Consider the following 72,089-nt stretch of genomic DNA (forward strand, 5'->3'; position numbering starts at 1 on the left):
CATGGCTTTAATACCATGTCAAAGAGCTGCTAGGGGTCTAAAATCATTTCTAAATTGCAAATCTAAGTAACTAATAGTAGTCCGACAGAAAGATATCTTTAATCAAAGGGAGTGATGTAACCTTCCCCATATCCTCCATATGCTTTTCTCAATCCACTGCCATCACTTTAAGTCTTGTTGGAGTTGAGCCACAGTAAGTTTGTTCTCATCTATCCTTCAGTTTCAGTAGACACTGGCTGAGGTGCTGAACTTCAGAGTCAGATGAGATAGAGGCTTACAGTTGGGAGTCATTAGCATACTGAAAACACTCCACCCCAGTCTCTTTACTGCCCCCCTACTAGCCCCATATACATGCTGAACAATAGGGGTGATAGCTTGGCTCCCTAAAGGACCCCACACTTGAGAGTACCGGGAAGAGGAAAACATTTCCACAACTACCTGTTGATATCTCCAAGAAAAAAGAAAGAAGCCACCCCAGGGTCTGAAGGCAAGTCAACAGTACCTCATTATCACAGACAGTTGATATATCTATTAATAGTAAGATAGACAACTTATCTTCATCCATCAGAGGGAGATCATTGGCCAATGTGACCAACAATCTCTGTGCCAAAACAAGTCTATGCCCAGACTAACAACAGTTAACAAAATCAAAGACATCTAGATATTTTGAGAGTTGTCTTGCCACAAACCTTCTTTACAATCTTACCCAAGAAGGGAAGATGTGAGACTGGTCAATAAATTAACTATATAACTTCTTCAGCAATGGCTGCACTAATTTCTTACTTCAAAGCAATTGGCAGCCCACCTCTTTGAAAGACATTCTCCATGAGCAATGGACACAGTATGTCCCTGCTGGTCTTCACCAGACAGGAAAAATGTGGATCCAAAGCATAGGTTATTGGACAAATTTCTCTCAACATCTCCAGTACTTCTGTGAGCATCACTATCTGATATTCTATCCCAGAAGGGGCCTCTGTTCCCTCAAAACATTGCTCTGTCACCACAGAAGCAAGATACGTAATCTCAATGATGTCCTCAAAATAACAAGGAATTTCCTCAAATGGGAGTGACTCAGACGATCTACTGTGTTTAGACATACCCAAGACATATCCGCTGTTCATGATTTTGCCATGGGAAATGTTTACTATGTACAAACTCCCAGTGTACATTCTTTGCTTTCTCACTAAATTACAATTTATTGTAAGTGTCATGCCACTTTGTACCATTAATTTACCTCTGACCATTTCATACTGATGTGTATCACCAATAAAATGTATAACATTACATGTAAAATGTAAGTAGATGCATCCTAAATTGGTTTTTTGATCAGTTATGTCTCCAATTCACTAAAACATGAAGTCCCAGATGAGCCCAGTTCAGATTTTTCTTATTTCAGATGATTTAAGTTTTAAATGAAACTCTTTCAAATGAATTCCTGTAAAAAAAAATTGAATGATTAGCTAGCTTGCTCAGAGACCAACATGAGAGCTGATATATAGGTTCTCTTCCTTGATATGAACATTATTCAATTCAAATCTAAAGAATTGAACCCCTAAATCAAAATAACCAGAATTTTGTCAAAGGATCAGGATTTTGTTACAAATGTCATTGTTTCTTACACAATTCCATTCTGATACATTATTTTGAAATCAGTTGGCTCTTTGCATTCTGTTCCTCTCTGATCAGAGCAGTGCCTTTGGATTTTTTTCTACTCAATTCACTTTTCTCTTTTCCTTCCTTCCCTATGCTGTATTGCGCTGTATGGGATACCCCAATGCTGTCCCATTATTTTTTATAAATTCTGCACAAATTGATACAACTGCAAGCCATTACAGTTATAGCTCCTTAATTGACAACCATATAGAGATCAAGGGAACCAAATAACATTCAGGGTTTTTTAGGGCTTTGACTCTGAACTTAAAAAGCAGTTCCACTAGGCAGCTAAGGTCAGCAAAGAGAGCGACTCAGACATAATTATCTCAGTGCTTCAAACATCAAGTACTATATGGAAGTGTATACGTAATTGCAAATGAACAGACATATCATAATGGGGTTTTATGCAGTATATAATTAAAAAGCAGACATTTATTTAGGGCAAGGGCCAGTTTCAACACAATATGTCCAGTGCTTTCTTACATAGGCTTCCATGCTGTGGAACTCAAACATCTATCAATAACTATTTTAGGTTGCACAGGTAGAAATGCTTATAGTTAGGGCTGCCTAACAGATTCTGTTATCAGACCCTTTTCTCAGTTTTCTCTAATTTTGCCAAACTCTTCAGGCTAAAGTTTTCCATGTGAGATGTCTGCCTAAAAGCTGATTTTTTTTTTTTAAGTTTTCAGCCAGAAAAGTTCAGTCATTTCAGAATGGTTCAGAACAGTTCAAAATGAGAATGAGATTATAGAATATAAATTGTTCCATCCATGTTCAAACAATTCTTCCACTGAAAAACTCAAGTATTTCCATGCTTTGGAGCAAGGGTTTGAAATTTGGCAGAGGTTATGCTTTTTGCTGTTTCAGACCTAACCTATTAATAAGCCTTTGGGGAAAAAAAAAACTAAGTTTGCATATGATAAGTAGAGACTTTGGTAACTAAATTCTTTGAAGAGTCTATCTGCACTCAGCATACTCCATTCCCTCACAAATAATTGTATTTTCAGTTTGGTGGCTAAACTCAGAAATAAAACAAAACCAAAACAGTTTTTTGTTTCAAACCAAAATTGTGGGTTTTTTTGTTTTGTTTTCCCCCCTCACTGAAAAGAAAAAAAAGAAAGTGTTGCGGTTCAGTGATGAGACAGAACACAGCTTTATGCAAGCAAACAGGCTGGTCAGCGGAGATGGGCTGTTTTGCCCCCCCCTGCCTTTCACCTTTTCCTTTTATTATATTTCTCCCCCTAAGCATTACACACTGCTACACAAAGGAATGTATGACGTTGATTCATATGCTTAGTTACCATCCTCTATCTACTACAATCCTGGTTCTCAGGCCTTGAGCCCAGGCTAAAGAAACCTTCCACAGTTGCTGTCCAAACAATCAAGTTCTCATGGTTCATATCTAGCCCTTGTCCTTGGATAGAGCAATGTGTGCATTGCTCCTAGGAAACAGTCAGGGTGTGCCCCGCCTGCTTCCAGGTGGAATAGCTAGACATTAACCCTTCAAGAAAGAAAGCTTTTGTTCAGGTTGAATCAAAAACAAATGCTGAATTGTAACTTTTTTTTTCAAAATGTCATTTTGATTCAATATTTCCTTTTGAAGTGTGAATTCAAACTGACATTTTTAAATGGTTTTTCAAAATGGAACTGGCGTTGACATTTCCAAAAAAAAATTGTTTGGGGTTTTTTTTGGTTGAAACTATTTGCCAGTTTTGGCCCAAATTCATGAATAGTTTTGGCATTCTAAAAAGGTACATTTTGGGGTAAAATTACTATTCACTAAAACAAAAAGTTAGGGAGCAGAGCTGTGTCAACCTGACTATGCATATACCAACTCCACCTGACTGACGGACTGCCCAGCGACAGTGGGGCTGAGCAGGACTTTTTTCTGAATTTTTTCTCAAGGAAGATGCCAGGAGACACTGTGGTGCTGAGCACTGGAGCTGAGAGAAGAAAAACTGTCTCTCTTGTACTCCTCCTGCTAGTGCTCTGGTTGCAGAAATGATTGGGTGAGGTTTTTTAGCCTGGGTTATGCAAGAGGCCAGACTAGTTGATTATAATGGTGCCTTCTGGCCTTAAAATATATATTAATTATATTATCTGGATTTTATTCTTTGTTACCCTGCATCATGTGTAATCAATTACAATAGTGAAAAGCGGTATAAATGACTACACAAGGTATAGGATGATGGAGAATAAGGCCATTGTAGTTGTAAAACTAATTTCTATCGGTGCCTGTTTCACTGCTGTTGATTACTGGAGCCTAAGTTGGTTCATCCTATTCAATTCTCCCCTTCCCCCGTTTTAAAAAGTAAATTTAATTTTATGTACATGAGAATATAATAAAACACTAGTTTGTGTTAGTAACTCTTCTCCCTGAAGTCAATGGAACTATGCTGATTTACACCAAATGAAGATCTGGTCCATGGTTTCTATTTGGTTTTACTAGTATTTTATTTATACATGGTAAAAATTGTCTGAATGCAGACAGCTAATACAAGCCCTTTGTGTTGAAACGTAGCCATGTCCTCTTTTCTGGTGGGACACCACTCTGTTGCACACAGACCCAAATCCTCTCTCTGTAGGATTCTAAATGCTTGGGTTTGGGTAGCGACTGGTCACTGTTCTTAGCTCTAGGTCTCTCAGGCGACCTTCGGACCCAAGAAGAGGGACCCATCTGGCAACCTTAGACCCTGGAACTTGTGCCCCAGCCCTGCTGAGTTCCTATTTGGTAATACATCCCTCAGAGTTCAGCCTCACTGTGGGTGTTCTGAGCTTCTAAATTAACCCCTTCAGGGACAAAGTGGCAAGAAAGAAAGAAACACAGGCTTAGCAAAGTTCTTATTCACAGACAGTAACTCTCTGGTGTGCTTTAAGAGTAGAGATCTTTAAAAACAAAATTCTGAATGTAGCCCAAGTCTGATTTCATCTCACCACTGAGCTCTGGGTTTGGTCAGTATCCTTAGGAAGTAAGCAACCCTTCCTACCTTCCTTAGCCTGGTTTTCTTTCATATGCCTGAGGACTGGTCCCTTTCAAAGAAAAGTATCCCTCTTTTAAGACACTCTGTCCTCCTTTCGGGCATGTGCTCTAACTGGGAGAGTTTTGGTCTACAGTCTTCCCATGACTTCTTAATAGAGTTAATAGCCCTAGCAGTAAAAAACCCATTGTTCCAATAGGGGAGAGTCATCCAACATTAACTGATTGTGATAGCTATATCGTAGCTTGTCAGACACTTTTTCCACTACGTAACCAGCCCCTGCAACAAAATGGGAGCAAAGAAATACAATATGAAGTCGCACACCAAAATGAAGGTTACAGTAAAAAGTAGAGACCCTGAAAAGAAACAAGGTTCACTAAACATGGAGTTAACAATTTACAGACATATCCCTAATCTGTGACAATATGTATTGTTTAATTCTACCTGTGCCTTCTTATGAGTACTGAAGTGAGAGTCAATAGGTGCATATGTCTTGTTAACCTTCTGCACAAGGGTAAATTCAACCCACAATGCTGTACATTTTCCTATGTATTCACAGAAAAGTAGAACACATTCTTACATGAGTTTTTCAGATTCATAGCTTAATACAAATCTCAAAATAATAAAAAAAGAAGATAGTCCCCTAATTGGGAACATGAGAAACTATTCAAAAATACACACATTATATCTACTGGAAGTTGGCAAGTACTTGTCACAATCTAGTTTGATTCTGCAAAGTATGGCATGTCCTTTAATGATCATTTCCTTTACTATGGCTTGGACAACATCAGCTATCACAGTTTTGAGTACATTTCATTTGTTCAGCTGCATAAAGTAAACATACATCAAATATATTTAAAAATCAATAAGATTATACTACAATAAAAAGAATCTTTGTTGCTTCAACTGTACATGACACAAGTTCTAAAACAATGTATGAGAATAAAAAACCCTAATACTTGCAGTGTGCTACTTATCATACACTCTGACAGTGATAAATTCCCTCTGAGATTTTCAGGTGTCCTATTGTTATCTTCAGCTGTCTTCTAGCTTGTCAATCTTCTGCTTCCAGGTGGTATCAGTCATTCACACAGGCAAAAACCTTGCTTAGAGGGACTTATACTTTGTGCTAGTAGTAGGTGTTTTTTATCTTCTAGTGGATTATTTGACCACTGTTCTTGTGGATTTTTACAAAAGCAGCATCTCTGATTATCTCACAATTTATCTTTTGTAAGAATCTTGTTTGAGACTGAGTTAATAGAAGGGGGTCGCTATTTCAGAGCTGTCTCTCCCCCTCTAGCTTTTAGTAGAGGATAAGATTTTGAATAATAAAAGATGTAGACACAGGAAACATTCACAACACAGAAATGTTTGATGATGAATACTAATAATACATGAATTACAGTCTTTGTAGGCATATTTGGCAGTGGACCCATACAAAAAACAAAACAATACCTGTATCCAATCTCTGATAGTATATTATTGTCTATTACTCAGTAGTTATATGTGGGAGTTGGGGCAGGATTTTTGTGCAGAAAATTAGGCGGTGACAGTCTAATTTATGGTCTACTAGCTATGTTAGTGTTGCTGGATAAGTGTGTAGTTGACTGATAAGCACGCTGCAGGTACACAGGTACACATATCTAGAGCTTGGCAAAAATTTATTTGAACATGCACAAAATGAAAATATGACTGAATTTGGTAAAAATAAAACATTCTATCAATATACCTTTCTTTTATGAATTTTGCAAAATACACTGAAATTGTTTGGAAAAATTCTGATAGAAAATGTTTTTTTTTTTTAAATCTAGAATAGAAGAGGAAGCATATATTCTTTACAAATAATGTATTGCAGCATAATGCAAAGTCTGTTTTGTAAGCTAGCCTCTGGGGTGAGTATGGCAAGGTTGCAGTCTTTAGTCCCTAGGGGACTTCAACGCTGACTCACTGAAGGTAAAGTACAAGTGTCTCGCAGATGTCTGTATGCAACCTAGAGAGAGAAGTGCTCGTTATAGTCATTCTATTGACAAAGAGTTTTTTATTTTTAGTTATAGCAGAATAATATGTTTTCCATCATTACCAGAGGGTGTGCTACACAACTGCAGCAGAAAAGGAGTATGATCTATAGTTCCTAAAATGAAAAAGGAGATGGATTTAAGGAGGAAGAGAAAAAGTGACCATTGTGAGTCAGAGTACTGATGTTGCTCCTACCATGATGCTGAAGGACTTTGAAACCTAGCTACATTTAAATGCTGAACTCTACAAATGTTTTACTCAGGTGAAGGTCCTAATGTCAGTAAAATGTTTGCCTATACCTATGTAAGGGATGATGGATAAGACTGTAACTTATTATGGCAATATTATAAATACATCAAAACAAAACATGAATTTCCAATTTGCCCCTGGCTAGAGACAGTGATCTGATGTGGCATATCATTTCTTGTCCTTTAGCTACAAAAGCCTACTTATTTATTTATCTGTACACCAAGGTGTGTTTATGGTTCTTGTCTCTGTTATATATCAGTACCCATGTTTTCACTTTCTAGCAAACAAAGAAAGAAAAAACTTCATATACTATGTCAGAACAGAAAGGATGTAAACTATTTCAGAACTACAAATTCAATATTAAGATATCAAGAGAAAATAATCAACAGTGGACAGTAGTATTAGTGGTAAACAAGCAACAGTGGGGCACTTCCACTTCCCACCTTCTCTTAAACTGTACTTAAACTTTTTTTCTTTTTTTTTAAATAATGGGATTAAGGAAGGAAGTTGGGGACAATAACATTGTCAGATACTGTGGGCTATATTAACAACCCAAAAGAGCTCTTCTTGTGGTCATTTAGCCGCTATTCAAAAAGTGTCTGAACATTTTAAAATATTAGTTTATTAATGAAGATTCAAGGGCCCTATGTGATAAGAATAAGTGTATTTTTCTACAATGAAAACCCGAGACAAAGAGGTTGAAGTTGAGAATTTCAAAGCTGTGCAATGGAGCACTGGCCTCTAGGTTCTCCTGCAATACAAAACAGCAACCTAGGACATTTGGATGCTCAATTTCTCTTAATTTAAGTGGGAATTGGGATCTAAATCCCTTAGCCAGTTATAAAAATCTCAGTCTAAATGTCTTGATCAAGTAACATATTAATCAATGGCAAGGTGAGAATTGAATGGTGGCTTTCTGACTCCATCCCTCTCAATCACCAAATGTTGACTATGGAAGTTGCCACTAAAAATAAAGAATCAATCATCTTATTGATGTCCTTTAGTATTATTCTCCCATCCATTTTTACTCACACAACAAAACTGAAACACATTTTTGGGGGAGATTATTCATTGAAAATAAAGATTTTTTAAAAAAAAATTCTCCTCAAATATAGCAAACATGTAGGAAACAAAAATCTAATCAAAATGTACACCAAAATCTGAAAATATTACTTTGATGGAATTCTCAAAAATCTCCCAAAACATGGATATTATGAAAAGCAAAGACTGAAAGCCAGATCCAGTTTTCCTTTACACTCAGTGTAAGCATAATTTGGAATATGCAGAGAATGAAAGATTGGGTTCAAAGGCATGATTGAACTTCATGCAATTTTTGGTTTTATAAACATTTTTGATGTAAAGCAGAAACAGCTTTTTTTACCTTCCCCAGTACACTCTGCTGACAAAGAGAAAGGCATATTTTAAACTCAGGTCTTTAAACTGCTCCCATTAGCAAAATTCCCAGTAATGGCAATAAGGGACAAATCAGGTCATGAACATTTGTTATTTTCATCTTAACCATGATAGTACCCTCTGTAACCACTGACAGTCACTCCTTTTTTCAGAAGTACTTGAATTTTTAGACGTGCCAAGTTGTTCAGCTCTGTTTAAAGTTCTGTCACCTATTTTTCTCAGCAACAACAAAAAACAAGCTACAGTAACTGACTGAAGTATAATTAGGAGGCCAAAAAAAGAATTTAAAGAGTAGCTAGCAAAAACCCCACAACTAACAGAAAAAAAAAGCACAATAGAAGCAGGAAGCCTGATAACCATTGGTGGGGCTAGTGGACAATCAAGGTGCTAAAAGAGCACTCAAGGAAGACAGTGCCCTTGCAGAGAAGCTAACTGAGTTCTTTGCATTGGTCTTCACTGCAGAGAATGTGAGAGATTCCTACATCTGAGCTATTCTTTCTAGGTTACAAATCTGAGGAACTGTTCCAGATAGAGCTGTCAATAGAGGAGATTTTGCAACAAATTGATAAATTAAACAGTAATAAATCACCAGGACCCCAGATAGTATTCACTCAAGAGTTCTGAAGGAACTCAAATATGAAATTGCAGAACTGACAAAAAATACAGAGAAGGGCAACAAACATGATTAGAGGTATGGAATAACTTCCATATGAGAAAAGATTAAACAGAGTGGTACTGTTCTTCTTGGAAAAAAAATGATTAAGAGGTGATATGATCAAGTTCTATAAAATCATGAATGGTCTGGATGGAGAAAGCAAATAAGGAATTATTTATCCCTTCATAACACAAGAACTGGGGTCATCAAATTATTATTATTATTTTATTATTATTAAAGGAATTACTACTTCAGACAATGCACAGTCAACTTGTGGATCTCATTGCCAGGGGATGTAGTGAAGGCCAAAACTATAACTGGGTTAAAAAAAGAATTAGATGAATTCATGGGGGATAGATCCATCAATGGCTATTAGCCAAAATGGTCAGGGATGCAACCCCATGTTCTGGGTATTCCCAGGACTCTGCCAGATGCTAGGACTGAATGCCGGGATGGATCACTCAATTTCCCTATTCTGTTCATTCATTTGAAGCATCTGGAATTGACCACTGTCGGAAGACAGGATATTGGACTAGATGGACATTTAGTTTGACCCAGTATGGCCATTCTTATGTACTTTCTCAAACCCTGAATTTCAATTAAATAGGAAAAGTAGTACACAGAAATGACAGTGCTAAGTTTTGCATGCTAGCTGATATCCTGTGTGTCTTGCTTTCTTCTGTGCAATGGAGAAAGTGAAAAAAGTAGGACTTGAGCAACAAAATAAATTCTGTATCATACCTCCAAAAATGGTTGAGAAAATTAGTAGTGTGTTACACTGGTGAATTCCAGGATTTTTTTCCCAAGAATCCCATGATTATATATTTGTCACAATACATTTTAGAAGCATAGAACCAAATAAACCACAAATGGGCTTAATATTACAGTAATTTATCCACACATTTGCACTATTACGTTTTAAGGAACTCTTCACACAAGTATTCATATTTTAAAACCTCCTGACAATATTTAAAATACTGAACTTTATTGTAATTGTCATCATCCTTAGATGTTTATGTTGTTGGTGTGGTTGTTCTTTAGCAATCTATTTATTTCACTAACTCTTAGGAATAGAGGCCAAATTAATTTGCAGCTACCCAACAGCTGTTTGAGATTTTGTCAGTCTTACTGATATATTTTAGTGTGCTTTTGGATTATGTTGTTGTGTGCTTAATGCATGTAATCCATGTCTGTATTAAAAGGATACTTGACCGCATTTGGTGTAAATAGCAGTGCCATCTAGTTGCATGAAGACAACCGGTAAATCAGCTTACAATTAGTGTGCTTCATTTTATCTGAGAGACTAGTACTAATCCATGGTACTAAGGGTCAGGATAGCAATGCCTTTAATTAAATGTAGCATCGCAGTAATATCAAATTTATTCCCTGAATTCTGGCAGTCAATTAAATGGAAATATGCATAATCCCAGTAGTGTTTGAATTAGTATATTTGTAACATATAAAAGAGTGGGAAAAATAAATAAATAAATAATTCTATTCTAAATAAAAATAATCGGCATGAGTAGATTTTAATTTTTGGTACCTATTGAGCAACTTCCTTAATCTCTTCCAGATGGGTACAAATACATTAACAGCTATTACAGGAAAAAAATTAAAAATAGAAATCTCTCTTCGGATTTTTATCACTAGGGTCATTTTAGTCAGGAGTTAAGTTCACTGCAGCAATTTATGGTACATGTAGAAGTCGGTATACTCTACAGCCACAATTCTGAGAACCTCCCACCCTATACTTAACACAAGAATGGGGTGGAAAAAAGTGGCTTTAAAACAATGTTGTGCCTCAGATGTTCTCCAGATATTCAGCATTCACAGACCTGGCCTGCCTCCATTGCAAGCCCAGAAGCTGCTCTAACTTATTTTCTGGTACCTATGGCCCCATTTGGAACACAGTTTGCATAGATTAGCAAGAGTGCACTGCATTCCAGCCACAGCTTCTTCCTCCTTAGCCCACTTCCATCACACACTCTTCCCTCAACCCCAACATAACCCTAGGCTGGTGGGTGTGATGGGGTTAAGTAAAGTATAGCACTACCCTGCAGTTCTACGTGAGTTGGAGAGACCACATCTGAAAAAAAAAAGGTTTTTTTTTCCAGAGACTGAAAAAAGTCACTCACAAATTATTAGAATTAGAAATGCTATAAGGACTAATTGCATTTACACTTATATAAGATGATATTTTGCATACTGTCTATAGATATTAAGGAATATGTGGCTGTATACACACCGCCACAAACATATGTCCATTACGCTACATTAGGCCTTGTCTTACAGAATAAGATGATGTGACGTAATGTTACTATAAATGGAATTATACAAATGCTATAACTTACATTTAATGAGAAAACACTAATTTACAAAATTTGTGTAAGTAGCAGAAACTGCTATTAATTTATAATGTGTGTTTCTTTCCACAAAAAAGATTAATGATCCACTTCCTTTGCTCATTAACAATTGTCAACAGATAGAATGGTTCCTAAAAACCTTCAGCATATTTCCACTTTTTATCATTAGGTCAAATGTACACAGAAAATGTAATCCATTACCTATGAACACAAGAACTGCTATACAAGCCACAGGAATAGCCACTCCAGTATTCTTCCTCTTGCAGTGGCCAGTACCAGAGGCTTCAAAGGAAGGTGCAGAAAGCCTTGCGGTAGGCAGTTATGGAATAATCTGCCCATAGGGAATGTTTTTTTAGAAAGTCTCATCAGTTAGAGGTTTGGTTATGCCATGAAGCATAAACAAACTTTTGAACTTGAGCGTGGCCACAAGGTAATGTAAAACCAACATCCTGGGTGTGTCATCCAAAGCAAGGATCCAACCTGGGACCTCTTGATGTTAATTAATGAGCCTTTACTGCCTGAGTGCCTGAACTAAGAGATGTATCTGACAACCAGTTCTGCAGCAGGCTCATCTATCTATACCTGGCCTAGTCACCACTAGAGGAGGACAGAGTGCCACACTGAGCCAGCATGGCTTACAGTAAGAACCAAAATTCAAGCTGAAAAACTAATAAAGAAATGGATGTTTGCTTGAAATAATTCACAAATACATAATACAACACTGTAAACCCCCATATAACCACACTATGGATTAACGAAAAAGTGCAATTTTGCCCCCAGGTTTATGCTGTCTGCACCTATACTTCCTATATCTTCACTACAACATCGTCAAGACCCCAAAAGTATCCCTTTTAAAAAGCTGCCAGTCTTGATGCTGAATGTAATTCTCCTCTTCACTGCTTTCCTGGATGTTGAACCAGAACACACCCTTGGTAAAGCCAGCCAGCCTGGAACTAGTCAAAATGAGGAGTTTGAGCACATTAATGTAATGTTTTCCGAGCTGGTAAACCAGCTCCCTTCATCGCCTGAAGCCTACTTATCAGAAGGTTTCAGTTGTTTTTCAAAACTGTACTGCAATGCTTGTAGAAATTGTGGTCAATCTATTGGTGAAAACATGGAGCTAGAAATGATACTAGATTATTTACGTACCACAAATAAAGTTATGATGGAAGAAAATTAAGTATTTTATTGTTTGTGTTTTATTTCAGGTTGATATGTTTGTAAATATTTTAGTCTGCTAGATGTTGAGGTTTTATGTTATCTTGATTAGCACTAGTAGGAGAAACTCTTATAAAACCATATTCTATCAGAATAGATGATTCTGTCAAAACTGAAACATCACAAAAAGCACCTCTATTTCGACAACAATAGTTTTAAAAAAAAAGTTTGGCAATGTCAAAATGACCCATTTTGACATTTTCTTTTAAAAAATGTTTTCATTTGGAAATTATTTTGTTTTCCTTTTTGATTTTGTATTATATAAACATCAGAACATTTTGAAATAAAACATATTTTTTTTAAATTCCTTCACAGAAATTGTTTCATTCCATTTTTTTAACAAAGCCAAATTTCTAAATCTCAAGATCCTTCGCAAAATGGAACTTCAGTCCTCCACACAACTGTAGTCTTCTTATTAGGTTGACTTTACAATTAGCCACCATAACATTCAGACTACTTGGGAAAAGGCAGGTGATCTGAATGTGACAAACAGCAGAATAATCTTTAACACATGGTAGGTTCTTATGTTGGCATTGTGCTTAATACTCTTGAATATCTTACATCTAAAATGTACAGTCTTTGTTTATGTTAGGCCTTAATACTTTTAAAGAGACATTGAGTAGTTAATGGGGTCCTCTGGATTTAAAGATTTGTTGTTTATTATACCCAGATTGTTTGGGTTTGTCTTAATGACATTCTCTAGCAAATCACCTAATTCCTGACCTGCTGTTAAACACATGAAACCCTTGTCTAGAAAACACCAATTGCATCTGAGTGAGACACAGTTTTGGCTCAACTCCTCCCATTCTGCTCAGAAAGAAAATGAAAAAAAAATTTCCCCTTGGAACCAGGGAGCATGTAGATGTACTTCTTTGCCCCTTACTTTTTAACCAAATGGATGCTCCTGTCTAGTTGAATGATTGAACTGGAATAGGAAAGGGAAAAGATGGGGAACCGGGAAACCGACAGTGCATTGTCCTTTCCACTAACCTTCCAGGTGGTTAAAAGCTCCACTTGAAAGTTAATCCTGACAGAGGTGGTGCTATGCTCTGAACCCTGGGACTCCTGTTTTTCTATATTTAACATCTTGGCAATTTTTCCCTGATACCACTTATCACATCTTTGTCACTAGCAAAGCCCAAATGAGAGTGTTTTGTTTGTTCTCAGAACTTGCTTCACTTCCTGCAAGAAGGAAACGAAGAATGCAGCTCTGCTGATGTGTGGGGAACAAAACATTTTGTGGGGAACAAAACATCACAGCACCACCAGGGATATGGACAGTCAGAATATCAGCTTCTAAGCAAGCCTCTGTTTTTGGAAAGCAAACCCCCTCTTCCCTCCCCCTCCTTTCCCTTCTCAGTTAAGAAGTCAGATTTAGTATTTTAGAGAAGCAGGGAGTCCAACTTCTTTTAGCCATAAACCTTGCAGGAATGGGGTTAGTGAAGGATGGGCTGAGGAGATTCCAAGAGTGTATAAGTTGTGCTCTGTGCATTGTTTCAGAACAGCCACACGAAAGCTTTGTCTACATTACAAAGTTTTGTCGGCAAACGTTATACTACTTTAATTAAAACCACTGTTGCATGTCCACACTAGCTCCTTGTGTCGACAGAATGCATCCAACTAAGAGCCTTTCCATTGACACAGAGAGGAGTCCACTGTGCAACTGGCTGTGGAGTGCTTTGGGAAGGGTTTGCAATGCCTCATGGGGCAGGTTCAGCATCACATGATGCAGGTTTTTCTGTCCCTTTGTTCCATGGGCATCCTAGTAGATTGTCAGCCACTTTTTCAACTAAAGTGTTGTGGGGGAGGGAGAGGAGAGTTGTATATCTGAGGTGGGGGAGACAGCAGGCTGACCTGCCTATCCTAAGGCAGTGGGAGGGGGACATCCCCCTAACATCAGCCCCCCGGCTCTGCTCAGCACAGCAGTCTCTCCCGAAGCAGCCCGCTCTGCCTTCATGCTTATGGTTCTGTGATTCCCTCCAAGTTCTCCAACAGCCTCCTTAGCTGCCTGAAGCACCATCCTGAGCAGCTCTGTGAGCTCTCTGTTCTGAGGAATGTCCAAGTAGCATAGTCCCCCCGCCCCGCCTGTAGCCAGGGCTGGCGTTACCAGGAGGCGAACTTGAGGCAGCCGCCTCAGGTGCCAGACTGGGGGGGAGGAGCGGGAGGGGGGGAAATGCCACTAGGACCCAAAGTGTAGAAAATTGTGTCTGCTGCTGGTGCATATGTATTCTCTCTGCTCTAGGTGCACAGAGATGGTGGAGTGCTGTGCTAAAGGAAGGAGGGCACAAGAGACATAACAGGCAGGCAGGAGAAAAGGTGAGAGGGAATAACAGAAAGCAGCAGGAACTGCAGGGAGAGAGAGGAGCCTCTTATGTACCTCTCTAGTACCCCCAGGAGCCTGGACTGATTAAAACCAGCTTCTCAAGGAGCTTCCTGTTTCCTGCTGCTTCCCTGAACCCACTTGAGGAGAACAGGCAGTCAACGGAAGTAGTAGGAGCCAGTTAGGCCCTTAAGATGCTGATATCTTCCCTCACTCAGGCCCTGCTACCAGACTGCTTATTTGTCCCCTTCAATTGTGTGTTGAGAGCCATTATAGCTGGCACAGAACAGGAGTCATGAGTGAAAGAAGAAAACGCCCCTCTAGGGCATCATTCAGAAAAAAGAAAGCAAACAAAGGAAGCTTTTCTATCTTAGCAGGAAGGAGCTCTCCTGAGATACATAGACACAAATGTTCATGGTGAGCTTTTCCGCTCCAGTGAGGATGTGAGTGGTGAGGAGATGCCTGATCTTCCAGTTAGTCAGAGTGCAGGTGAGCTGGCAGCTACTGCAGCATCCATATCTCCATCTCAACTGGCTATAACCATGCACTTTCCTGAAGAAAAGTGTAGAACAGAGAAGAGTGTGATGGAGGTGCAAGAAACAGCTGCTGCGGAGGTCAGTTCCTTAAATCTAGATGATCCAGGACTGTGGACCCACTTGAGCAGTAGCCTGCGGAACTTCCTTTGTACTGCATGGGCCACAGAAAGTGAAAAACTTCATGTTCCACAAAGACAATGAAAATAGAAGTTTCCATCCAACACATTACTGGTGTGAAATCCTCAATGGTGACAAAGTGGAGGGGCCAGGGCTTATGTACTCAAAAACCCAGAATGCTGCATACTGTTTTTGTTGCAAACTCTTCCAGTCTAATGTCCCAGCCATATTGGGTTCTACAGGAACAAAGGACTGGAAAAATCTGGCTAGAAATCTGGCATGCCATGAGAAGGCAGCAGATCACCAGAGAGCATTCCACAGGTGGAAAGAGCTTGAGATGAAACTAAGGTTAAATGCCATCATAGATGGTCAGCATCAAGAGAAGATTGCATCAGAGTCCCTTTACTGGCAACATGGTCTGAAAAGGCTCATTGCCATTGTGAGAATGCTTGCTACCCAAAACCTAGCACTGCGTGGCACTTCAGATCAGCTGTGTGCGCCAAACAATGGAAACTTCCTTAAAATCGTGGTGCTGATGGCTGAGTTTGATGCTCCAGGAGCATCTAAGAAGAGTCACCACACAAGAAATGTACACACACCACTACCTTGGAAAAACAATTCAAAATTAGATCATACAATTACTGGCAACAAAAGTCAAACAGAAGATTGTGGCAGATCTGAAGTCAGCAAGATATTACTCTGTTATTCTGGACTGCACACCTGACATCAGCCATACAGAACAAATGACTTTAATGGTGCATTTTGTAACAACAACACAACCTAGTGAAAATGTCCCTGCAATGGTGACTGTCAGAGAGCATTTTCTAGAATTTATTCACATTGATGATACCAAAGAAGCTGGTATGACAAATGTGCTTCTTAAAAAGCTGGAAGATACGGGAATTGCAAGAGCTGACATGAGAGGTTAGGGCTACGATAATGGTGCCAACATGAGAGGAAAGAACAGAGGAGTGCAGACACGGATCCAAGAGTTAAACCCTCGAGCATTTTTTGTCCCATGCAGTTCTCATTCATTGAACTTGGTGGTCAGGGATGCAGCATCAGCTTCTAGGACGCTGCTGAATTTTTTAATATAATTCAAAGCATCTATGTATTTTTCTCTGCATCAACTCATCGATGGCAAATTTTGAAGCAACATCTGGGAACATCCTCTCTGACACTGAAACCACTGAGTGCCATATGATGGGAAAGTCGAGCAGAGGTGATAAAGCCTATCAAACACCAAATTGGGAAGATAGATGATGTCATAGTTGCCATTGTGGAGGATAATGCTATGACAGGAACTGTTTGTGGGAGAACAGTGGCAGAGGGGAATGGAATCACCAGAAACATACATAACTTTCAAATTTCTGTGTGGCTAGTGTTGTGGCATGACATACTGTTTGAAATAAATGGTGTAAGCAAGAGACTTCAAGGTGTTGACCTTGATATATCTAGAGCAATGGAGCAACTGGACAAAGCAAAGTCATACGTACAGTCTTACTGGTCAGGTGAGGGATTTCAAAACATTCTGAATAGTGCACAGAAGTTGGCAGAGGAACTTCACACCAAAGCTATTTTCCCAGCCATTCAAGAATGCAAGAGTCACCGAAGAACACCACATTTTGATTACAAGGCATGGGATAACCCCATAAGAGACCTCAAACAACAATTCAAAGTTGAATTCTTTAACCAGGTGCTAGATTGTGCAATACAGTCAGTTGAAGAACGTTTCATGCAGCTCAAGGAACACAGCTGTATATTTGGGATGTTGTATGATATTCCAAAACTCCTCACTATACCTGAAGAAGACCTACACCAGCAACGCAGGGCACTAGAGGCAGTGTTGACACATGATGACATGCGCGATATTGATGCGAGTGATTTAGGTGATGACCTGAAAGCCCTTTCAAGATACATTTCAGCAGGATCAACTCCAAAGGCTGTTCTGGAATATATGTGCACAAATAAGATGACCACCCTCTTTCCAAATGCTTTTGTTGCTCTGAGCATACTTCTAACACTTCCCTGTAACAGTTGCCAGTGGAGAACGCAGCTTCTCCAAGCTGAAGTTAATAAAAACACATCTACGCTCCACAATGACAGAGGAGAGGCTGGTCAGCCTTGCAACCATCTCAAAAGAGCACGAGCTGGCCCAGACTGTGGACCTTCAGCAGGAAGCAGTTCAAATCTTTGCAACCAAGAAAGCACGGAAAGCACCACTTTGATTATTCAAACAGATAAAAGTGCCAGTGTTTATTATGCAGACAAGAAAAGGTACATTTGCTGTTCAGGCATTTGAAAGTTAAGTGTTACTTAAAATTTTTAAACAAGGCATTTTAAGTTGTTTAATTTTCCTTTATTGGGGTAGGTAGCAGAGCAGTACCATGAGAGGAGTAGAATAGGAAGAAGGCAGAATTGAGACCTTTCAAAGCTTTGGCCCAAGCGAGTGGGCATGGGGGCATCATTTGAGCTCCCCACCTCAGATGCCAAAATATTGTGGGCTGGCCCTGCCTGTAGCAGCTGTCTGCCTGCCACTGTGTTTCCAGTGGCAGGACAGGAGCATTCCATGCTAATGGTTTGCTCTTTGTTCCCCAAATGGAGCAGTATGCTCAGCTGTCAGATACATCCTAGAGCTTTGAAAGGGGAGGGGCACATGCCTACATAGCAGCAGAGCTCAAAACAGTTAGTAGATTGGTGATGGGAGGCATTGTGGGATATTGGTGGAAGCCAATTATGTAGACAAAACAAACAGCAGTATCTACACTAATGCTTTGTCGCTTTAACTTTGCCGCAAAAAGCTTTATGCCTCTCGTTGCGGTGTTTTTGTTTTGTTGGCAAAAGAGCAGAATTTTACCACCAAAAGTAGCTGTGTAGTGTGTACACCTCCCCTGTTTTTCAGCAAAAAACAGCTTTTGATGACAAAAAGTTGTAGTGTAGACAAGGCCTAAAAACCACTGCTGGAACTTGACTTCTTAAGATCCTGGTTGGCTGCAAAGAACTGCCTTCTTTCTTAGCTAGAGTGGCTCTCAGCAAGCACACCTGCTGCCTTCATATTACAGATTATAATTTAGTTATATTATTTTCAGGAAAATGACTAATAATTAATTACAAAGTGCCAACATATAATACTGAAAAGAAGTGAAAATTCAGTGCAGATGTAATTTCCACTGATTGTTTGTACTCAGATCAAATTTACTTCTGAAGGCTCTGTACTGGGGAAACAGAGTTCAGGGTCTAGAATGAAGTCCTGAAGTTGCTAAGCTAACTTTATAAAGGTTCCAAGGAGCAATTCAATTGCTTAGTCATATATGAGAGGGCAGAAAGAGGTCACCTTGCATGTGCCATGACCCTGAAAGTCTCAAACTTGGGTCTGCTGGGTTTCTAGCAGACTATCACCTCCCTGCTTTCACCTGCCAGCTTCTACTAGCTGAGCAGGAGAGACCATGAAACCTGAAGTTATATCAGGAAGCCTTTCCTGGACCGGATTGGAGGAACACATTGAAGTCTGATTGGTCAGGGCCTCCAATTTAAACGCAAAGGGAAGCACGGGAAGTTGTCTGTACAACTGGGCTCTATGTTGGACCCTGCCTTATCGCCTGATTCCTGAACCCTAGTTCCTACTTTCATGGTCTGTTCCTCAGCCTTTTCCCGGTCTCTAAATCGGGCTCTGACCCTTGGCTCCTGATTCTGACTCCTGCTCCAACCGTGAGACCTGGCTGCCTATGCCTCAGCTCCGACAGAGAGAGAACCACATTTCTCCTTAAAGAATGAACACATCTTTACTATACAGTATTATGGTATTATTAGTACAGCTCGCATTCTGTGTACCTTCTGTGAGATGCTGTTTTCCTTCGGGCATGTTAAAACTGAAGTCAAGGAGAATGTTTGTTGCCCCTACTGTGGCACCCCATTAATGATTTAATCTGTTTTCCCTCTCATACAGGTTTTGTACTGCTCCTTAATGGAGTTACAGCAGAGTCTGGACCCACATGAGTAACTGAAATCAATAGCAAAACTCCCATTGCCTTCAAAGGTATAGGACTGGACCATCATATCAGTGCAAATGAGAAGATGATTCACACCCTAGACACTTAAATGTGCCTAAACACTGAAATCAAATCCATAAATGTGAATTTCTAGCCATGTATAGGTTTGTCTCACAACTAGTCTACACAAAATGTGTTCACTTTATTCTTACACAGTCCTCCCTGCAGACCCCTATCAGATTGTTGACCTAGCTGATTTTAGGAAGGGATTTTCAAAGAATCCTAAGGGAGCTAAGTCAAATATCATTGACATTCAGTCAGATAGGAGTGCTTAATAACTCTTTTAGACTACTTTGAAAAAAATCTCAGCCTTAAGCTCTTTCAGGTACATAACTAGCTTTTACTCTAAAAGCGGCAGAGAGTCCTGTGGCACCTTATAGACTTTGGAGCATAAGCTTTCGTGGGTGAATACCTACTTTGTCGGATGCATGTAGTGGAAGTTTCCAGAGGCAGGTATAAATATGCAAGCAAGAATCAGGCTAGGGATAACGAGGTTAGTTCAATCAGGGAAGATGAGGCCCTCTTCTAGCAGTTGAGGTGTGAACACCAAGGGAGGAGAAACTGCTTTTGTAGTTGGCTAGCCATTCACAGTTGGCTAGCTTTTACTCTGTGTTTGTTTAGTTCCAATAAAATTGTCAAGGTTCTAGGGTGCCAGTGGAATACAAACAATAAAAAATGTGTTTTAGTGTGAGATATGGAATTAATTTATTTTAATTTTCTAACTCATTTAGAACTAACCCTACAGGCCCCCTACAGAGCACTCCACAGATCTGGGGTTCTGGGTATAAGGAAAGGGAAATTGGTTAAAGGATTAACCTCAGGAGAGTCAGATTCAATTTGGTGCTTCACCGCAGACTTCCTGTGTGACCTTGGACAAATTGTTTAGTCTCTTTGTGTCTTGGTCCCTCCTCCCCCCCCCCCATCTATAAAATGGGGATACTAACACTTGCCTGTCTCACAGAGCGTTGTGAGAAGAAATACATTTAAAAGATTGAGGCACTCAGCTATTATGGTGATGGGGCGCTCCACTCACCTCTAGGATGGCACCTTCTCCTAGTCACTCTGGGGCATAGCTCAAAAGGTTGACACATGATTGCATGCCATCTCTCTACCTCTCCCTCCAGGACTGCAGCCCCTCTCTCACTCTACAAGCTGCTTGCAGTCTCTTCATAGCTCAGCCCTCTGACAAGGTTACTATCTGCATTTTCCCTTTCTGGGGTAGTCCTTTAAGGTTTTTTCCCCAGAAATCTTAGGCAGTCTCTCCATTCACTGCCCCATGGTGCAACTCCCTCAATGGCTGACAAGGGAACCCCGGGTCCATCTGCTATTCCAGGTTCCAGCTCAGGGACCCTGTAGTCAGCAGCTAAGATCTGTTCCCTTCCAGACCTTACTGCCTTTCCCCAAACCTTTTCCTTACCCTCTGGCATGCAAGAACTTTCTGGGTTTGCCAGCCTCCTAACTCTCTCCTCTCACGGAGTACCTGTTAGCTACCTGTCTCTGAATCTGCTGAACCCTCCTCCTAAGAAAAGAATACAGACTTTCCCAGCAGCAGTACTGTGTGCACTTTCCTGTCTTTATAAATCCAGCCAAGTTGGTTCCTCCTCAGCTGTGCTCCCTCACTCATTCAGGGGATCATTTTGCTACATGATTCCCCTCAGCTGTGGCTTGTTGGGTTAATAAGCCCCATTATCAATCTGCATTAACCCTTTCAGGGCAAGTGTGGGGTGAACCTAGATAAGGTGGAAAGAAGGTAGGGTATGGGGAGGAATGTGCAACTCAGATGTGATGCCAAAGGGATACATATCCTTCCACTGGCCTGCATAGATCTGGCAAAAATATAATACAGTCCCACACTGCCTCATTTTTTTTATAAGGTCGCCCCTTCCTAGGAATACTAGAGGCAGTTGCATCCAGGGAGGACCCTGTTAGCTAAATGGAGCCCTAGTGTCAGGGACATGTGGATAGCCCAAGCCTGGGGTATCCCTGGGGATCTTTCAAGTTTGCAGACTGGCCCGGTGGCCTTTTTTGTGGGAGCAAAAACTCCCAACACGTCCCTCTGAAAAAAATAGGGAAATAACTCTGCAAAGGGATGGACCTGTGGTCTTTCTGTAGGAAGTACAGGATGGTGTATACCATGTTTTCCAGCAAACCAGAGATATTAATCCATAAGATTCATATACTTCTAAAAAATGAGTCATTCTTTTCTACAAAGCATTATTCCTTTAAGTATTCTCTCTGGAAGCAAGCACTTCATATAGTAAGATATAACATATATCCATGTTAAAATTATGATTCAGCATAGCAGTAATGTGTTTATACTAGGTCTCTCAATGATGGAGGCTTTCATAACCTATGAAGGCGTAAAGTTCTGCAGTGTAGTTTACACAAGGCCATCTAAACTCCAGTATTTTTTGTTCAATTTAAAATGTTTATTTCTTCCTGTACCAAACACCTGCTATACCAAAAGACGTTTTCAAATGAAACAGTTGTCAGGTGAAGAGTGGGGTGGATAGGGACACAACTGCATATCTGTTTGTAGAGGGCCTCTGGGTTTAAATAGTCCACTGATATAACAATTCAATTCAACTATAACTAGTGCGGAAAAAAATCCTGTTCTTATTTAGATCATTTTAAGCATTAATGGAACAATAATTTCCTGCATTCCAAATAGGCAGCACCTTTTCAACATTTTTTTTGAGTATTTCTCTCACTTTTAAATACAGAAACTTCCCATTTCGAGAGATTGAACCACCCTGTTTTATAAGCTTTGATAAATGAGAACATTAGAGACACCCAACAGCCTAATGAAAGTCCACACCTTGGTTTGGATGCCATCAAATATGCTACGGATTGTTTATTTCCCAGAGTGTGATAACTTGGAGAAAAATCTCATCTTTGATAATGGTGCTAAACAAGCGTAACTTCATTGATATTTAATAGATAACATACTTAAAACAACCCTTTTGGAGTATTATTTTTTTTACCCAACAGCTGTTCAGATTAAAAAGACAGAAGTACAAAACTGTATTGTAGACCTGAATTACACATCTAGTTTAAAGGATAAGAATCCCAGTAGCAGATGGTATTCCAGGCTGTCTAACATAGCAAAAAAAAAAAAAAGAAAAGAAAAAGGCAAGCCAATTATCTGCCTTGATACTATAAATCAACAGATTGGTTACTGCTGAACACAAGGATTAATACATTAAAATCTGTGGGTTATTTTTGATAAATGAAAGAAGACAAATTCCCATTGTCTACCAGGTATCATGATATAACTAGGATCTGTTCTCTTTAAAAAGAGTAAAGAGAGACATATTTATTTATTTTTGATTGTAAAGGCTATTCATGAAGTGTGTTTAGTGACATGAAACTGATTTTTTGGGGAAATGATAGTCTGTGGGCTTAGCTTCTCCACTCTGTTGTGTCAGAGGTCAGATAGGGTAGAATGGTAGGAGTAGAAGTAGCCTGATTCATAGCAACATGGTCCTGTAGCAAGTTAGAGCTGCACAGGAGTGACCTAAACTTATGTCACAGGCATAGGGTGTCTCAGAGATCTGAGACAACTGGAGAATCTGGCCTTGTTGTGTTTCACTCCACTAGGTCTCCTCCCACACCTGTTTGACCCAAGACTGTGCCTCAGAATGCCGGAAAAACTGAATTCTCTAATGGCTAAGTAAAAAACGTTATTCAGGGAATAACAACATGAGTTGACACAGACAAAATCCTGTCATGCAACCTGAAGCCAGAGTAGTACTAGAACCCAGGGTATACTCTGTACTCTCTATACATGCTGGTGTGGAGAAACTCAATGGAACAGGACTTAGCACAAACACAGAACAGAGCCGAGCAAGGGAGGAGCTCCCACTTCTCTTCTAGGCTTGAGTAAGCAGTGTCCCCACACAGTCTCTTGGCTGGTGCAGGGAGATCCCTCTCTGCTGTTTCATCTCTTTTTAACTACCGGTATCGGTTCTGTAAATGACTCTCTTACCGCCTCTCCCCTTTTCATTACAGCAGTGGTGGTGGAGAGGCAGGATTTCAGTTTAAGGAAGTGTACTTTCGAATACTGAAGGGTATTTTTTTTTAAGTATAATGCAGTAGATCATGAGAAAGGCTACCATTTCTATTAATGGAAGGCAATGTAAATCAGTGTACTCAGACACTACAGAGATATAAGTGCCTAAAGAGATATGGCCAGGACTTCTTCTACATGTCAACAATTTCTATCTTTGCTGTTAGAGATGAGTTGAGGTTGATTATTTGTTACTAGTTGAGTAGAATCACAATATGTTGTTGTGTTTTTAATGAGTGCAGGGAAGAACAGGTAAACAAAGGCTGTGTTTGAATTAACTAAGGGATTGGAGTTTTTCCTTGGAAACAAAAAATCAAAAAATAAAAGGAGTTAGGGAGCAGAAGGCAGAGTACACTATAACACACCTTTACGTCATGTGCTTCTCTCTGGAAAACAGCTGCTTTGAATTAATTCATCAAGGGGATAATGATCCAACACATTATTTGCCCCTTCTGAACTGGAAAGTGTATTTAAAAAAGAAAGAGGTGTCTAGACAACTAATTAGGATAAGTGCCCCAAAAGAGCCCTAAACTTAGCTTCAGAGAACAAATATCTGGTTTACATAAAGGACACTGTTAATCTTTAAACAATATTTTAAAATAAAATGATTTCACTGTCTTACTTAGGTCAAGGTTGTCACGCTCATTCTTGGTTGCATTTTTTGTGTAATCTGGAGCCTGAGACTAGAAAAATCAGGGACACACACAATCCTGGATCCATACTGGATGGATCACGTAGTGATGAGAATGAAATGGTTCCACAAAGATTGAAGATAGCAATGTGTGTGGCTCCAACACAATAAATAAGGTCCTGATCCAGTAAGCGGATGCTTACTTAAGCGGATGCTTGATCCCAGACTGTCTCTACTCCACAGCTGATGGTTTTTTGTTTTTTTGTTTTCCACAACCTACATTTTTGGCCCAAACCACAGTATTTGACAGTAACCATTTAACGATTGGCCAGATATTACTCTCACAGTTAAGAAGGGTCTATAATATGAGCTAGAGAATATATGCTGATATATAGCTATATTTGAGCAGAAAGGTTTGGAAAATTAAATACATAGACAGAAGGCCTGATGGATGAGACATGGGGTTCCTTTGGGAAAATAAGACTATGATAGTTTATGAGCTTGTTCAATTTCAGACTGTTCAGTTTGTCTTTATAATTTTATTTACAGTGATGTAATGTGAATATTTTCAAAGAAAAGTGGTTTGCACCTAGACTATATTTCCTCAAAAGGCAATACATATGGATGTGAATATAAGAACAGCTATGTTATTATATGTTGCTTAATTTATTATGTTCTTTGTTCTTGGGAGGAAAGAGGTCTGCTTGAGCAGAGGGTAGAATTTGATCCCATTGTCTGTAGAAGATTTTATTTTTTATTTCCATGACATCATGTACAATTCTTCATCAGTTCTGACCCTTTCTAAGCAGTTCTCAAAATTATTTTAATCCATTTTCTCTTAAATCGTGCAAGGATCTCTTACAAAATTACTCATATGGTGGATTATGACACTGGATGCATCTGTAATAATTCAGTGACATGTAAAAAGGGTATTTCCCAGTAGTGACTTAGCTACATATGTTTACTCTTATTACTATTATGATTATGTATTATTTGTACTACTACTAAAGATTCAGTAGGTGTCTATTAGCTATCTATTGATCTATGTGTATCTTAGCATTCTCAGTTTTCAATCTTCTGTACAGTATGTATGTCAAGATAGTTGTTTACAGTGTTTTTCAAAATGGGTTTTTCTTCAGGAATATGGACTTAATCCGTTTAGGTTGTCTTCCTTTATGTAACTGAGAACTGTAGAAGACCCAGGGTCAGTATAATGGACAAACATAGGGCTTTTGATATCATAAAGCAAAAGATATGTGCTCTCTTCCATGGTAATAGATTTTCAAAGGGTCATTGCTGATCTCCTGAAGCTTTGGGGCTCTGCAGAATCTGATGTTTGGGTAACTTACCAAATGCGTAAGATCAGTAGAAGATCCAAAAATATACATCTGTTTATCTCCACTAATGTACAGAATGTAGCATATGTGCAGCACTTATCACATGTTCTTGATAAGTTCAACCTATGGATCTGTCCATTTATTTTCATAAGCTTCTTCTAAGCATACAGCATTATGTAACAGTGTATAGATTTAGCCAGCAGCACATTATATCTGCTCCCAATGACCTGCACTGATTGTTGTATTCTCTAAGAGCAGGCTGGCTTATAAAACCCAGAATGTCCTAGGACTAGTCTATTCCAGAGATCACATTTCTCCCTGCTGTGGTAGGGATAGAGATACAATTTGTGGAAATGTTAGAATTAAAACTCCCTGCTTTATCAGACAAAAAGCTGCTGAAAAGGCATACCCCAATTCTTTGTGAAGGGTTCTCAACTCAATAATAATCCCCATCCTCTAGCCCTCCCCTGAAGTAGCCCAGTTCTGTTGAACTTTATGGCATGCTGCATTTTATGGCATGCTTTATTGCATGCTCTTTATGGCATGCTGCATCTATTTTGTCAACTGTAGATCAAATGCAATCAATATTAAAATAATTTAATTGGCCATATTTTAAAGGTATGTAGATACCTTGCTTTTATTGATTCCAATGGGAGTTAAGTACCTAAATACCTTTAGAAATCTAGCTCTTAATCCTGTTTAGCAAAGATTGTAATTTAAAAACCTTCACAACTCATAATTTAGGTCCTGATCCTGCAAATCCTTACTCACATGTTTAATTTTATACATGTGTGTAATCCTACCAGATCATAAAGCTTAGCAGGTGCTTAAATGTTCACAGAATGAACATTCCCCTTTCTCCTTCTCCTGACCAATACATTTTCCAAAATTATCTTTGAAATCTAAACCCACAATACTGTCCCTATGTTGCAATACTAAGGTTCCAATCCTGTGAAGGATTAAAACACTTGCTTATATTTAAGATAAATGGCACTATTCACAAGCTTAAAATTAAGCACATGCATACATTTTTTTCAGAATGAGGATTTTATATTAGTCTCAGACACTGGGACTTGTGCTCCTAAATCCCTTAGGTGGTTTTGAAAATCTCCTGCATAGCTACAGTGACATTGCTCAATATTTCAAACCCCCAAAAGTTATTTTAAAAAAAAACAAAATATGAGTCATTCCCCAAAATCATGAGATGCACCCAAGCATGATGAGATTTAAAAAAAGGTTAAATCATATTTTATTTGATCTTGATTTTTCAATTCCTTCCAGTGTGTGATCTAGCTCTTTGTCACGCACACCAATCCCAACTTATATTGCTTCTCAAAAATCCATACCTGCCCCCATCTTGTGACCAAAATAAAAAAAAATTTTTAATGTTCATATAGTTATACACATTCATATGAAGCATTACCTGGTGGTGCCAAAGGCTTCCAGCTTCTCCCCCACCCCCCCCAAAAAATTAGTTAATTCTGTGCACCCTCCAACCCCACATCAATTATGCCCTCCCCACCCCAAATCATCATATGAACTCTGGTTGCCCAGCTCCCAATCAGTCAGTTTTGTGCTTTCCAGGCCTTAAATCTACCTCAGTCCCCAGATCTTCACTAACTTTCCCCACCCAGCTATGCACAGTTCTGCTGCATGCCTTCCTGAGCACAACATCAGCCCCTTGCCCCCCATAATACACCTCTGCTCTACCTACTGCTATTCTTCACCACCCCACCTCCTGTCTTGGGGAGTGTGGGTGGCTGGCTCTAGCATGGTCCTCTCCTTCCTGCTCACAGGCCTGGTGTTGCACTGATGGACAGGAAATGAGAGGAAGGAGAAGGGAGGAGTAGATAGAAGCCAAGCCACTTTTCACAGTTGAAGGTAATAAGATGCTGTTCTGATCTGCTGGGCTAAGAACAGAAGAACAGCCTTACTGGGTCAGGCTAATGGTCCTTCTAGCCCAATAAGCTGTCTTCTGGCAGTGGCCCATGTCAGGTACTTCAGAGGGAAATTAATAGAACAGGCAGTCATCAAGTGATCCATCTCCTGTCGTCCACTCCCACCTTCTGGCAAACAGAGGTTAGGGACACTCAGAGCATGGTATTGCATCCATGTCCATACTGGCTAATAGCCATTGATAGATCTATTCTCTATGAACTTATCTAGTTGTTTATTGGACCTGTTTTAGTTCACAACATCCCTTGGCAAATTGTTCCACAGGTTGACTATGCGTTGTGTGACGAAGTATTTATTTCTGTTTGTTTTAAACCTGGTGCCTATTAATTTCATCGGATGACCCCTACTTCTTGTGTTATGTGAAGAAGTAAATAGCATTTCCTTATTCATTTTCCCCATACCAATCAAGATTGTATAGACCTCTATCATATCCCCTTTTAGTTGTCTCTTTTCCATTATGAAAAGTCCCAGTCTTATTAATCTCTCCTCATATGGAAGCTGTTCCATACCCCTAATCATTTTTGAGATGGGGCAACCAGATCTGTATGCAGTATTCAAGATATGGGCATACCATGGATTTACATGGTGGCATTATGATATTTTCTGTCATTACCTCTCTCTTTCCTAATGGTTGCTAACATTGTTAGCTTTTTTGACTGCCGCTGCAAATTGAGTGGATGTTTTCAGAATACTATCCATGGTGACTCCAGGATCTCTTTCTTGAGTGGTAATGGCTAATTTAGACCCCATCATCTTTTATGTATGGGGAGGGATTATGTTTTCCAATATGAATTACTTTGCATTTATCAACATTGAATTGCATCTGCTATGTTGTTGCCCAGTCATCCAGGTTTATGAGATTCCTTTATAACTCTTCACAGGCTGCTTTGGATTTAACTATCCTGAGTAATTTTGCATTGTCTGCAAATTTTGCCCCCTCACTTTTCCCAGATCATTTACAAATATATCGAATAGATCCCAGTACAGACCCTGGGGACACAACTAGTTACCTCTCTCCATTCTGAAAATGGACTATCTATTCCTAGTCTTTGTTTCCTATCTTATATCCAGTTACTGATCCATGAGAGGACCTTCCCTCTTAGCCCATGACTGTTTATTTTGCTTAAGAGCCTTTGATGAGGGACCTTGTCAAAGACCTTCTGAAAGTCTAAGTACACTATAACCACTGGATCACCCTTGGCCACATGTTTGTTGATCTGCCTCAAAACATTCTAATAGATAGGTTTCAGAGTAGCAGCCGCGTTAGTCTGTATTTGCAAAAAGAAAAGGAATACTTGTGGCACCTTAGAGACAAATTTATTTGAGCATAAGCTCACAGAAGCTCTAATAAATTTGTTAGTCTCTAAGGTGCCACAAGTACTCCTTTTCTAATAGATTTGTGAGGCATGATTTCCCTTTACTAAAGCTATGTTGACTCTTCCACAACAAATCATGTTTATCTAGGTGTCTGATAATTCTGGTCCTTTCTATAGTTTCAATCAATTTGCCTGGTACTGAAATTAGGTTTACTGGCCAGTAATTACTCGGATCCTCGCTGGAGTGTGTTTTATAATTGGCATCATGTTAGCTATCCTCCAGTCATCGGATACAGGAGCTGATTTAAATGATAGTTTACATACCACAGTTAGTAGTTCTGCAATTTCATATCTGAGTTGCTTCAGAACTCTTGGGTGAATACCTTCTGGTCCTGGTGACTTATTACACTTTAATTTATCAATTTGTTCCCAAACCTCCTCTAATGACAGCTCAATCTGGGACAGTTTCTCAGATTTGTCACCTAAAGAAGGTTTTAGCTGTGGGAATCTCCATCACATCCTTGCAGTGAAGCTGACACAAAGAATTCATTTAATTTCTCTGCAATGGCCTTATTTTCCTTGAGTGTTCCAATACCTCAATTGTCCACTGGCCCCACTGATTGTTTAGCACACTTCCTGATTCTTATGTATTTAATTTTGCTGTTTCTTTTTGAGTCTTTGGCTAGTTGCTCTTCAAATTAGGGATCAAAGCCTTGTTAAGAAGCTTTCAGCCTTGCCTACTGCCTACCTGTTGTTCGTGCTCCCTCTTGCTTCTTCTAAAATGGTATTAGATGCTCCCTCTCCCATAACTGCAAACTTGTCTGTTGCTGGGGGGGGGGGGGAGGGTGGGTGGGAAGAGAGCATTATCTACACTTAGTGCTATGTTTGTCTGTTCCTATCTAGGAGGCAGAGAAGCGGGTAAGGCAGCTCTTCAGATGGGATTTTCCACTTGACACGTCTGAAAGTTGCATGTTATGTAGACCTTCCTGAGACTGGCTGCAGCAGGAGTCAAAATCATACTACTCACAGATGCAAAACTATTACTGCAGCCCCAGTACAGTTCTATTTTAAGATTATATCGTGCTGAATTCTCTATACTGTCAATTTTGAAGTAATGTTATAACTAATCAGAAAACTTAAGGAACACTGTGTAGTTTGCACTAGTAACAGATGATCCTGAAAACAAAAATTACAGAGCCTCTGATTTTTTTTTTTTGAGATAAAAACCTAGAGGTTCAGATACTTATTCAAAATTTATCAGAATTATTTGAACCTCCTGAGAGTACAAAAGGAGTCTGGAAACAACAAGAAAATATTTTTTTTTAGAATTTCTGGTTTTAGCCCTACAATAAGCAGGAAGTGCAGCAGAAAAGAATATGAAATAGCAAGTGTAATAGACAGGTTTCAGAGTAACAGCTGTGTTAGTCTGTATTCGCAAAAAGAAAAGGAGGAGTACTTGAGGCACCTTAGAGACTAACCAATTTATTTGAGCATAAGCTCTTGTGAGCTAGAGCTCACTTCATTGGATGTATTCAATGGAAAATACAGAAGATGTTTTTATACACACAGACCATGAAAAAAATGGGTGTTTATCACTACAAAAGGTTTTCTCTCCCCCCACCCCACTCTCCTGCTGGTATTAGCTTATCTAAAGTGATCACTCTCCTTACAATGTGTATGATAATCAAGGTGGGCCATTTCCAGCACAAATCCAGGGTTTAACAAGAACGTCTGAGGAACAGTGGGGGGGGGGAAGGAGGAAAGGAATAAACAAGGGGAAATTGATTCATTATAAAAAGTAACCTATTTCCCCTTGTTTATTCCTCCCCCCCGCCCCCCCCCCATTGTTCCTCAGACGTTCTTGTTAAACCCTGGATTTGTTCTGGAAATGGCCCACCTTGATTATCATACACATTGTAAGGAGAGTGATCACTTTAGATAAGCTATTAGCAGCAGGAGAGTGGGGTGGGAGGAGAGAAAACCTTGTGTAGTGATAAACACCCATTTTTTCATGTTCTGTGTGTATAAAAACATCTTTTGTATTTTCCACAGTATGCATCTGATGAAGTGAGCTGTAGCTCACGAAAGCTTATGCTCAAATAAATTGGTTAGTCTCTAAGGTGCCACAAGTACTCCTTTTCTTCAAGTGTAATAGAGGTAAAGATATGCTAACTTCCCAGTGAAATTTGTAAGCACATATTAAACTGACTTTGCACATAGGTTGTACAGCAGAATGCACTTAAATTGATTAATTAGGATGCTATAAAAATGGAAATGCATTTGAAGACCTCAGGCATGATAGAGAATGGACTTACCAAATATTAAACCTCAATTCACTATGCCTGAGTTCACACATCACAGCCATGTGTTACCATTCAGAGTTGGGTCTATTGATTTCATTATTGCAGCAAAAAGAAAAGGAGGACTTGTGGCACCTTAGAGACTAACCAATTTATCTGAGCATAAGCTTTCATGAGCTACAGCTCACTTCATCGGATGCATTCTGATGTGGTGGACTGTAGCTCACAAAAGCTTATGCTCAGATAAATTGGTTAGTCTCTAAGGTGTCACAAGTCCTCCTTTTCTTTTTGCGAATACAGACTAACACGGCTGCTATTCTGAAACCGGTCATTATTGCAGCAGTTTCCATGGGCCCTGTACAGCAGACATGTTATTAGTATATGAAGCCAGAAACCTCATAGGGCTGCATATAGGTGCAACACACAGGCTTGACCTATTCAAGACAGTCAATGAAAGAGTGAAAACAGAGAAATACAGAGAAATACACAGTTTTGAACTAAGGAACTTTCAGAGCTATTAAAGGGCTAGAGCAATGTGTTTAAATTACTAGCATTTAATTAATTGCCCTATTCTTCTTCTTGTGCTGGAGCTACATATTTATTACTCTAGGGCTGTGGTAACCCACTTGCAATGATCCAGTGTTTCCAGAATGGGTTTATCCAAGTGAGATCAAGTCCTTCTAGTACAAGGAAGCAGAGACTGTTGCGATAATAGGAAAAATGACAGCAGACAAAAAGCTATGTTTCGATGGAGTTAAGGTTGACTGTATGCATCGATAACCAAAAAGGTAAAACAAAACAAAAAAGCACATGGTAAAACCCAACAATCACAAATCCACTTAATTCAGAATTAAAATTGCACTTAAAATAAATCCAAACATGTTAAGGTAAGAATTGCACAGTCAAGATACCTGAACAACCTCAAATCTGCCCTGCAATAATAGTGTATGTTTAGAAATAATTTGAATTATTTGTACTGTATTACACATTTTCTTTATCTTTTAATAAGTAGATTTAATACACTGTTTTGAAGGCCAGACATATGAGTCATTCTAATGTCTTACGAGATAACTCCTATACCATCAAAGTGTCCCTAAACACACTTAATATGTCTCTAAAAGAGACAGTATGACCTTGGATGTATAAACTGGGGAATACTGGGTAGGAATAATAAGGTGGAACTAATATATATGGCATTACTGGAATGCTATGTCCAGTTCTGTTGTCCTTGTTTCAAAAAGGATATTGAAAACCTGAAAGGGGTTCAGAGCTTCAAGAATGACTTGAGGTCTGAAAAAAATCTGCCTTACAGTAAGACTAAAGAAATTTAATCTATTTAATTTATTCAAGAGAAGATTAAAAGAGACTGGATCACAGTCTATCAGTACCTACACAGGGAGACGTTCTGATAGTAGGAAGCTATTTAATCTTTTAATTCAGGCAAAAATAAAGTACAAGTTTTCAACAGTAGGGTAATTAGCCCTTGGAACAACTTACCTAGGGAGGTGGTGGATTCTCTAGCACTTGAAGTCCTTCAATCAAGATCGAGTGTCTTTCTAAATGATATGCTGTAGCTCAGCTAGAAGTTATAGGCTTGATACAGAAATCACTCTGTGATATTCTATGGGCTGTCTTACACAGGAAGTGCCTACTGGCTTTAAAATCTATTTAAAAAAAGAATCCATTAATACTATTCTACTCCACCTTTATTAGGATACCTCTGGTTAAGCACCAATTTTTTTGTTGGTCCCTGGTTGGTTTCTTATGCCAGATTTCACTGTATTCTGTTGCAAGTTTTTAAAATTCCTTATATTTGTTTTAAAAGGGATCATCCTATACAATAGTTAGTGCATGTACTTGTGTAGTTGCATTGACTTTGATGGTGCTAATTATGGGCCAGTCTGTCACCCTTATTCATGTCGAGGAATGTTTAACTATGCAAGTCATCCCATTTAAATCAATGTATGATTCATATAGTAAGGTGCTACTCAGTGTGAGTAGGAGATGTAGAATAAGATTCTATATGAGTAAGAAAATCATGTTTTCCCCTAATTTCCATACTTATCCAAAGCATTCAATTTTTTTAAAAAATGATTCAGCTTTGAAATTTAAATGAAAGGACTATCTTCAAAATCCCTACATACCAAAGTTTGAAAGACACATAAAAGTTTGTATTTACAATGTTGTTTGCTACCACTTTGTTAGTAAAGAGGCAATTTGTTTGTATAATTAATCAGTCGAAATATTCCCCAAGGATTTTTTTTTTCCAGAAAGATATCTTTTGTAGTTCACCAGTAATGAAAACATTTCATCACGGCTTTCTGGCATGACTGATAGTCTTCGTTGAATTTTGTTGAAGGTTTTTTGTCTAAGCAGTGCCGTGAGCTCTTTATTCACTTTCATGGGATCTGGAACACTGCTTTAATTCTTTACTAGCAACAGGTGTTTCCTCTATAGGAAACCATTAGCTCCACATTTTTAAACAATGCAGATCTGATTTTTATTTCAGACTTAAAAGTTTATGCTTTTGTATTTTTTTTTAAAAAAAGCTAGATAACACATTAAATAATTTACAAGTACATTAAAAATGCTAAGACAGACAATTATTCAAACATTAAAGGATGGATTCAGAAAACAATTCACCATTTATTTAGTGTTTCTAAAGATGTTCTTGAAAAGGTGATGGGATTGCTCTAAATAAGTTGCATGTTTTTATCTATTTAACATTTGTTTTTAGTAAGTGCAGGTGGTAAGGTTTTTTGATATATTTCTAATGGAAGGCTCAAACTGAAGGGAAACCTCAGGGAAAAGCAACTTCTCTTGTTAAAATAAAGTTATCATGGTTATAAATATAGGGAGGAAACTGAATGAAACAGTTCCCTTATTAAATAGCTACTCTTTGTGCCTAGGGGGCACAGAAGCAAAAAGATAAACATGAAAGAAAGAAGAGTTAGAATTGAAGAGAAATTTGCCATGCAATAGGCACCCTTTAAAAAACAATAGAGTCTGGTTAACACTGATTCCAGTACTGCAATATCTTCCTATTCCATATATAGGAAGTTAGATACTACAGTTATTGCAGGTATTTTGGTCAGTGAATGCTGAGTTTGTAAATGTGTTCTCTCTAAGTGAAGTGCTATAGGGAGGGTTAAAAAAATTGAAAGCTAAAAGCAAGAGTGTTCATATTCAGAAGGTTTGATTGTCTGAAAAGAGCCTCACATTATTATATATAGTAACTGGGGGCTAGTAAGCAGGAAAGTTATATAGCTTTCTTTTGTATATACCCCAGCAGGCCACATAGGACAACATCAGATTGACCTCTCTGGGAGATGTAGAGAAATGAAAGTATCCATCCAGATTCATGCCATGTAGCAGTTATGATCCTGGTTTGAAATGGAGAAAGTTCCTAACCCCTGTTCTCTGCATACCCCCTCCCTAGCTCCCTCTACCCTATTCTGTCAGTTGGAAAAGAGGGGTCTAAGCCCTGACCGAGTTCCTAAAAGAAATACCAACATGCACCTAAGTGTGTTTACATCTCCCCTGCTTAATCCATCCTTTTAATGGTCATGGATGGAGCAGCATTGCACCAGATAAATAGGGTGAGTCTGTCCTAGCATTCCTGCTACTTCCAAAGAAATGGACTGTGCCCAGCTGTGGGACTTCCTTCTTTTATCTGCGTTTGTCTGGGGAGTCTTTTGCCACATGTATTTACCTTAGCCACATGGTGTTTTAGGATTTCTCTCTGACCGACTCCCATAAGTCAGTAAGAGAAGAGCTCATTCCCTGATGAAAACAGGAAAGGAGGCACTGACATACTGAGTGCATGTGCAGATGTTATTCTCAATAATCTGATCATCATATATGGAGTGTGTGGAAAGAAGTCTCATGAGAAGAGGGCACACTTGTGAAGCCACATTGTCAGTATTATGCAAGTATTGCTGAGACAATATCACAAGGAATTTAATCACAGTGACAAGAGAATGTCAAGATATTTATTCCACCTACAGTAGCTAAACTTAAAGGTAGAGACTAGAAAAATGAAAAGAGCAGATAGAAAACAGCAAATGGATGAGACCTAAAAAATGTGGGATTCTATGGAGAAGGAAATCTTGATAAGGAGGAGGAGTCAATTCTTGAGAGAGAGAGAGAGAGAGAGAGAGAAAGTATTCGGATAGGCAGCAGTGGAAACAAACAGGAAAAACAAGATTCAACATAGTTATAGAGTGATCTAGGAGAGTGGAGTAGTCCACGCTACTGAAGACTGCATTGTTATGAGAAGGATAGAGAAAGAGCTATCAGCAGCGTAAAGTAGAAAGTGATTAAGCATGTGAAAATAAGTTGTTTGCATGATGTCACCCAATTATGCATAATAATTAGTTTTAAAATGATCCAATCCAGAGGAATGTACTCTTTCTGGAATGGAGACTAAAGGGGAGTGAGATTTTTTAATTCAGGAATTTTAGTTAAGTGTTGATGTGGCCCACCATTCTCTATCAAATACTATTTTCCTAAAATATAACTCAACACACTAGAGATCCAGTTGTGCTGAATCTGATTTGATCAGCCATTTTGGTTCATTGATGATCACAGACTTCAAGTTCTGAGGCACTTCTGGTGAATGGTCATCAGTAGCAAATGAAAATATATATGATGCATCTAGTTACAACATTGAAACAGAAGCTGGTAAAAATATATCCAGACATTTACAAAGTAACTGAGAGGTCCCTAGTTTGAGCTGCACATAAGGTGTGAATTTCTGGAATATATAGCTGTCCTATTTGACTTTTTTTTAAGTCAAGCTCAACATTATATCATGTGAATGAATAAGGAAGAGAAGAGGAGGGGAAGAAGCTTTTAATCAACAATTGATATCCATTAAAAAAACCACTGGTTGTAAAGCAAAAGAAGCAAGGACTGGATGATTAGGAGCACAATTCAAATCAGCTAATATAATTTACACTTTTAAATCTCAAATTGTATATACATTAATTATTCCCAATAAATAATAATAAGTTAATAATTTATTAATTGTTAACTGTTTCATGCATTATTAATACATACTTTATATTTATTCAGCTCTCTACCTTCTATAACTACATCAGTGCTTTCTGCATAACACACTTACTGTCATTAATTGCTATATTATGATTACATATACATATGACATTATCTCTTGTACACCTAGAGAGCTCTCTCTTGTAACCTAGAGAGCATTGGAGTTTGGTTCAGTGGAGGGATAATTGGACTTGGCAACAATGGTACTATTAGCAGACCGTTTTCTTTTTATCTCATCAAACAAGCAAAACATGGTCAAATAATTATTAAGCGGGTGTGTAAGTGATGTTTATCTGAGGTCTTACTCACATAATTAGAACGTAAATAGGATGTCACTAAATTTGCACCATCAGGCAGCTGTGAGGAAAATAAATTATACATATAGCCAATTTATCAAGACTCTGTATACAAACAAGTGTTATCAAAGCCCTCATTGATCAAACCACTTAATTAGGAGCTAGAAACTGGTAAAAAATGATAAAAGATGTGAACCATTTGGGCAAAAAATATTGAAAGTGTCCAATTTCTAAAAAAGGTATTTTAAGCAAATTCATTTACAAAATTTTTACCATCTCTACCAGAAATGCACAATCAGCTATCTCCCTTTGCAGTAAACAATACACTACCAGTGGCTGTGAATGTTACTACTCACAAGAGCAGATTTCACAGTGGCCATAGGACCCTGAAACAGAATACAATGGAGGCATATTATCCCAAAAGAAACCTTTCCAGAAAAAAAAATAAAATAACTGTTGTGAATAAGGCACATGTCTGGGAGTAGAGAGATGTAAATTGACTTTTGTCAAGAGATTTGGGTCACGTGCCATGTGTTGTGTCTGTGGCCTTCCAGTAAAGCATCAGACGCAAACTGCATTTTCTTATCATAAAATCATAGCCATGTAGGGCTGGAAAGGAACTTGAGAGGTTATCTAATCTAGCTCCTGACAGGTATTTGACTCACCTATTCTTAAAAACCGTCCAATAATGGTTATTCCACAACCTCCCTTGGAAGCTTATTCCAGTCTTAATTATCCCTATAGTTAGAAAGATTTCCCTAACATCTAATCTCAATCTCCCTTGCTTCAGATTAAGTCCATTACTTCTGGTGCTATCTTCAGTGGACATGAAGAATAATTGATCACCGTTCTCTTTATAATAGCCCTCAACACATTTGAACACTTATCAGGTCCTCTGTTAGTCTTTTCTCAAGACTAAACATGCCCATTTTTTAAAAAACTTTCCTGGTAGGTTAGGTTTTCTAAACTTTTTATAATTTGTGTTGCCCTCCTCTGGACTCTTCAATTTGTCCACATCTTTCTTAAGATGGGACTCCCACAACTGAACACACTACTTCAGCTGAAGCCTCACTATTATTGAGTAGAGCAGGACAGCTACCTCCATCAACTCTTACAGAGGACATTCCTATTAACACTCCCCAGAATTATATTAGCCTATTTCACAATTGCATCACATTGTTCACTTGTATTCAGCCTGCAATCCACCATAGCCCCCAGATCCTTTTCAGCAGTACCACCATCTATTTTTTCCTTCCTAAGGGAAGGACTTTGTACTTGTCTTTATTGAATTTCAGATTGTTGATTTCAGAACAATTCTCCAATTTATCAAGGTCTTAACATTCTAATCCTGTCTTCTAAAGTACTAGCAACCTCTCGCAGTTTGGTGTCATCCACAGATTTTATAGGCATGCTCTCCACTCTATTATCCACACCACTAATGAAAATATGTGATAGTATTGGACCCAGGACAGACCTCTGTAGGAGCACAATAGATATGTTCTTTCAGTTTGATAGTAAACCATGACAATTACTCTTTGAGTATGGTCTTTCAAACCAGTGTGAACCAACCTTAAGTAATTTCATCTAGACCATATTTCCCTATTTTGCTTTTCAGAATGTTACATGAGACTATCAAAAGCCTTACTAAAAATTAAGAAACATGACATCTACAGCTTCCCCTTATCCAGTAGGTCAGTAATGCTATCAAAGTAGTAAGCTAGATGGTTGGCATGATTTGTTCTTGACAAATCCATATTGGCCATCATATATCACCCTATTATCCTCTAGGTTCTTACAAATTGATTGCTTAACAATTTGGTCCAGTATCTTTCCAGGTATGGAAATTAGACTGACTGGTCAATAGTTCCCTGGGTCCTTATTTTTAAAGGTAGATACTATGTTTGCCCTTTGCCAGTCCTTAGGACCTTACTCTTGCTCCATGAATTATCAAAGATAATCTGAGATTATTTCAGATAGTTCTTAAATACCCGAGTGTGCCTTTCATCAGGCCCTGCTGACTTGATATTTTGCTTTCCTTTCTCTGTCCTCTTTGTACAGTTTTTTTTCTTAAAAAGTAATAGCACAGGACTTTATAGTTATAGAACCTGAGACCTCAAGGGCTACATCTAAAATTGATTCTTTCCCCCCCTCCTATAACAAGCACATTTGATACCTTTAAGGTGATTGATCCAAAGGTCATTGAAGATAATGGGATCTTTCCAGTAACTTCAGTTGGTTGTTAATCTCATTGACATCTCCCTTATTAGGTGCCTAATTCAGTCTTTGTGGACGCCAGTTTTGTTCCAGTGATTTTGTAGGCATGTAAAAGTTAAGTGCCATGATGCTCAGTGTCACAACACTGAAGTTCCTTTGTTGATGTGGTCCAAGAGACTTTCAAGGAAGAGTTTTCCCGCTTAAAGTTCTTCAAAATCTCTAGAGGGTAAGTAAGGATGTTTGTTAAAAGGAAGACTTTATTTATCTTTATATATTTTGATCTTTTCTTTTGTCTTTACTTTTATATCTTTTTAGTGCTAAAGTATTTTTTATTTTTGTTACAACAAGTAAAACAAAGTTTTCAAAGAAACCATGGACCTAAATTACTGTTGATGTCATAGCAGAAACAAATGGGGGTAACCTGAGAATTATAGCATCCTAAAAGCCCTATCCAGACCTCACAAGAGCTCCCAACATTACTGTTGCTTAACCATTTCATCACCCTGTTTTTTCTCATTCTACTCCTCTTTGACTCCCCCCAGGTAATCTGTTTGACTGGGAATGGCTGTTTCCTATAGTACATAGCCTTAGAGAATGTTTTTAAAAGGATGTGAATTGTGAGTGTAAGGTATTAATTTATATCAGGAAATGTAACCATAGAAGAAGCATGTGGGTCTGAAAATTCACTCTTATTCCTTATTTAGCAATAAGGAAACTGATCTGTTAAAACTGTTGACACAGAATTGCACACACTATCCTTAGTATCTAATGCTAAGTAATCATGTAACTTTAATGAATGTAATTCTTCCCTTGTGTAAGCTCATATAAGTCAATGAAGCTACACAAGGGATAGATTTGGTCTCTTATGTCTAATCAAGTGAGTAAACTAGGCAAATACTGGTATAGCTACAGCAAATTAATGTCCATTTAAGAATTAGAAAAGTGAATCATAAAGTATTAGGTCTTTAATGTCTGTGAATAAAATCAGAGTTTTTATGTCAGAGTTACCTGTAGGCAAATCTAAAAGACATATGTTTGCATTGTTTTCTCTTTTTTCCCAGTCAAATGATAACTGCTGCAAAGCATCACCTGTAGATAATAGCTTAATGAAAACTCCTTGTATTTCATTCTTTCATCTGTTTCCAGTCCCTTCTGAACCCCAATCATTAGCAGATACTTATACACACAAAAGGTTGTTACAATATTATTGAACTTTTTGTATTCAACTACAATACCATAAAGACACAGCTGTCTAATATTTCTCATCAGAATACTTTAAAGAATGTTAGCATTTCCTGAAAACTCCTTCACAATATTTTGGAGATTTGCATATATGATTTATTTCATAGAGCATCCTTGCAAAAGAGTATCACAAAACAATTTAACAAGAGACACCAAGTTAAAGAAAAAAGGAGGTTTTTAAGGTGAGATTTACAGAGAAGTGACAAATTAGTTTAATGGGAGATAATTCCAGACTGGTGAAGTAACTCCAATGGCAGACCTCTCAAAAGAAAAAAGGAAGTGAAGATTGGAGGCTGAGGTAAGTGTATGGAATTAAGGAATATTCAAATGTGTCATCAGAAGTGTAGTTTAAGAGTGTGGACATCAGAATCACCTTTATGAAGTGTCTGGTTACAGTACTATGGATCACTAATGTGTCGGGGGGAAAGATTAGGACAGATCAGAAGAATAGGAATTATATTAAGATTGGAAATGATTAATTCTTTATTAAAGATTTTGGAGTCTTGCAATGATAATTGACTGACATATATGAGGAATTATACTATGAATCACACCTCTAAATCTTACTGAGCACTTACTTGGGCATTAAGTTCTTATAGCCATATCAGACTTTGCCTAGTATACTGAGTTGATTAGATATAAGAGGGTAAAATTATTGTTAGTATATTTTTTAGTGTCTATGGGCTTACAACAAGAATTAGACTCTGTTAAGTTATTTGATTACTCACTGTTAGCATTACACACACACCCCATTCATATCTTCATATTCTCATTAAATGCAAAAAAAGATTAATGTAATATTAGAACTGTAGTCAAAAAATCACCAAAAATAAAAGAGAAGTATGAAGATTAATAATCTTAACTCAGTCATAATACATATCCTCCATGTTTTGATATGTTAAACATTTTATAACATATGTATTATGGTACAGATTTTAACTCAAAATATAGATATAGAAGATACTATATATAAGTAATTCATTCAAGAGTGCATTATTGTTAGAACTCTGACTTTAGTTTTTCAGTTTTAGGGATTTAAATGAACATTAATGCAATGATAAGGTGTGTAACATTTACATTAATTCACTTGTTTAAAAATTGGAGAGAGGAAAAAATGTCTATGCTCAGTAGTGCTGCAATACAAATGGTTCCAATTAAATTCCAGTACTCACATCTCACTGAGGTGCATGGTATGGGAAAGAGGCACCATCTCACCTTTGATGATACTATTTGCTGGAAAGCATATCCTAAACATAGCTAAACGTGAGGGATCAGTCTTGCTGGAGAACTGGAAATATCCATATGTGGGGCTTCAGTACTCCCTAACATTGCATTGCATTGAGTAGCAGGCTGCACCATCAAGCCGTGTACAACTAAAGCTTGTTCAAATTATATTTAGTTTGATATGTCACACTAACTGACAAGGAAAGCCAATAACCCTAGCCAAAACAAATAATATAGCAGGAATCATAAGCACCTACTGAAAAAGGTGGGTCAAGATGCCAGAGAAACCCCAGTCCAGGGTTTAAATAAAGGATTGTGGAATGCAGGAGCCAACTGGTTTGCATTTCTCTGTCCAGTCAATGATGATGATGATGATGGGGCCTATTCTTGTCTACACTTTCCCTTTATCCTAAATTGCCTGGCACCATGCAGAGCCAATCAAATTTCACAGCAATTAAATTGGTGGGTAGCAATAACATGTGCATTTCCTTTATACTACACCCAGAGGTCAGCTGCCTACTGCCATGGATGACCACTTGTTAAAAAGTGTAGCCATCATGGCACACCACACAGAAATCAGCAGTCTCACAGGGGAGAGAGGCAAGTATTCCCAAAGAATAGAAGTGTGTTATAAGCAGGTATTCATGATTAAGCTCCAGCATTGGACCATATGCTGTGAACATACTAGTGATGGGAAGAATAAATGTTTAGACTTTGAAAACTTGCTATGTTTCTCATGCTTGCTGAAGTGCAGAGTTACCAACTGGACAATTACACATTTGACCCATAACTCATGGCTGCTATGCAGAAAGACATCTAACTAAAAAACAAAATGTCTTATTAGTGTAGTACTACTACAATCTAAGTAAGTGATAACATCATAGCATGAGAGAATTGGTTACATACACTTGAGGCAGAGCAAGGAGCAGTTGGGCTGTAGTGATGCTAATTTTGTTATTTATTTATTTATTTGTTAAAAGAATATAAAAGGAGATGTAACAGATGGTATTACCATCTACGTAATTCTTTCTGAATCCATTATAGCTTTCCTGCAACATAGCCTATGACCCTTTAGTCCATCTGTTTGCCTACTTACAAACCATAGGCCCCTTTTTGAGGAAGTGCTATAAAGTGCTCCCTCAGAAAGGAAAAATGTTAGCAAGCTACTTCTGTTTTATAATCTTATAAAAATGCCATATCAATCTGTTGTGGTAGGCAGCAGAGCAGATGTGCCTTAGTATAACAGGTTTAAAAGCAGTAACCTGCAGAATTCAAATTGTCCTAAAGGGTCCTATTTAGAGTGCATTCAAGAAACACAGAAAACAATTTTTCTGGAGAAATATGATGAGTACTGTTTTTTTTTTAAACCCTAAAGTGGTAACACTTCGGAATATACTCTTTGATCAGTCCTTGAAACTATACTGATATATGGTGCATGTATGAATTTAAAGTGAAGACAGTATGGCCCAAATCCACATAGGGATTTAAATGCATAAATCCCAGATTTAGGCACTACTGTGATCCACACACCCGCACCCCAGCATCCTCCTAACTCTGTAGGTTGCTACATTCACTCTGTGTTTAAATTTTCTCCGTAAAACTTTCCTAGGCATCTAAGTTTCTGCCTCTGGGCACAAGCACTGCTCCTTTCAGGCCTCTAACCAGCCTAAACCTCAGCACAATCCTCATATCAGGTGCTCTGTTTCACAAAGCTGGAGTCTTTGTAGATCCACGCCTATGTAACTCTTGTGGAGCTTCTCATTCAACCCAAACTGCTCACCTACTCTTGCAGTCATTTATATGTTTCAGAGTGAGTGCCAAGTGTAAACACTATAAATGGAATCATTTGACACTACTTTGCGCAGATGAAGATGACTATACAGGTTAAAAGACAATGAGGAATCAAGCCTGATATCTGGAAGATATCATTAAAAGTAATGAAAATAACCAGATGGTTAATAAGGACATAAATGTGTCTTTTAGTGACTAGTATAAATATAGGGCATCATAACACTATTGTGTTTTAAATTTCACTTTTATTTATATATGCATATGGGGTGCACACTGTAGCACATCAGAAGAATGCCTTTTGTCTTCAAAGCCAGCCTATTTTCTGTGTCTTTCTTCCACACTTTGACCTTTATGCATGTGTGTTTTTCTGGTGTTTCTTTTGCTTTAGTGATTAGATCAGTAAGATTATTGTTTAAAAAGCACTTTTAAAAGTATCAAAGCACAATTCCTCTTTATACTTTTGTCTCCCAGAATTGATATGATTTGTTGTTATATTTCACCACCAGTTTGGTAGGAAATAAGGCGGTCATCTTTCCTTCTTTCAGAAATGTCTCTCATATGAATTAGAGTCCTTCTTCCCTATTTAAAAACAAAGTAAAAAAAATAAAATACAATAGAAAAAAATGCGGAGGGGGGAATTCAGCTGTGGAGCCTTTAAGAAAACCGGTTGGGAGGCACCAATACAGTATTTTTAGGTGGTTTATATTATATATTACAAGAACCCACCATGCTAACAGCAGACCACAAATACCACACAGTGAGCTAAATATTCACTGAACCCTGGAAATGTTCAAATTGTTCTACCATTCCACCACCTAAGTTAAATAACTCTAGTGATTCACTGTGGACATTCAGAGGTCCAGACCCTCTGTTCATATACATCAGTGTAGCTCAACTGAAGTATCATGGAGCAGGTCAAAATCATGGAGCAGGTCCTCAAGGAATCAATTTTGAAGCACTTAGAGGAGAGGAAAGTGATCAGGAACAGTCAGCATAGATTCACAAAGGGCAAGTCATGCCTGACTAATCTAATCGCCTTCTATGACGAGATAACTGGTTCTGTGGATGAGGGAAAAGCAGTGGACGTGTTGTTCCTTGACTTTAGCAAAGCTTTGGACACGATCTCCCACAGTATTCTTGCCAGCAAGTTAAAGAAGTATGGGCTGGATGAATGGACTATAAGATGCATAGAAAGCTGGCTAGATTGTCGGGCTCAACAGGTAGTGATCAATGACTCCATGTCTAGTTGGCAGCCAGTATCAAGTGGAGTGCCCCAAGGGTCGGTCCTAGGGCCAGTTTTGTTCAATATCTTCATTAATGATCTGGAGGATGGTGTGGATTGCACCCTCAGCAAGTTTGCAGATGACACTAAATTGGGAGGAGAGGTAGATATGCTGGAGGGTAGGGATAGGATACAAAGAGACCTAGACAAATTAGAAGACTGGGCCAAACAAAATCAGATGAGGTTCAACAAGGACAAGTGCAAAGTCCTGCACTTAGGATGGAAGACTCCCATGCACCGCTACAGACTAGGGACCGAATGGCTTGGCAGCAGTTCTGCAGAAAAGGACCTAGGGGTTACAGTGGATGAGAAGCTGTATATGAGTCAGTGTGCTGCTGTTGCCAGGAAGGCCAATGGCATTTTGGGATGTATAAGTAGGGACATTGTCAGCAGATCGAGGGACATGATCGTTCCCCTCTATTCGACATTGGTGAGGCCTCATCTGGAGTACTGTGTCCAGTTTTGGGCCCCGCACTACAAGAAGGATGTGGAAAAATTGGAAAACGTCCAGCGGAGGGCACCAAAATTATTAGGGGACTGGAACACATGAGTTATGAGGAGAGGCTGAGGGAACTGGGATTGTTTAGTCTGCAGAAGAGAAGAATGAGGGGGGATTTGATAGTTGCTTTCAACTACCTGACAGGGGGTTCCAAAGAAGATGGATCTAGACTGTTCTCAGTGGTAGCAGATGACAGAATGGGGAGTAATGGTCTCAAGTTGCAGTGGGAGAGGTATTAGGTTGGATATTAGGAAAAACTTCTTCACTGGGAGGGTGGTGAAACACTGGAATGCGTTACCTAGGGAGGTGGTGGAATCTCTTTCCTTAGAAGTTTTTAAGGTCATGCTTGAGAAAGCCCTGGCTGGGATGATTTAGTTGGGGATTGGACTAGATGACTTCCTGAGGTCCCTTCCAACCCTGATATTCTATGATATTCTAAGTCTATAAAGCTGACTGCATCTGCTGAGGATTAGTCCCAGCAATTCTCAACTTTTTTTTATTTTATATTTTAAGTATGGATGCACACTGAGTGTCAGCATTATACAGGTTTGAACATGATTCAAACTATTCGTTAAAGAGAGCTCAAAATATTTTATTTACATCTCTTGCTATGAACATTCATGCTTCATTACTTTTAAAAAATGTGTTTGGCTACGCAGGTGATCTGGTTCCTTGAGTTGACAAGGATTGGGAGTGCTGCAGAAGTGGTACATTCATCTCCTTAAGGTAAGTACACTGGCTGATGGAGCATCTTTGATACATAATGACCATGATACAAAACCTTGTTATCAAGAGACAGAAGCGGAGAATATAGGAACATTCTTGAAAATGTGGAAGACAAAAAAACTACCAAAAAATCCTTCAGAAATTGTAAGGAGTTGTCAACATAGCCATGAGTTTCATCATTTACCCAACCATAGAGTCAGGCATCCTAAATTTAACTGCAGATGCTATATTTTCACCCTGTGGTTCCCAAGAAATTATTCTTGTTTGAATTCATTTCATATGCAAAACTAATTAGTCAGCTCAGTGAATTCTTTCTGTGGCATAAAAGATATTTTAATTCCAGTGTTTACTAAAATGTTCAGACTAAATTCACTGTAAACTTGTGACTTGCATTTGAGCTTGTAAATTCAATACATTTCTAGAAAACAAAAACAAATATATCCTGAGTAATACAATATTTCACAGCATGGTCTATTAGAGGAATGCACATGACCATCCGTTCAATGTGTTCTTTTTAAGTCTTCTTTGGGAAACTTACAGTCCATTTAACAACCAGACTAATCTGTTTGGATCATCTGTCAGAGTGAGGAGAACTTTTCCATCTGTTTTCTGTGAACCATTCAAGTAACATTTTAGAGTATCCTTTCAGTCTTATTTACTGTAAGTATGATTCATAAACCAAAAGAATAGCATTCTGCTAATCAAGGACCTAACGTATTTCCTTCTTCATTTTTGCTGACATAGCATCTTAACAGTTAAATCCAGTAAAAGGTAAAAAGTAATAGTCCACTCGGAAAATATATGGTGACTGACCATATGACTTTTTTCCCCAGAAACGTCTGAGAAGAGCTTACAATTTAAAAACCAAGTCCTGCTCACTTTACTCATGTACACAGTTCAGCTGTGTGATAGAAGTTAGCCCTGTTTAGTCTAGTTTAAACACACACACACGAGGAGAGAAACACAAAAAAGGGAGGAGGGATCTAAACTATGAAGGGTCTTGAAAGTGAGAATGAGAAGTTCAGTTTAATGTGGGAGCCAGTAATAACACTACAGTAAGGACTGAATATGGTCATAGCAGTGAGCAAGCTGAATAACTTTTGCAGTTGGGTGTTACACACTCTGTAAAGGGATATGGGGACTGATTCAGCACCCAAGGTGAGAGCACATGAGGCTAGGAAAGAGTAGTTGAATTCAGCCTCACTCTATTTTTAGTGGCATGGAGAAGAATTAATGTAGTTAATGTAGAGGCATAGTTTAGTGTCATTCAAGAAAATATAAGAAATAATAAGACCATAACCCTAAGTATTCCTTTTAGGATAGTTCTTCCAATGCCTGTGGAATACTCTCCTGAGGGATGTGGTGAGAGATCTATTATTTAAGACATTGATTCCTCACCCCCCCATCATATGTGATGTCTATTTTTAAAGTTGATTTTCAGAGGGAAATAAGTCTATTCTCACTCTGTTATTACTCCTCAGAGAGTACCAGCTTTGGTTCTTAATGGAATGAATTAAAGAGACAGATGAGAAACAGGAACCCAGAAAGAGAGCAATGTATTTCAAGCAAGACAAAGTTTCTCATGAGATTATTGACCCTAGCATCTGGGTGCTATCTCTTTGCTGAAAGTAATGTATTTTGTATGGAAATTCATCTCTTGGTGAAATTAACTCCTGTGCGCTTTGTTGCAGAGGGTAGGATTTTCAATCTATGGATAAATTTTCAAGTGTGGGTGCCTAATTTTTCCAGCAAAAAAGTTACACACCCAAAATCCTGCATTTTGGCAGGAGATTGGACTAGATGAACCTTGCGGTCCTTTTTTACCCTATGTTTCTATGGTTCTATGAAAACACAAGGTAAGCAACAAAACAGATAATTACTTGCCAAAAAGGACATTTGAGTATGCATTTGTACATACAAACACAAGTTTTGCACTTGTAATTGTTACATGAGGATTTGGGCAAGAGAAAATGAGGCAGTTATATTTTGCTATTTGGGTCCCAGTCTGTTAGCAACATGAGGCGAGTGATGTAATCAGTTATTAAAAAAAGGAGAAAGATCTTGGGTAAGCTGTATCACTTGAGATTGATGTCATAGTTCAGGGGTTAGTTATTACCAGATCATGCTCTTACAAACTCTTTGCTTTGGTGAATATAAAAATAGTAGGTTTAAGCAGTTTTCAATACATATGACCTTAGTAAGTTAAAATAAAGTTTTAGCTCTGTATTAGTTTTGAGTTATTATTAAGTCTGTTTAAAAGCATTGCTGTGCTGCAGTTGTGGTAGGAGAGAAAAGTAATATGTTTCAGAGTAACAGCCCTGTTAGTCTGTATTCACAAAAAGAAAAGGAGTACTAGTGGCACCTTAGAGACTCACGAAAGCTTATGCTCAAATAAATTGGTTAGTCTCTAAGGTGCCACAAGTACTCCTTTTCTTTTTGAAAAGTAATATGTTCACTGCAATATGTTGGTGCAGGTGCTAAAGCAAAGGCAGCTAAACCTAAGCAGTATTTTATACAAGACACCAACAACAGAAAACCTTGGTAGTTATGTGCCATACAAGTAAGTGGCCAAGTGGTGTACTTTGTAAACTGTTTTATTTTAAGGAGCAGGAGGAAGCTCTGGTTGGGATTCCCTAGGTTTCAGTACTCCTGGAGCTCTATGAATGCACTCTGAGGGATGTTGCAGTGACCTTTCACCTCAATGGCTAGTTAACTAATATTCCTTGACTCATCCTGTTCCCTTTGGGGTTGCTTGTACTCCCAGGATCACTGGGAGAGAGTAATCAGTGATTCTTTTTCAAGGTAGAAAGAAGATGAGATCCAGCTTCAGGCATCAAAACATGAATGGAGGTATCTTCCCCCACCTCAGTTTTGGCCATAGACACATTGGCCATGCCTTCTAGTCCCTCCCATTCACTACCCTGCATGGAACCCCAAAAAGCTTAGCTTCACTTTTAGGAGGTAAAATTAATTCCACTGCCGATCATGAAAGCATGTGGCCAGAGGTGGAGGTGAGGGTGCGGGTGGAGAGGAAACCCAGATGCTGACCAAAAAAAAAAAAAAAATAGTCAGTGCCTCTTGTTGAATTTTTAGCTTGGGTTCAGGAGTCTTTAAATTCTGATTGCAAACATGGAATGCCTTTGGGGTACACTAACGAAAGCGTCAGAGTGGAAGTAACTCTTGTCATTTCTAAACATGTGTCATTGTCAGCCTGAGATCTCATACTGTGAAGGTGAGAAGGTGAAATGTGTGCCACAATTGGTAAAATAACCTTTTGCCCATATTAAAAAAAGTAAAGGGCTGTTTTCTTTCTAATCTCCCAGATATTCATCATTCCCCCCACTTTCTTGAGAGCATGAACTTGTACAGTTAAGAAAGCAGAAATAGATGAGGCTCAGTGAGCATAATTTCAATAAACAGATATATTAAGTTCTCGAGAGGCTAACCCTAAAACAGAGACAATGCAAAGCGAGTCAAGTGAGGCCTCGCTAAATACTCTTTGTAGTGTGCTATATAAAATGTAATTAACATATTAAAGCCAGTCAATGATAAAAAATGGGAATAAAAATTAGCTCTTGGTGTCTGCACTTTCCTCAGCCTAACAGGCCATTCAGCATTTGGAACCACATACAATCATTTGATATTTGGGCTTTTTTCCCCCCCTCTGAAATAAATAAACTGCCACCACCACCAATCCACCTTTAAGCAATTGCTGGGCCATACCAAACCTGTTGAGGTTCTCCCATTACTAGTTAATATGATACCAACCAATGACTTGTGCCCAGACAGAGCTGATTCTAATTATAAATGCTCCTGACTAACACAGAAGGTAGCTACTGGGAGATACTTTTTTGTGTGCTCAGGTTTAATGACATTGATTATTCCTTCCACTTATTTGCTAATTGTTAAAATAATATTGTAATGAACCACTAAGCGTATTCATTGGTATTTAACCAAGCGTTTAACCTCTTTAAGTGAGACTGCACAAATAGATGGCATTGTAAATATTTAAAATTCTATGAATAAGGCTCACACTAATCCCTATTAGCAGACCTTGAAAGTGAATATAAGAACATTTCACACTGCCCTTCCCTGAGCAGCATCCTTCTGGTACTATGCAATAATGAGGTCTATAAACCCAAACACTTAAAACATATGATCATTTTCTTTTTGATTCTATGGTGTGGGCTACTTACCTGGGACTTGAAGTGGAATTGGTGATTTTCTTTTTTAATGATAAACTTTTCACTTCCTTAAGACTATGGTATATACAGATGAAGAGTACTGATTACCAGAGAGTATTGTGTGTTCTGGCTATGTCATACATATCTCAGTTGCTTAGAAGAGATGGAAGGTCCCACAGCAACTGCCACAGATATGAATTTCCATACTTTGCTTATTATTTGAGTGGCAACACTCTCTGTAATGCTGTAAAGTTATTAAAGTTTCCTTTGCATGAGAAATAGTGTTTATAAAATTCTTATATTATCATCAGGGAAACAATTTCCTAAAGGAATTTTGAATTTTATATGTTGATACATGGAGTGATAGCTCTGTTTCTTCTTAGGCTGTGTTGTTTATAAACAAAGTAACTACACTTTATTTTCTGTGTAGAATATATTTGCACACACTGTTTTGTGTGTTCACTCTTTCCAGATTTGGAAATAGTTTACAGTACCATTCATTTGTGTTATTTCTAAGACGCGTGGGTGGCTTTGTACATATTTTCAATTAAGCACCAAAGAAGCACCTCATATAAAGATGGGTTAGCATTAGGAAAAACTCCTTCTGAGACAAATCATATTAACGGTGCATTGTGGCCTGATAATGAAGCACAATTCACATTTGTAGCACATATAAACTTTTTTTTTTGGTAAGTCATTACACCTTTGTTAATGTGACTTTTATTGACCAAGATCATTCAGTGCGGGACCATATCAAAATGCAGCTTTAAGGAAAGTGCAAATGTTTATATAATTAATTTGTGGTACAATTTAACTGAATAAGAAAACATAATCAAACTCACTATTTTGTGATGTGATTCTGAACTTTGATTCACAAAGTGACAGATTGTTTCTGGTCCTTTAGGAAAATGGAGCTCTGTTGTATCCCAAATGCTGTGGTGTGCACAATTTACCTCAAAACAAGCAAGTGATCAAGGGGATTGACAACAAGCGACGGGATCTACATCTTATCAATACATGATGTGAACAAAAAAAGAAAATGTTGATAATAGATTTTCTAAGATATACTAGAGAAATGGATTTAATATCAAATTTAGTGTAATAAAAATCTTTTTGGTTCCTGATATCTTCATTTAAAATATATGATATTATGTAATAATGGCCTAATTTTTCCTGCTGCTAAATAAACTAGCTAATATTGATAAGTAATGTGTGGACAATCTAGTTGACAAGATAATTTGGGAAGGTCTATTATGTAGTTTGATTCATGTGAGTGGAAGAAATGGGAGAATATTATTAGTACCAAATATGTAAAGGAAAAATTATAAAGACACCCTAATGTTTTCAGTTATTTTGTTTTATCACTGTCCAAGTGACGAGAGGTCTTGCAAAGAGACCACTTGATTTGAAGAACATAACATTTCATTGTAACTGCTAGGGGAAAGACCAGTTATATACACAGAACCAACACTTGAAAAGGTAATTATTGTGGTGTTTAAAAATAATTTAATGGTTTACAATAATAGGTTTGGGCAGGAATTCATTGTGAATTAATAACCAGTTCTAGTCAGATTTAGAGACTACAACTTTATCAATAATTATTGCTTAGTTCTTAGCATACTTTTTCACAAGCCCATATCCTGTGGAACATTGAGCACTCTTCACTCCCATTGCTACTAAATATTTGTATTATTTGTTAGTTTCAGTTATTGAATACCTACATCACATAATGTTTGTTTCCTGCTAGAGGTCTAATCCAAAACCCAATAAAGGCAATGTGTCTTTCCATGATCTTTAATGAACTTTGGATCAGGCCAGGATGAGTGGCTGGTTGGTTAATATCAACTACACCATAAATAAATAAATAAAAAAATCAAGATGTTGAGAACCAAACTATTCAAGGCACAAGGGATGTGAAGAGATTAATTTCTTTAAATCTCTCTATCTAGTAGGAATCTGGGTAACAAACAAGACCAAAGGAATTGCCCATAAATTTGACCTAGTTTTCATTACGGAAACCTGGTAGGAAGTTTCTCGTGATTGGAATATTAAGATCAGTTATTATAACCTATGTAGGAGAGATGCATTGGGCAAGAGAGGAAGTGGAATGCCACTCTGTCAAATATGACATTACCTGCTTCTGAGTCACTGATAAGCTGGAAGCAAATAATTTTCAGTGCTTATGGATCAATGTCCTAATAGATAAAGCACAAGATGGGTGTGTGAACTGGTGTCTGCTACTGTACATCAAATCACATTAGGGTACTGGATGACAACTGCATCCTTGAGCACCTATCCATAATGTGTAGGGGGAAAAGCTGCATTATCACGGGGGACTTCAATCTGCATGACAAATATTGGAAGTCTAATGCTGCCATTGTGAAAACATCCTCAGAATTTCTAATATTATGACAGTATCTTAACTTTAAGAAGTTTTGCATCCTGAAAGAGGAAAATGAAATGATCTCAGAACTAAATATTAGTGGTTGCTTGGGTGCAAGAGAGCATGACTTGTCTGCTAGAGCTGAATGAAGTTTATTCAAGGAATAGAAATGTCACCAAGATATTTTGGAGGCTCCCAAATTACTTGTGAATTCAGATTGAAATCAAAAGAATAGTTGTGTCAAAAACCCCACCTTCAAAAAAGGTCAGAGTCAAATTGAAATGTTTCAAAATGAAACATTGTTTCAAAGCAATATTTTATTTTCAAATTTAGCCAATTTAAAAAAAAACATACACAGAGTGAAAAATACACCAAATCACAAGAAGAAACTCGGGCTAAAACTGAAGTATTTTAGTTCAATTAGAAGACAAAAAAATCGGAAAAATTATTTGCTTTGATTCAAACTGGATTTTTTCCAGATTTTTCGCTCAGCTGTGATTACATTTGTTATGTTCAAGTAGAATAAAATCCAAACCAGTAATTACACACACAGCATTTAAAAAAGGAACAGTTTCACAGACTTGAGGACAATCAGCCAAATCAGCTGGGAGAAATAATTTAAACCAAAAATTATAACAATTAGAAACGGTTTAAGAACATTTTATTAGATGCCCTAAAAGACACAATCACTCAGCTGAGCAAGAAGGCCACACTGGTTTAGAGAAGAAATTAAAAGCAATTATTTTTTAAAAAAAGTAAAACATGAAAAAAAATGCATAGCTATTGTTATAAATTAGATGGTAGGAATTGGAGAAAGTTGATAAGCACAGGAAAAAGGATACCAATGGCTAGCAAAATTTAGCACAATAAGGAGGCGTTTTTAAAGTTTTAGGAATATAGCTGGGCAAATAACTTCAATTTCTCTTCTGTATTTTGGGAAAATGCCAGATGATGTCTTCATATAATGATAATGAAACTGTTCCATCCATAACTCAGGAGAAAGTTAAACAGCAGCTACTACGTTAGACATTTTTAAACCACTATGTCCAGATAACTTGCATCTAAGAATCTTGAAAGAGCTAGCAAAAAAGAAAAGGACCTTAGAGACTAACCAACTTATTTGAGCATAAGCTTTCGTGAGCTACAGCTCATTCCATCAGATGCATACTGTGGAAACTGCAGAAGACATTAGAAGAGAAGAAGAGCAGAAGAGCTAGCAAAGGAACTCACTGGATCGTTATTGTTGATTTTCAATAAGTTTGAATACACTGGGGAAATTTCAGAGAACTGGTAGAAAGCTAATGTTCATCCAATATATAAAGAGTAACTATACTGACCCAGGTCCTTATAGGTCTGTCAACCTGACAACTGATCCCAGGCACAGAAATGGAATGGCTGATACAGGACTAGATTAATAAATACATAATTAAAGATATATGATATAATTAATGCCAGTCAACAGAGGTTTATAGAAAACTGATCTTGTCAGAGTAACTTTTTGTATGAGCAGTTTGGCTGATCAAGATAAATCTGGATGCAGTATACTTGGATTTCTGTGATGTGTTGTCTTGGCACCAAATGACATTTTAGTGAACAATTAGAATGGTACAAAATTAACATGGTGCACATTAAAGGGATTAAATGCAGGTTAATTGCAGTCTCAAACCGCAACCATAAATGGGGAAAAATCATTGAGCAGTTGTGTTTCTAGTGGTATTATGGCCCGATGCTATTTAATATTTTTAACCAGTAGCCTGGAAGAAAACAAAGTTTAAGTTTGCATATGATACAAAGATTGGGGAGTCATAAATAATGATGAAAAGGACAAATCATTGATGCAGAGCAATCTGGATCACCTGGTAAGCTGTGCTCAAGCAAACAATGTTTTAATGTGAAAAAATGTAAAGTTGTATTTCTAAGAACAAAGAATGTAGGCCATACTTCTGGAATGGGGGATTTATCCTATGAAGCAGTCACTTTGTAAAATCTTTTGGGGTCAGCGTGACTAATCAGCTGAACATGAGCTCGCAGAGGGACATTGTGGCCAAAAAAGCTAAAGCAAAGCTTAGATGCATAAAATAGGGGACTCTCGCATAGGAGTAGGGATTCTATTTTACCTCTGTATTTGCCACTAGTGAGACCACTAGTGGAATGGTGTATCTAGTTCTAGAGTCCACAGTTCAAAAGGATGCTGATAAATTGGAGAGGGTTCAGAGAAGAGACATGAGAATGATTAAAGGATTGAAAACATGTTTCACAATGATAAACTGAATAGACTGAGCTCCTTCAGTCTAAAAAAAGGAACGGGTAAGGGGTGACTTGATCACAGTGTATAAGTACCTATATAGACAATAGAAGTTCAATAAAAGAGAGCTGTTCAATCTAGCAGATAAAGATAACACTATCCAAGGGCTGGTAGACAAATTCAGACTAGAAATAAGCTGTACATTTTTAAACAATGAAAGTAATTAACCATTGGAACAACCCATCACGGCCAATTCTTATATCTTTTCCAAATGATATGCTCTAGTTCAGTGGTTCTCAACCCATGGCAATCAGCACACAGCTGCAGCCCATGTGACATCCTCAGGGCCATACAGCTAGTGTGTGTGTGTGTATATATATATATATATATATATAGTGGATGTGTCCCACATAACATATAGAGAGCTGCATATTCGGCCCACAATGGTAAATAGGTTAAGAACCATTTATCTAATTCAAAAGGCAATTAATTCAGGAAAGTGCTGTGTTATGCAGGAAGTCAGACTAGATGATCACAATGGTCCCTTCTGGGTTAATCTAAGAATGGGAGTTTAGGGTGCTCAATCTCTTGCAGCAGAGTCAGTCATTCCCAAGATTTATATTTTGATATTGCTAGTTGTGATATTAGATTCAGCACGTGAAATTGATGGAATAAAATAGAAGTAATTTCTCTTTTTTCATTTGGTCTTTAATAGCTTGATTGTAAATATGGCTTGACATATCACGAGGCACATCAAGTGTGGCAGCAGTACAGATGTCTCACAGATGAGCTCTACATGCACAGCTTCTGCTTTTGTACTGAAAAATTAATATGGCTCCAAACCTCTTAAAATATTTTGCTTATGTTTTTTGTATGAAGAGAAGTAACTGTTGCATATGAACTTTAAAGATGTTAAACAAAGCTGGCTGGAAATTCAAAACATCTGACCACAGTTAAAGGCTGTACTAGAACCAACCATTCAAAAAAGTAATTTGTGGGTCAGCAAATATTAGTTCCAAAGGTAACTCGTGTAGCAAATTGCCGGCACTACTATGATGGGTCTCGCACTTTCTCTTCTTGGAGGGGTGGGGGTAGTTTCAGGGCACCGTTTCTTGCCCCTGAACTGGGGTATTAACAGCCCCACTAGTGTCCTAGAGGGGGGGAATGGAGAGGGAGGGACGCAGGCCCACCCTCTACTCCAGGTCCCAGCCCAGGGGCCCTAGGGATAGCAGTAAACCACTAGAACTAGCAGTTCCTTCCCCTGGACTACTTCCCTCTCCTGCCCTTCAGTTTGTGGGTCTTCCTACCCTCCCTCTACACGGACCAGGTGTACCTTTACCTAAGGTCTTGGTCTTCTTAGCCCACCACAGTACTTCTCCAAACTCCTCTCTGCTCCAACACCAATCCACTCTGCTTCAACGCCTCCTCTTGCCTATTGAAGCAGGGGGGTTTTATCATGTGACTGGCTTCAGGTGCTTTAATTGGCTTCAGGTACTTTAATTAATTTATAGCAAACTTTCTTCCCTCTACAGGGAATAAGCTCCCTTCTAGCACTCTCCTGCTGCCCTCTGGCCTGGGCTTTCCTTGCTTTTTGCCCCTGCTTTAGTTCCGCCCCCCCCCGACTGGGCCAGATGCTTTTTCTTCATTTTGTTTTTTTTGGCTGTTTTTTTTTTCTTTGCTGCCGTTCGAGTGCTGGTCGGCTGCCAGCTTGCCTGCCAGCCCCCCCACGCCCGCCCTCGTACGCTGCTATTGCTTCAGCTGTAACCCCCGGAGAAGTGGGGAGGACTGCCGACCCGCTCCCTGGAGGAGGGGAGTGGACACCCCCAGACCCAAACGTTTTGCTGTTTGTTTGTGGACTCGCAATTAATCGTCTTCTTATCTTTGCTTGGCATTTTTGGAATGCTCCACAAAGACCGGGAGAGAAGACAGCTGACAGAGACATCACCAGGGGAAGCTACAAATCATCGTGGAGGGGGCCGTAAGACTGAGTAACTTTTGAACTGTACTCTCGTGTGGGGGGAGTTTGACTGTGTCTTACCTGCATTTGTAGGGGCACAGGGGGTGTGGCACAGAGCTGCCCCCCGATCCATCGGTGCCCCCCCAACACTACTACAACCGTCACGGCCCCCCCCCCGCCGTCCATCCCTGCTGGCAACCTGCCGTCTGCCTCTAGCCTCAACTGCTTGCTTTGAATTCCATCATCCGGATCAGACACAACAGCTGAGCAAACGAGACTCTTTGGATAAACGCGCGTGGGTCCGCGTTCCCCCCTCCCCACCCCCGGACTGCCCACCCCACAGTTTGCCCCTATTACCTGACCCCAACTCCTGTTTCCTTCCCCTGTCCAGTCCGACCCATTTGCATCCCCCCCCGCCTGCAGCCCAACAGGGAGAACTGGTTAATCTGCTTCCCCCTCCTCCTTCTGGTGTCTCCCTGTCTCTCCCTGCTCACGATAGCGGGGAATGAGAGGGGTGAGCCCCTCTAACAACCTCAGTTGCCCCTCCCCCACCTACCCCCCTGTCCAACCCCCAAGTCCCCCTCCCCACCACTGCTGCCAAAACACCTGCCACCGCCCCCACTGGGGCACCAGCAGCCAGAGGCACCGGGGCGAATATTACCGCTGCTACACCCACTGCCCCCCCAGATTCTAGGACCCCCTCCCAGTTAGCCGGAAAGGCCAGGGTGCAAAGAAGGGGAAGGGCCCCGCTACAACCACCAAGCCCTCCATGGCAGGGGCTACTCCCACCGCTGTGGCCTCATCATCGACCATGGTGTCCCTCCCCGCTGTTCCCTCCACCAGCTCTGTGAGCATCCCTCCCCCAGCCCCCAGGGCGTATGCCCGGGCAGTAGCAGCCCCCCCCCCCCCGTCTGCCGCCTTGTCATCTCACCCACCCACCCACCGCCTCCGCTACCATCAATAGCGGCCGAGGCCCCTTTCCCACCATGACCAGGAAGCAGGGTGTCCGTTGCCTCCTGGTGCCTGCCTTGCCCCACGTGGAGACGTACATGCAGGCATTGGCGAGGGTGGTAGGACCCACGGCCATTGGGGCGGCCTCCAAAATGTACGGGAAGGTCATCTTTTTCTTAGCATCGGAGGCTGCAGCCCAGGAGGTGGTGGAGAAGGGCCTGGCAGTGGGGGGGGGGTGTTTGTCCCCCTGGAGCCGCTAGAAGACCTGGGCGTCCACCTAGTGCTGACCTCCGTCCCTCCTTTTCTACCCAATGCCTCCCTGTTACCCGCTCTCTCCACCCTGGGGAAACCTGTTTCCATCATCAGCCCTCTCCCATTGGGCTGCAAGGACCCCACCCTCTGTCACGTCCTTTTGTTCTGCCAGCAAGTGCAGCTTTTACCGCTGCCAGCGGCGCGTGACAGAGAGGCGCTCAAGGGGTCCTTCCTAGTCCCCTACCAGGCAGCCTGCTATTGGGTCTACTATTCCACAGGAGAGGCCCGGTGCTACCTCTGCCGATCAGCGGGGCATGTCCGAAGAGACTGCCCCTTGGCCCGGCGGGGAGGGGCACCCGAGACCCCTGAGGCCCGGCAGGACATCGGCTCCGTCGTTGCCGATGCCCCTGGCCACCCGAGATCTCAAACCACCTCTCCTCCTGCTCGATCCACTGCTGCTCCTGCCCAGGCCCAAGAGACACGTCCCCTACAACGCCCAGACGAGCGAGGGAGCCCCGCCCTTGCTGTTAACAATCCAGCAGAGCCTATGGAGGAGGGTGCAGCAAAGATATTACTGGGCATAGGAGAGGACCTGCCCCAAGGAGAACCGCCCCCCCCTCATGTTGCCTCACCGTTACCTCCCCGAGCCCGTGAACCATCGCCTCTGCCTTTAGCTTTTTGAAGCAGGCAGACTAGTTTAACCTTTTTTAAAATCCTAACTGAATGGTCCCAACCACATCTGAAGTTAGCATTATAGCTGAAATACATGAAGCAGCAGTGAATATCACCTTGGGAAGGTGCTGAGGTGGTGATTTATCTAGTCTTTTGGGGATGTTAACTAAGCATTCGAGTAAAATAGGTGTTCGAGACTGATGGTGTTGTTGTTACTGTATTGTGAAATTTCCATCTGCTACCAACACTTGTGGGTGTGGAAATCTACCGCTTCATTAATGGGGGCTGACTGCAGTTTTTAAAACTTTTTAAAATTTTCCTTTTTGCCTGCAATGTTTAGGGAAATGATGCAATGAAAGTATTATCAACTATGGTTGAAAATTATTGAAAAATAGAAGCCACAGGACTGTACTGTATTTTACAATAAAGTTCTCCCCCACTCACCAGTTCACTATTGAAGTGACACCTTGGATTTCTTTCACTGAAAGGAAACAACTAGGCTGAAAGAAGCTGGGACTTCACCTATAACTATGATAAACTTGGATCGGAGCAGAGTGAATGATGCTTATAGACAATGAAAGGGTATGTTCAACTTTCATATCAAAGCAAATTTTATAACAGGAAACAACAAAGTAAATGATGAGAAAATATGCTATTCCATGAAACTGACATTTTCCTTTCACTTTTTTCAAAAACAGCATTAGCAATATCTCTTAATTTGTCATCAGCTGTCAGCACCTCATCTTCTTTCCAGGAGTGACTAGCTTCTCAGACATCTGTTTAACACAATTTTCTAAATGGCAGCAGGCATCTTAAACTATTTTCCCTATTGGATTCCATGTCAGCACTTCTCTTGTCATTGTACTTTCTCCCTCTTTGATGTGTCCCAGCAATGTCAAACATTGTTACTGCAGCATAGTACTAGCCGCACACTTGTCCCGCACAGTGTCTTCACCTACTGATAAAAGTTACTCAGTTATTCAGTGTGCCGAATTTTATTCCTCTAGCTTTCAATGACTTCTAGTTCCAGAAAGCATACTAAAAATCTTCCCTTGGTTTACCAACTGCTCCTGCTGTTACATTTATTAGCCTTAATAAAAGCCATTAGTTATGCACAATGCTTTCTTCATTAATGAAATATAATGAAGTTAATGCTTCTGCCTTAATATATGTGGCAAGGCAATTGTAAGGATTCCACTCATTGCTATAGAATAAGAGTGAACATAACTTGAAAGGTGTTATAAAAATAAACTGAAAAAGATGGAAATAAATCTGCAAAAATCCAATATTGGGTTTTTACTAATTTTTTTAAATGTTGAATTATTGGTATCTGATTTCTGTCCCTCTGTAGGGAATTGTTGCATTCATGTCTGAACTCAAAGTTAAATATTGTGGCATATCGAAGAATGGGAGGGGAGATTCTTCACTACTTTGCCCTTGCTTAGTCATTTACACCTGAGCAAATTAAGCATTAACTGCTATAAATGATATAAATAAATGGAGAATTCTCATGTGTTTTATACCACTTTGCACAGATGTAGATACACAAAGTGTAAGGAAATGGAGAATCAAATCATCAGTGTTCCAAAGCATATGTGATCTGATGACATCTGAAGTACCTTGTATTTCCAGATCTCCATTCCCAGACTATGAAGGGAAGTTTAGGTTCAGTTTCCAAGAACTCATGGTTAATAGCCAAACCCAAACTTAATTAAGGTTTTCTATCCCTAGTATATACCAGTATAAGGCATTATATAATAAGTCTTTATTATATTTACAATATTGCCTGCTATGTTCTTGCTGTTCAAACACTTAAGCACCTTTTCTTCTCCAGGGATCGCTGAGAAATCTAAGAAAAGACAGAGATCAGGACAGCTTCAGCAAGAGAGACTGAGGGAGCCCCCGCATCAAAATAGCCTATAGCCCAGTGGTGAGGGCTCTCAGAAGTGGCAGATCCCTGGTCAAATTCCTTTCCCCCGTACTGTCCCTTTTAACCAAAAAGGGGTACTTGTATTGGGGCCTCCCAGCATCTCAGCTGAGTACTCTAACCACTGGGCTAAAAAGTTATGAGGAAGGTCATCCTCCTCTTCAAACAGAATAGGCACCTAACTCCTAGAGAGGGTTTGCATCTGAGAATCCGTAGCAGAGTGGCACTTTCCTGAAGCCCAGACTTAGACCCCAATTTCCAAGAGGGATCAGGGCTTAGTGCACCCCTCCTACAGGGTGGCATCTCCCATTGGCTAGTTTAGGCAAGAAGCTCCCTACCCTCCTGGATTTGGTAATCTGATTCCGAGATTCCCCACTCCTCTCCATTTGTTGTATAGGGAGCCTAAGTGCTGAACTCAAGCTTGGTAAATCTGAATGATTTCTAGGCACCTAAAAGCTAGGGGAGACATGATCATACTGAGCATTGCCAAAATTTGTTTGTGAATCTAGCCCATAGTCTAGATCAGTGTTTCTCAAACTTGGGATGCTGCTTTTTCAGGGAAAGCCCCTGGCGGGCCAGGCCAGTTTGTTTACCTGCTGCATCCACAGGTTTGGCTGATCACGGCTCCCACAGGCCGCGGTTCGCCGCTGCAGGCCAATGGGGGCTATGGGAAGCGGCACTGGCCAAGGGACGTACCGGCCGCCGTTTCCTGCAGCCCCCATTGTCCTGCAGTGGTGAAGCATGGCCAGTGGGAGCTGCGATCGGCCGAACCTGCGGACGCGGCAGGTAAAAATACCGGCCTGGCCTGCCAAGGGCTTTCCCTGAACAAGCAGCGTCCGAAGTTTGGGAAACACTGGTGTCATAAATATAAAGGGAAGGGTAAACCCCTTTAAAATCCCTCCTGGCCAGAGGAAAAATCCTTTCACCTATAAAGGGTTAAGAAGCTAGTATAACCTCGCTGGCACTTGACCAAAATGACCAATGAGGAGACAAGATACTTTCAAAAGCTGGGAGGAGGGAGAAAAACAAAGGGTCTGGGTCTGTCTGTATGATGCTTTTGTCGGAAACAGAACAGGAATGGAGTCTTAGAATTTAGTAAGTAATCTAGCTAGATATGCATTAGATTATGATTTCTTTAAATGGTTGAGAAATTAAGCTGTGCTGAATAGAATGGATATTCCTGTCTGTGTGTCTTTTTGTAACTTAAGGTTTTACCTAGAGGGATTCTCTATGTTTTGAATCTAATTACCCTGTAAGGTATTTAACGTCCTGATTTTACAGAGGTGATTCTTTTTTACTTTTTACTTCTATTAAAATCCTTCTTTTCAGAAACTGAATGCTTTTTCATTGTTCTTAAGATCCAAGGGTTTGGGTCTGTGGTCACCTATGCAAATCGGTGAGGATTTTTACCAAGCCTTCCCCAGGAAGTGGGGTGCAAGGGTTGGGAGGATTTTGGGGGGAAAGACGTGTCCAAACAAGGCTTTTCTAATAAATAAACCCAGATAAACATTTGGTGGTGGCAATGGAAGTCCAAGGACAAACGGTAAAATAGTTTGTACCTTGGAGAAGTTTTAACCGAAGCTGGTAAAAGTAAGCTTAGGAGGTTTTCATGCAGGTCCCCACATCTGTACCCTAGAGTTCAGAGTGGGGAAAGAACCTTGACAACTGGTCTAGATAATACTTAGCTAAACACTGCAGATAGCATAGCAGGCAATCAATGTTGATACCCCCAATCCAAGTCTCAAAATGTGCTTTAACTTGTGGCCTGTTTGAAAGTCATGCAAATAGATACAGTGGCACTTTGGGTGACAGACTGCTGTCAAAACTTTCAATCAGACTTATGCATTAGAGCTCAGATCTCTAGATCTCAAGTATCAATTGTCAATCTAGTTTTTCTTCTTCTAAGATGTTCATGTAGAAAGAGGTTCCACTCTACCAAAGTGACAGCTTGCTGCCATAGTATATTAACATATCTACAGAAGTGATTATGATTTTTGGCTTAGTGAAAAACCTAGGTACAGTTCTGATTCCAGTTGTATTTAACGGTGTTGGACAACAATTGGGCCACAGGAAGAATCAAAGTTGACATATTTAGAACACACTACTAAAGCACTTGACTAAGCCAATAAATGGCTGCAACTGGGACATGTCCTGCAGGTGGTAATAGGACCAGTAGGGTAGTTTTTATGGCAGATAACTTTAGATGGGAATATTTTGCATTAGTTGTCAAACAGGATATATTGTATGAATGTATTTGAAAGAGCAGGTTCATTTGTCATGATATCCTTAATGATGTATTTCCACCCCCTCCAAAGATGCGTTAGTAACTGATTTGTATTTAAAGCTTGCTTCAACTAGCAGCTTGGCTTTTTAAGCTCATGAGACTTTCAATAGTTTAAATAAAATAAGATTCTGGTACATCTATATTGGGCTAATTATATTTGTATTGTAGTAAACTAGTATGGTGGTAAAGATACTTCTAATGGTCAAATTTTATCATTCATTATCACCTAAGTGTAAACTAAGTAACACATTTCTTCTTAGACTGATAAAAGTTGACCATAAGAAGTGCTTAGATATTATAGTAACATCCTAATAAAACTTAAGGCAGGAGAATATCAAGAGTTCATTTTATTCAGATTTTTTTTTTGAGGTGGAACCAATACAACATTCTTTGCTTTTGAAAGTGAGCATAAATCCATTGAAATAGTTGTGCCTATTTACACCACCGCAGAGAATTGGCAGGTGTTACACAGGATCCACATCTATTTGATGTAGAGCCTAATGCCCCCCCTACCTTTCATCAGATGGAGCGGTGTATGGCCCAAAATATTAGTTCTTGTCACAACACAAAACTAAGCTGGATTTCTGCATCAAGAAACTAACTTAAAATGAAGTGTATTCACCAATGTATATATATTTGTGACAAATCCAGGAGGGTTTCAATTCCATGAAAAAGAATTTGCAATTGAATCCTATTCCCATTTCCAAGAAGTATACCCATTTTCATCCTCAATGATTTCAAACAGTATGGAACATCTTTAAGACTGTTGGTTGTTCAAACTGTTCAGTTTTTTATTATTCACTGCTTTGATTTGTGGTGATTAATCAGTTATGTCACACAATATTGTTTCTGGTCCACAACTGAATAGCTGAAACTTTGTAAACTGGAGAATGTCCTGACCTCTGTCTGAGTGCTGGGAAAGTTAGATCAGACCAACTGGGGATAGAAAACTCCTGAGGCTCTAAGGTGAAGGTTGGGGGAAGAGAAAGAGAAGGCTTGGCTTCTTCACTCTCTGCCTGCCCAGAACATACATGGAGATCATAGCTGGAAGGGGATGAGGGTCAGAAGAGAAAGAGAGGTTTCTTCTCATCACCCTGCTGCCCATTGTTCCTCCCCTATAGCCTAGTCAGAATTGTGTGTCTCTCATTGCTTTACTCCTTGGCTGTACATAAAGGTCTCAGGCCATGCAAATATTGGTGAGTGAATGAAATACAAATAGTGAATAAGGCATTTCAGTATGAATTTTTAACATTTTAATAAATGCCTCATGATTCTGTGAATACTTGTGAACAGATAATGACATCATGGACAGCAGCAAAAAAATCAGCAGTTTTTATTAAAACATTTACAAGTCAATTTTTTGTATTAAGCCATCTCTAAAAATTACAGTAAGATATTTATACTGTTTTCAAAAGATCTTGGTAAATATATTCTGGACAATTAAGATTTTTTTCTAGTGAGAGCCAGGCAAAAATTTACCGTACAAAATTATTTCAATTTGGGTCAAGTTTGGCAAATTGTTTCACCCCCAAATACTGAAAATGTCAAAACCAACCATTTTGAAAAATCAATTCTTTTAAAATGAAATATCAATTCAAAATGACACTTGTGAAACAGGATGTTGTTTTGAATTGAGACACTTGAAATATCTTAACTCAGCAAAGTTATTTTGGGTTTAGTTTCAGTGAAAAATTTTCAGTTGTAATTCAAAACATACTTTGCTTTTGGGAAGGGGGGATTTTTTCTTCTGTTCAGCCATCAAACCAAGGGAAAAAAAGATATTTGTTTAGCTCAGGTCTAGTTAATTCTATTCTATTTAAGTTCTGATATGACACTCACATTGGAACATGCCTTAAAATACATTGTTCTTAGTATCATACTAGAGGAGGATTAATATTTAGAACCTATTCTTTTCAAATACAATTTTAATTCTCCCATGAAATACTAGCAGTGGTCTGACTAAAGGGGCTGATACTATGATTATGGGTCTGGCATAAGAAACTAAACAGAACTGAGTAGACTAGAATGAGAAGTTTGTGGCCAGTTGTCCAGTATATTCATGGGGTTTTTAAAGTAATGTTTGTACAGGTCAGCAAAAAATAAAAATATTGCTTTCCTTATGTCAGGCTGAGAACTACTGCATGGGCATTTTAGTGCCGTAGTCAATAAAACATTATTCCTCTGTCGTTGAGCTCTTTGAATTAAATAGTTACGAGCTTTTGAAAAGCAGACATCCTAGATATGGGGAATCTGCTACTATTTTGATTTTCCCAACTAAAGCCTGTATATCCTACATAATAAGATGGCATCTACCAGGTAGCTATTCACTGGTATTTTGCAGGAGATAAAAATTCTCTTCTGTGTTCAGTGGCTTCATCTGCTGGTTATAAAATCTATGCAAAACACTGCCTGTCTAAATACTGTTTTATTTCTTTCTCTTTTACTAATTCATATTCCACATGCAGTCTCACAGCAAAACTATATACATTATATGAAATACTTTATTAATCTCTGGTCTTTAAAAAAGAAAGGATCTGTTTCCCATGCCCTCATCCAAACTCAAATGATGCTATTCATCATGAATAGCTGAAGGACCAAACTCTGTGGATTCTGGCCTATGGTGTTGAAAATTGTGTGTTATTCTGTATGGTTCACATTCATGGTCATTTTCAGTCAGATTTTTTTTTCTATTTCAATTAGCAGCTTTGTGCCATTTACCAATTTCCTCATCAAATTTCAAGCTGCCAATTTCCTCATCTTCAGCACAAAGATAGCCATTACAAGAAAAAAAAATCAAATTATACATATCTTTAGAAAGTTGCTTAAGTTGTAATCTTTTTATTTTTAACATGAACTCTAAGCGAGCTGTTTCTTTCAGTTTAAAACCAGTGATCACGATTGCAAGCAAAAAGAATGATGGTGCACCTTTTACATACAGTAGTAACGTAGTGAGCTCACCAGCACGTGTAAGCTAATTGTTCAGCAGAAGTGCCTAAGTATTGTCTGCCTGTGCTGATGTATGAGTTTCTCATATTATGCTGTTAGTTTACTCCTCTCCCTGCCCGACACAATTTTTGCTACTAAGGTGCCACAAGGACTCCTCATTGTTTTTGCTGATACAGACTAACACGGCTACCACTCTGAAACCGGACACTTTGGAGTGTATTCCTTATTTTAATTCCAACTGGTATTGCATCATTGACTTCACAGATTTGTAGATGGGACCATGGTGTTCATCTAGTTTGACATTCTGCATAACACAGGCTATAGGATTTTTCTGAATTAATTTCCATTTGAACTAGAAAATGTATTTTAGAAAAACATCTAATCTTGATTTAAAAATTCCCAGTGACAGCGAATCCTCCACAATCCTTGGTAAATTTCAGAGTAGCAGCCGTGTTAGTCTGTATCCACAAAAAGAAAAGGAGTACTTGTGGCACCTTAGAGACTAACCAATTTATTTGAGCATAAGCTTTTGAGAGTTACAGCTCACTTCATCGGATGCATGCAGTGGAAAATACAGTGAGGAGATTTTATATACACAGAGAACATGAAACAATGGGTGTTACCATACACACTGTAACAAGAGTGATCAGGTAAGGTGGCTATTACCAGCAGGAGAGTGGAGGGGGGGAAAACTTTTGTAGTGATAATCAAGGTGGGCCATTTCCAGCAGTTGACAAGAACATCTGAGGAACAGGGGGGGTGGAGGGGGGAATAAACATGGGGAAATGGTTTTATTTTGTGTAATGACCCATCCACTCCCAGTCTTTATTGAAGCCTAAGTTAATTGTATCCAGTTTGCAAATTCATTCCAATTCAGCAGTCTCTCATTGGAGTCTGTTTTTGGAGTTTTGTTGTTGAAGAATTGCCATGTTTAGGTCTGTAATCGAGTGACCAAAGAGATTGGAGTGTTCTCCAACTGGTTTTTGAATGTTATAATCCCTGACATCTGATTTGTGTTCCTTTATTCTTTTATGTAGAGACTGTCCAGTTTGACCAACGTACATGGCAGAGGGGCATTGCAGGCACATGATGACATACATCACCTTGGTAGATGCGCAGGTGAATGAGCCTCTGATAGTGTGGCTGATGTGATTAGGCCCTATGATGGTGTCCCCGAATAGATATGTGGACAGTTGGCAACGGGCTTTGTTGCAAGGATACGTTCCTGGGTTAGTGGTTTTGTTGTGTGGTGTGTGGTTGCTGGTGAGTATTTGCTTCAGGTTGGGGGGCTGTCGGTAAGCAAGGACTGGCCTGTCTCCCAAGATCTGTGAGAGTGATGGGTCATCCTTCAGGATAGGTTGTAGATCCTTGGCGATGCGTTGGAGAGGTTTTAGTTGGGGGCTGAAGGTGATGGCTAGTGGCGTTCTGTTATTTTCTTTGTTGGGCTTGTCCTGTAGTAGGTAACTTCTGGGTACTCTTCTGGCTCTGTCAATCTGTTTCTTCACTTCAGCAGGTGGGTACTGCAGTTGTAAGAATGCTTGATAGAGATCTTGTAGGTGTTTGTCTCTGTCTGAGGGGTTGGAGCAAATGTGGTTGTATCATAGAGCTTGGCTAGAGACAATGGACCGCGTGGTGTGGTCTGGATGAAAGCTGGAGGCATGTAGGTAGGAATGGCAGTTTCAGGTATAGGGAGGTCTTTATGTGACCATCGCTTATTAGCACCATAGTGTCCAGGAAGTGGATCTCTTGTGTTGACTGATCCAAGCTGAGGTTGATGGTGGGATGGAAATTGTTGAAATCATGGTGGAATTCCGCAAGGGCTTCTTTTCCATGGGTCCAGATGATGAAGATGTCATCAATGTCGTGCAAGTAGAGTAGGGGCATTAGGGGACGAGAGCTGAGGAAGCGTTGTTCTAAGTCAGCCATAAAAATGTTGGCATACTGTGGGGCCATGCGGGTACCCATAGCAGTGCCGCTGATTTGAAGGTATACATTGTCCCCAAATGTGAAATAGTTGTGGGTGAGGACAAAGTCACAAAGTTCAGCCGCCAGGTTTGCCGTGACATTATCGGGGAAACTGTTCCTGACGGTTTGTGGTCCATCTTTGTGTGGAATGTTGGTGTAGAGGGCTTCTACATCCATAGTGGCCAGGATGGTGTTTTCAGAAAGATCATCGATGGATTGTAGTTTCCTCAGGAAGTCAGTGGTGTCTCAAAGATAGCTGGGAGTGCTGATAGCGTAGGGCCTGAGGAGGGAGTCTACATAGCCAGACAATCCTGCTGTCAGGGTGCCAATGCCTGAGATGATGGGGCGTCCAGGATTTCCAGGTTTATGGATCTTGGGTAGCAGATAGAATACCTCATGTTGGGGTTCCAGGGGTGTGTCTGTGCAGATTTGTTCTTGTGCTTTTTCAGGGAGTTTCTTGAGCAAATGCTATAGTTTCTTTTGGTAACCCTCAGTGGGATCAGAGGGTAATGGCATGTAGAAAGTGGTGTTGGAGAGCTGCCTAGCAGCCTCTTGTTCATATTCTGACCTATTCATGATGACGACAGCACCTCCTTTGTCAGCCTTTTTGATTATGATGTCAGAGTTGTTTCTGAGGCTGTGAATGGCATTGTGTTCTTCACGGCTGAGGTTATGGGGCAAGTGATGCTGCTTTGCCACAATTTCAGCCCATGCACGTTGGCGGAAGCACTCTATGTAGAAGTCCAGTCTGTTGTTTTGACCTTCAGGAGGAGTCTACCTAGAATCCTTCTTTTTGTAGTGTTGGTAGGAAGGTCTCTGTGGATTAGTATGTTGTTCAGAGGTGTGTTGGAAATATTCCTTGAGTTAGAGACGTCGAAAATAGGATTCTAGGACACCACAGAACTGTATCATGTTCGTCGGGGTGGAGGGGCAGAAGGGGAGGCCCCGAGATAGGACAGATTCTTCTGCTGGGCTAAGAGTATAGTTGGATAGATTGACAATATTGCTGGGTGGGTTAAGGGAACCATTGCTGTGGCCTCTTGTGGTATGTAGTAGTTCAGATAGTTTAATGTCCTTTTTCTTTTGTAGAGAAGCAAAGTGTGCGTTGTAAATGGCTTGTCTAGTTTTTGTAAAGTCCAGCCACGAGGAATTTTGTGTGAAAGATTGTTTTTTTATGAGAGTATCCAGTTTTGAGAGCTCATTCTTAATCTTTTCCTGTTTGCTGTAGAGGATGTTGATCAGGTGGTTCCGCAGTTTCTTTGAGAGTGTGTGGCACAAGCTGTCAGCATAGTCTGTGTGGTATGTAGATTGTAATGGATTTTTTACCTTCAGTCCTTTTGGTACGATGTCCATCTGTTTGTATTTGGAAAGGAAGATGATGTCTATCTGTATCTGTACGAGTTTTTTCAAGAAGTTGATAGATTTCCACTCCGTATGGCTAAATTCAGTGCCTTGCATAATGTCAGGTTTCAGAGTAGCAGCCGTGTTAGTCTGTATTCGCAAAAAGAAAAGGAGGACTTGTGGTACCTTAGAGACTAACCAATTTATTTGAGCATAAGCTTTCGTGAGCTACAGCTCACTTCATTGGATGCATGCAGTGGAAAATACAGTGTGGAGATTTAAATACACAGAGAACATGAAACAATGGGTGATCAGGTAAGGTGAGCTATTACCAGCAGGAGAGCGGGGGGAAGGGGAGGTAAGTTGTTCCAGTAGTTGATTACCCTCACTGGTAAAAGAAGAGCATCTTATTTCCATTTTGAATGTGTCTAGCTGCAACTTCCAGCCATTGGATCGTGTTGTCTATGACACACTGAAGAGTCATTATGAAATATAGTTCTTCATGTAGGTACTTACAGTCAGAGTACTTCTTAGCCTTCTCTTTGTTAAGTTAAATAGATTGACTCCTTGAGTCAAATCACTGTAAGGCATGTTTTTCTAATCCTGTAATTATTCCTGTGGCTTATCTCTTAATCCTCTCCCAGTTTATCAACATCCTTCTTGAACGGTGAGCATCAGAACTGTACACAGTATTCCAGGACTTGTTGTACCAGTGCCCCATACAGAGGTACTAAAACCTCCTTACCCCATCTCAAGATTTCACAGTTTAGAATCACAAGAATCACACCAGCCCTTTTGGCCATAACGTTTTACTGGGAGCTCATGTTTAGCTGATTATCCTGCATTGTATCATGTCTTTCAGAGTCACTGCTTCCAGGATAGATTTCCCATCCTGTAAGTATGGCCTATATTCTTCTTTGCTAGATGAATATCTTTGCATTTGGCCATATCAAAACATTGTTTGCTTGAGCCCAGATTGCTCTATATTAGTGACCTGGTCTCTTCATTATTTATCACTCCTGCTATCTTTGGGTTATCTGCAAATGTTATTGGTAATTATTTTTGTTTTTTTCCAGGTCATTAATTTTGAAGTTTTAGATAGCATACGGCTCAAGAACTCATCACTGTAGGACCTCCCTAGAAACACATCTGCTTGACAATTCCCTGTTTACAATTACATTGTGCGATCTTGTCAGATTGAAGTGACTTACTCCAGAATTTGATCTTACATTTTTACTTGTCAAAATGACTCCGATCAATCCTTTAACATAAGTACAGTAATGTCAGAGGGAAAATCCAAAAAACTTAGGCATGTGCTTACCCATGTGATCGCAATGAATCTGTCCACACATATAAGCTAAGTATGTGCTTAAACATTTGCAGAAATACCCTTTTCTAAAACATGAAATTCATGGGACATAAGAGGTGAAAGATCTTGTGCTAGCCCTCTGCAATGGGTGAATTTCAATGTAAATGGACACCGACAGAAAAAGAAAAGAATGAAAACTTTTGTTCTACCTCACTACCTCACTCTGGGGCTTTTAGGTTTAGGAGGTATATAGGGCCAGAGTCCAAGAATAGTAATGCCTATACCTATTTCCATGAACATTTTGAAATACTGACTCTATCTTATTGCAAGGTTAACGAGTCTTAGGATTGGTCTTCTCTGCAGCATTAGCTTGAGTAATCTACACTCTGGTTAATACTTTTCAAATTAACCTAGCTGGAGTGAGTGGTCACATTTCAAAAAAACACTCACGCTGCATAGACTAGATTAGCAGCACAGAGTAACTGAGTCCCCACTGCATTACTAGCTTAAGCATCGGAATTATTGAAGCTTTGCCCCAAACCCTGGACTGGCCAGATAACTGGAGTTTAAAGCACCATTTTACTTGAGCTAGAGACTTGTATGTGTGCCTGGGAATTGGGCTAGGGACATCACTTCAATTATACCTCAAGCTAACACTGCAGTGAAAATAAACCCTTTAAATAATTTGATGAGTAAGGGCATGCAAATCACAGTTGGATGTGGAATGCTATAAACTATGCATTTAGTTTTACAGAGGGTAAAATTAGCTAAGTGGACTTCATGGTAGATCTCTATAAAATACTCTGTACTAGATTTATACAGTAAACTCCTATTGATGCAAATAGAATTTGTTCAAAAATATGAAGGGAAAGCATTAGGAATGGATTTTGTTTGGTTCTATTTCTTCTTTTCCTTTCTCTGCCCTGTACCCAAAATTACAGTATGTGCATCATCACGGCCACACATCGACTAACAAGCTTTCCAATTTGTGAATCAAATTGCTGAAAGAGAATAATAGAAATCAGATGTCATAGCTGGCCCATCTCCTGCCAATGTAAAAATGTTTCCTTTAGCATATTCTTGAGAAATGTGTCCAATCTGGTTCAGCCCCTCAGTAAAAGCAAAAACCAACATTTCCATGATTATTTTAGAACAGAATTTTCAAATTCAATTTTTGTTATATAAAGCTCATACGTGTGGATAATTTACAAGGTACAAAATCCTGAGGGGTACTAAGCATCTGCAACTCCCATAGAGTTCAGTGAGTGCTGCAGATCCTGGGTTCCTTACAGGCTTGGAGATTATACAAGTCTGAAGAATTTGATAGTTAAGTTTGTATTTCTGAAGACAGAGCCTAGTAAAAACTTAATACTGGCTTTAGCAAAATCTCTTTAGGGACATGATCTACTGCAATCAGTGGACTTTGGATAAGGTCTATGCTGATAATTTCAGTGTACCCTAAACACACAGAACTATGCATTTGTAATTGCAAAGCTGATGTCTCAATTTCAAAATCAATCTAATTTACTCTGTTGACCTAAAATAATATCTCTACTAAGAATATGTATTTTCAGAACACAGCATGTACCAATCAAATTGAAAATACAATATGCAGAATATTTGGGGCTAAAAGTATAAATACTTTTTGATGCAGTTTATGATTGTGTTTAATACAGGATACTTCTCAAATAGGATCTCTTGCTGAAAGAGCTCATTCTATCTAAAAGACAGTAGAAACCTGTCAATAATACCCATGTGTTCTATAAAATGTTATTTTTTTTCATGGCATGTTATGCTTCATCAATTTCCTTAATCCTAGCTGCAGTTCACGTTGCCATTCTGGAACAGCTCACTGAGCAGTAATTTATCTCCTGACTGTGGCATAACAACCACAAATACAGGTTATTCTGGGAGCAGGAATTTGCATTGCATAAGCCATATTTTTAAAATAATTTTCAAATGTGATTAATTCATGATAGGGAAATTATTCCTCTATTTTTGGATCCAGCCTCCAAGTCACTTGAGGCTGAGTATTGAGTATTTTATTAGGTATCGGGCAGAATCTTCATTTGAGGATTAGGGATTTCTGTGAAGAGAAATGATACCACAGGAGAAATGAGAAGATGTTTCACCCATTTACTTTAATACCTATATAAAATTGGCATTAT

The sequence above is a fragment of the Lepidochelys olivacea genome, assembly GCF_965140295.1.
Source record: "Lepidochelys olivacea isolate rLepOli2 genome assembly, chromosome: 4".
NCBI lineage: Eukaryota > Metazoa > Chordata > Testudines > Cheloniidae > Lepidochelys > Lepidochelys olivacea.